This window comes from Olea europaea, chromosome 10, assembly GCF_002742605.1.
Source record: "Olea europaea var. sylvestris chromosome 10, O_europaea_v1, whole genome shotgun sequence".
In the NCBI taxonomy this organism is placed as follows: Eukaryota; Viridiplantae; Streptophyta; class Magnoliopsida; order Lamiales; family Oleaceae; genus Olea; species Olea europaea.
Genome location: NC_036246.1, coordinates 4,904,713 through 4,967,625, shown reverse-complemented (window position 1 = coordinate 4,967,625; position 62,913 = coordinate 4,904,713). Strand labels below are relative to the sequence as shown.

The 62,913-nt window shown below is 37.3% G+C and overlaps 4 protein-coding genes and 2 pseudogenes across 5 annotated transcripts; 5 read left to right on the top strand and 1 right to left on the bottom strand.

Moving 5' to 3' along the window:
• The first annotated feature begins 2,175 nt into the window (after positions 1 to 2,175).
• LOC111402604 (protein ABHD17B-like) lies at positions 2,176 to 4,158 on the top strand. 2 transcript variants are annotated; one of them, XM_023030982.1, is made up of 3 exons: positions 2,176 to 2,780; positions 3,529 to 3,567; positions 3,768 to 4,158. In XM_023030982.1, the coding sequence occupies exons 1-3, from the start codon at positions 2,479 to 2,481 to the stop codon at positions 3,817 to 3,819; spliced, it is 393 nt and encodes a 130-aa protein (XP_022886750.1). In that variant the 5' UTR covers positions 2,176 to 2,478; the 3' UTR covers positions 3,820 to 4,158. The 2 variants fall into 2 exon arrangements, with proteins under 2 accessions (XP_022886750.1, XP_022886751.1); XM_023030983.1 differs by lacking the exon at positions 3,529 to 3,567.
• An 8,572-nt stretch (positions 4,159 to 12,730) lies between these two features.
• Positions 12,731 to 14,635, bottom strand: LOC111402603 (annotated as a pseudogene).
• An 11,067-nt stretch (positions 14,636 to 25,702) lies between these two features.
• On the top strand, positions 25,703 to 26,757 carry LOC111400195. Its single transcript, XM_023027620.1, has 3 exons — positions 25,703 to 26,240; positions 26,462 to 26,547; positions 26,644 to 26,757. The coding sequence occupies exons 1-3, from the start codon at positions 25,703 to 25,705 to the stop codon at positions 26,755 to 26,757; spliced, it is 738 nt and encodes a 245-aa protein (XP_022883388.1).
• Positions 26,758 to 31,522: 4,765 nt separating this feature from the next.
• Positions 31,523 to 32,523, top strand: LOC111400194. The gene is made up of 2 exons (XM_023027619.1): positions 31,523 to 31,658; positions 31,757 to 32,523. The coding sequence occupies exons 1-2, from the start codon at positions 31,523 to 31,525 to the stop codon at positions 32,521 to 32,523; spliced, it is 903 nt and encodes a 300-aa protein (XP_022883387.1).
• An 11,651-nt stretch (positions 32,524 to 44,174) lies between these two features.
• Positions 44,175 to 47,556, top strand: LOC111400193 (annotated as a pseudogene).
• A 571-nt stretch (positions 47,557 to 48,127) lies between these two features.
• On the top strand, positions 48,128 to 48,682 carry LOC111400192. The gene is made up of 2 exons (XM_023027618.1): positions 48,128 to 48,448; positions 48,653 to 48,682. The coding sequence occupies exons 1-2, from the start codon at positions 48,128 to 48,130 to the stop codon at positions 48,680 to 48,682; spliced, it is 351 nt and encodes a 116-aa protein (XP_022883386.1).
• The last annotated feature ends 14,231 nt before the right edge of the window (positions 48,683 to 62,913 follow it).

Genomic DNA, 62,913 nt, shown 5'->3' with positions numbered 1-62,913 from the left:
CGTGAAACGGCCAATCGTAGCAAAATTTACGGAGCGTCAAAGTAGGTGATTTCAAAGTAGTATTTCGAGAATTTCAATAATATACTAATTTTAAAAATTCGTCGACGATTATATGCTAGCCGAATCCACAAATCGCCGACGTCACCCAGAAACTTGTTTCAAGAACTACATCATAATTATATCGAATGGTCCAAACAGATATCAAACATAGTTAAACGTGCATAAAACGTACTTCTCTAAAAGATATGTCTAATTCACCTTTCCTTTTAGAAAATTTTAATTATTTCATTAATGCTTTTTATTTTTGCACAACAAATTTCTGAATATAATTTACATTATTTTATTAGCAAATTTTACATAAAGTATGATGTAAAAAAAATTAGGATCGTTTTAGAGTAAGTGTAATTTGAATTACTTTCGAATTAAGTTTGAATTTCATTTATTTCCTAGATTAAATTTGAGTTTTATTTCAAAACATTTCCTTCCTACATTCAACTTGATTTAATTCTTGCCGGCTCAACAATTGTTAACGAGATGGTAAACAAAAATATACAAATAGCATAATTTATTTGACAATATTAATAATGATGTAATTATATGACGTTTTCAAAGTATCAAGATGTGTAAACTACAATTATAGTATTGTATTAACATAATTTCATTAATATTATGTTGTTTATAACTTACATTTTAATTTCTAACCCCACGATACTAATCCGAGTTTGATTGTGAATACCTCTTTTTAAAGCTCCATGTTTCATCTCTAGTTTTGTTCAAAACTTAGCTTTAGGTGGGGCACCAAATTCCAAGCAATTCTTTACACTTTATTGACCCAGTGTTCTTCCCTTTGAACTAAAGCTTTCAAAATTTGGAAAAGATTCAGGTGATTGCAGCTTGCCCCCACGTCTCTGTAATGACACAAAAAAATTTGTGAAGTACTCGGAAATATCTTCAAGAGAGAGTAAAATATTGAGAACCTTACAAACTAATCCATAACATAGACTAGTGCATGATAATATCGTAAGCTGACTTGCAGTACAAAGAAAGAATTAGCATGATGAATAGAAAAGCATAGGCAAGGAGCCCCACCTCGAAATAGAAGGCATAAGTCAGTCACTAGCATTTAGTGAGCTTTTGTTATGATGAAGACAAACAATCATCACTATCGACTTAAAACGGACTTAACAATAACATGATAAAATCGCCTTAAGTGGTATTCTTCTCGTGAGCTCAAATTCAATCATTCGTTCATGAAATTCAACAAGATTTACGAAGCTCAAATTCGCTTATTTGAGTCTACCTGACTACTAAGCATGACAATTTCAACCTAGTAACATTGACCCCAAAGTCAATAACAGGTCAAAAGCATGGTGACCAAGCGCAAGTAACTATATGTAAATAGAATTCATTTAAGTGATTGAGATTTCAACACATTTTCACCGTCAATTTGGAATTACCCTCGACTCCGACCCTACCCATCTTTTCTTTTCGAAGTAGCAACCATTTATTAAACATAACAAAAAAGTTATGAAAAAGCAGGAAGAAAAAAGGCAACACAAAATGAGTTGAGATTTGCTGTCCAAAAATGTTTATCCGACTTGCTGTTTATCAAATGATATATTGACATATCATTTTACACTTGTTTTCAAGCACAAATGACGGTGAGAGAAAAGTTGGACAGATTATGTGTCAATAAATCTTTGATTGAACAACGAATTGGGCAGTCAATTCTTGATAGCAGATTCCAACTCAAATGTATCTCTCGAAACTGGTTAAGGAAGCATCAAAACATACAACAAATATGTAATTCTCTTTCGCCCCCAGGGTACATTTCCAAGTCGTAAAAGGGGAGGGTGGAGAAATCCAGTTTTGCTTGAGGCTGCTGCGTCAAGGGTTCGAATCTTGAAATATGGATTTGGCTCTTGAGTAAGTGCAAGTGTACAAGCAACCTTCCACCCTGTATCCTTGGAGGCATATCCTGCGATTTACCTCGCTCACGATACTACAGGACAAAGGCGGTGAGGAAGGGACGCTCAAGGTTGGGGTTCAACCTTTTAGTATGTAATTCTCTTTCTGTATAGATCCACAGCAGCCTTTGACCGAATCTTAGTCATCAATCCAAGATAATGATGTGTTTGTTTTGTTCAAAGTGTTTAATTATTATAAAAAAAAAAAATACATGCAAACGGACAAATACATACACAAATTACACACTTTTCTTTTGCTTCTTTCTTAGTTAACCCGTCTGTCTCCACCCTCCTTTTAGAGCGGATCACCCGACTTCCCCATTATCAATAACTCAAAAACCAGGGAAAGAAGAACAAAAAAGAACACCAGAAAAAAAACCAGTTTTGAAATTTGATATGATATTCATTTACTGGGAACGAAATTCCGTGTCGTAGGTGGTGTGTTTATGGCTCGAAGCGTGGAATTTTTGATTGATAGCTGATTTTTTGTTGTTTGAAGGGGTTGTGATAAATGGGAAATGTGACGTCAAGTGTGGCGGCAAAATTTGCATTCTTCTCGTCGAACCCACCCACGTACGATGTCTACTGTGATGAATTGGATGGGTGGCTAGTGATGAGTGGTTTAACAGTGGATAAAAATGTGGACGTCCATTTGTTGCAAACCAAGGGCGGGAATAAGGTTGTGACTGCGTTCTGGAAGCACCCAACAGGAAGGTTCACCGTATTGTACTCCCATGGAAACGCTGCCGATTTGGGACAAATGCAGGACCTCTTTATCGAGCTCAGGGCCAACCTTCGTGTCAATATCATGAGGTTCGTATAAATTTCCATTTCTTGATTATTTGAGTTTGTATATATAGGAAATAAATTGTGTGTGTCATGTATGCATTTTTTATGAATATCTGTATTTGCTTATGCAGTGTTTGAGCGTTTTTATTATTATTTTGGAATGTAAATTCAATGGGTTTTTATTGTAATGTTGGTATTGAACATGGGTGCCTTCAAGATTGTGGTTTTCAGCAATTTCCTTACTAAGCAGGGTGTTTTTGTTTTCTTGCGCTTCTGTTGTGCAATTTTTCATTATAACGTGTTAGATATAAATACAGATTTAGATGGAAAATCAGAATTTGGCTTTGGAAATTAATTTTAGTTAATCATCATTTGAATTCAGAGAGATGTTGAAGGTTGTGATTTGTTTTGATATTGAGCTGGTGTTCTTTTGTCCTTTTTGTTGGTTTAGTTGTATATTTGGTTCTTCCTAAGGTTGTTAATTTTAGAATCGTTTAAGAAACTGTTTGGTAGTTTAAGATGAGACCTCGAAATTGGATAGAAATTCTTGTCTACAAATTTAAATTTGATTTCAAGCGGCCTATCACAATTAGAAAGTAGTTCTGATTTCAGCTTGCCAGCCAACTGCTATAATTGGTCGGATGAGTCATGAGTGTTTTCGAGTTAATAATTTTTTCTTTTTTGCAATAATTCAAGAATGGAAAATAATATGTATTTCAAAACTTCTATCTTGGATAGTTGTTGCTAACAATGTTTTTTCTTTTACCTTTAGCAGCTATGACTATTCGGGATATGGAGCATCCACCGTAAGGTGAGATTTTTGATTGGATGTTTTCTGATGCCCTTGATGTGCGTAGAATAAATGACATTTCAAATATAAAAAGTACAAAATATCCAAAGTAAATTGTCCACGAAATTCTCTTCCATAATAATATGTAAGACAATAAGAAGCCATATTATATACCATTAGCGGATATATCTTATGCTCAATGCATTCTTTTCATGTGACAGCCATCTGAGTTCAACACATACCATGACATCGAGGTTGTCTATAACTGTTTGAAGAATGAATATGGAATCAAGCAAGAGGATGTTATTTTGTATGGTCAATCTGTCGGGAATGGTCCACCCTACACTTGGCTGCTCGCTCACCGAGGTTGAGAGCTGTTGTTCTTCATAGCGCTATTCTTTTAGGAATACGAGTTCTGTACAATGTCAAATTGACATTTGGTTCGACATTTTTAAAGTAAGCTTCTCGAGAGTCTGTTGGTCTTCAATTTTATCTCCTAATCCAGTTTTTTATCTAGGTTTGTGATTGAGAAAGTTTCTGTTCATTTTTTGCAAGACATCGACAAAATATAGAATGTAACTTGCCCCATTTTAGTTATACATGTAAGAATGATCTGTCTCTCATCCTTTTTTCTCCTCTCCAAATGCATTTCCAGAACATCTATTTTTCTACGCAGCAATTACATTTCTCACTTTCACAATGAAAGTTTTTGAGTTTTCTATGTGGTGTTACCATTTCTAGTCTGTTGATCTGGTAATATGATGCCTTCTAGAGACTTTAAGGGCTAAGATTTTTTCAAACTAACATTTATCCCGAATTAAAGGAGAAATGTGGAATTGGAATAATAGTAACGTGATTAATAAAGTTTTCTTTTTATGAGCTTCTGTCTTGTGAAAGTGAACGTCAAAAAGCTTTGTCAAGTTTAGGAATAAAATCAAATTTCAAGAGTTAGCTACGTTGATCTGGTAATATGATGCCTTCTAGAGACTTTAAGGGTTAAGGTTTTTTCAAACTAACATTTATCCCGAATTAAAGGAGAAATGTGGAATTGGAATAATAGTAACGTGATTAATAAAGTTTTCTTTTATGAGCTTCTGTCTTGTGAAAGTGAACGTCAAAAAGCTTTGTCAAGTTTAGGAATAAAATCAAATTTCAAGAGTTAGCTATGCTTGCTGGTATTAGGTTTACTAGCAAGTGTAGGAGGAAATGGTCCTGAAAAAGTTATCTAGAATAGAAAAAAAATTTCAACTAGGAATAAGATTAGAAAGATTTTCTTGATTTGGTGTGCCCATATTAATGAACACCACTTGTGATCTATTACTGAATGTTTTCAGGGCATTTATATTTTCCATGGGACTATACAATAGATAAACCTCTACTATATTCTGAACCCCCCAACAGGCATGAGCTAACACAAGCTAATTTTGTTTTCATTTTTCAACAAATCTTATTTCTGTTGGTTCAATGTTTGTAGGGAACAAATGATGATATTGTCGATTGGTCCCATGGTAAGCAATTATGGGAACTTTCTGAGGAGAAATAAGATCCATTATGGGTCCAAGGTGGAGGACACTGAAATCTTGAAAATTTCCTAGAGTACATTAAGCACTTGCACGAATTTGTGAATGCAATGGAAAAACACTCCTTTTCAAAACGAAACAAAGCACAAGTTAGTGCAGCCCCAAGTACAATAGAATCCAAATACAACAAGTGTTTGAGATTTCCAAAAAGATGATTGATTCTATCTTATCAGTTAGAAAGATGCTGTAGAATGGGTGACTTCTTCTTACTTCATGTGTCAATGCAGAAAGGTATGAATTAGAAATTAGCTTGTGTGGTCCATATCTTGTTGAGTTGGCAATTTTCTTGGTCGAGAATGACAAATTTCCCTCCAGGAGGCAGCATTGTATATCTATGAAAACTCAAGTTATCATCTTACTTTCTAGAATCATGTATGCTAAGAATGTCAACATTTATTATAGGGTATGACCATTGCCTATGGAAAGCATTGTCTATGTCCATCTTCTTTAATTATTATTGATTTTTTCTTCTGTGAGAAAATGATAAAATTTTCTGCACAAATCAGTGTAAAATAAGTATAAAAACCTTATGGGCAATGTTGCCATTTGATGCTGATCATTGAATAGAAATATGTTGCATGGGCATTTTTAAAATTTAGTTAGAAACTAATGCATATGACAGACTATACAGTAGTATTTATGCATCTTATGTGAAGCACTGATCTCAAATTTAACGTGCAAAAACTTCCTGTATAACGTATATTTTACATTATTGACATGTTTGATAACATGGATTATATGGTCTAATTCTGTATAAAATGTTGCGCACAAAATATGCTCTATAGGATTGGTGTAGAGTCTTCTATTTGGCTTCAATTTTGAAATAAATCCATGCCCCAGAAACAGGCGTATTGGTAATGGGTTGCAAATTTAGCACAAAATACGATTTTTAAAGTACCAGTATTTTTGTGGAGTGCTATCAAATGTCGTTTTTACATTTTTCACAAGAATAGTACAGCTGACTGAGTTTCCAAGAAACAAGCTGGGGAGTCTTGTCAACATGTGCAATGTTATTTAGGGGCCATTCGGTTGGAATTTTATTGTTGTTTTTACGAAGAGCTTTTTGGAAAGTTATGTTAAACCATTTCCACGGATAAAATACTTTTAGGAAAGTATTCAAAAATGTTTAAATCAGCTTTTAAGTCTTGTGACTTTTCAAAATTCCTGTCAAGCTGACCCTTAGTGTTGGAGACACAAAATGAACTATTGTGGGCTTTTATATTGCTTTAATTTCTTGAGAGCACAAAGTGAAATATTGCAAAAATGACTTTTGTGAATGTCTTGTACAAGCATCGTGATGTTACACCTACATTGCTTTTAAATAAGATGAATATTTATCGAGCTATGTTATTTAACCTCATTAGGGTTGCAATCCTAGTGTCATGTAATTCTAATTATTATTAAATGCTACATTATCGTAACCTAAATTGAGATTGCAATTCAAGTGGGACTAAATAGCATTACTTATCTATCGCTGCAATTCGAAAACTATCAATTAAGAAGAGATCGATAACATCTGAACATAAATTATCAACGCATCATTAAAGAGGTTTTATTGTGATATGAATTAGGTACAAACATGTTTGAGAATTGTTTATAATCGATTTAAATTATAAATAGATAGAAATGAATGGTAATAAATGAGAAGTACTTGTGGATCACATGAAACAGTGGCGGATGTAGGAGGTGGCATGGGGTCACGTGACCCCAACTTTTGGAAAAATCCATTTTTTACCACCATTGATTATACTTTTGTCTCAATTTTTTAAGTCATTACGGGATACCAAACGACGTCGAGATATTGTATTCTTAATATCATTTCAATGTGCTCACCGCCTAATTTTCTATGCCGTCAATGCCGCGCAAAACGACCAACCATAGCTAAAATTTATGGCTTGTCAAAGTAAACTGTTTCAAATTAGTATCTCAAAAATTTCAATAACATGCTAACTTTCAAAATTCTCCAACAATCGTAAATTAGCTGAATTCACAAATTGCCTACATCATCTTGAAACTTGTTTCGAAAACATCATCATAAATATATCGAATGATCAAATAGATAGTGAAAATAGCTAAAAGTACATCAAATTTACGTCTTAAAAAAGGCGTCCAACTAGTATTTTCTTTAAAATATTTCAATTATTTCATTAACATTTATTATTTTCATGCAACAAATTTCTCAATATAATTTACGTCATTCTATTAGAAAATTTTACATGGGCATGACATCGAAATTTTTAGAAAGTTTACATCCAAAAAGTCATAGCCCATGTAAATTTAACGGCTGTGATTTTTTCTTTTTTAATGCAAATTTTCAAAAGTAAAATTAGTTAAAAATAACAAAACTGTAGAAGAGCAGTAATGTATAAGATGAATGGAATGGCCAACTTACATCTTTTGGAAATTACAATGGCTTTAAATAACAAAGTTCATTATATGAAATATGGAATGTACAATTGTCATGATTGATAGAATTGAGGAGAAATCAATGGAATGCTGAGATCACGTTGGAGGTAATTGTGGAGTCTTTACTGATATGGAAGAACCAGTATTAAATGGAGGTGTTGAATGGAGGAGATTGATGATTGTGATTTCTTGGTCTAACACCCCCCACAAAGTGATGGGGATGATCATCACCATCAGTTTGGACCGAAGTACACAAAATGGGCGACTATTTGCCCCTTTGTGAAGATATCAACAATATGATCTTGGGTGAAAATATGTTGCACTTGAATGTCTTTATTGAGGACCTTTTCTCAAGTGAAGTGGTAGTCAATTTCCACGTGTTTTGTGTGCGCATGGAAAACAGGATTAGAAGCCAAGGCGATAGCTCCAATGTTATCACACCATAGTGTAGGAGTGTATGGTATGAAGATACCAAGTTCCTTGAGGAGCATTCTTATCCAATAGAGTTTAGTTGTGGCGATGGCCATGCTTTGATATTCGGCTTTAGAGCTACTCTTGGAGACAATTGGTTGTTTCCTGGCAAACCATGATATCAAATTTTTTCCGAGAAAAACTGCATATCCAGTGGTACTGCAACGATCATTAGGGTTATCGGCCCAATCTGAGTCACAAAAAGCTTGAAGAGTAATAGATCTTGGAGTGAACAATAGACCGGTACCAATACTACCCTTTAGATACAGAAACACTCTTTTGATAGCAGCTCAATGAGATTCACATGGAGAATGCATAAATTGAAGCAATTGATTTACTGCATATGCAATATCCGGTCTAGAGAAAGTACAATATTGAAGCGCCCCAACCACTCTTCTATACTCTACTGGATCAGACAGTATGAGAACTTCTGTAGAAGATAACTTCAGACCAAATGTAGTGGGGCACCCAAGTGGCTTTGCACCAGCCATCTTGGTGCTATGTAGTAAATCTATGATGTTTTGGGTTTGACGAAAATGCAGGCCTTGAGAATCTCATAATGCTTAAACACCTAAAAAGAAACTCAGATTTCCAAGATCTTTAACTATGAAGTTAGTTGATAGAGACTGGATAAAAGAATCAATTGCCTGTGTGATTGACCCAGTAACCATAATGTCATCAACATATATCAACACAAATAATTTCACAGTCTCAGTAGTAAGACAAACAGTGAGTAGTTGGCGGTTGATTCAACAAAACCATACTCAAGTAAATGTTTGGGACAATTATCTAAACCAAGCTCTTGGAGCTGGTTTAAGACCATAAAGTGACTTATGAAGTTTGCAAATATAATTAGGACGAGTCTTATCTACAAAACCTCATGGTTGTTCCATAAATACTTCTTCATCAAGATAGCCATGTAGAAAAGCTTTTAAAATGTCTAATTGCCGAAGAGGCTAATTAAATGAAATGGTCAAGGCTAACATAATGCGAATAGAAGTAGGTGTAGTCAACACCACACTGTTAATCAAAGCCTTTTGCAACCAAACGGGCTTTAAATTGTTTAATACTTCCATCAGACAATCTCTTGATTTTATAAACCCATTTGTTGCGTACAACATGCTTACCAAGTTACTAAGTCCCATTCACCATTAGTGCATCAAATTCCCATCCCATTGCTTCATGTCACGTTGGAGAGGCAACTGCTTGTGTGTAATTAGATGGTTTAGTCTCAGTGATAACAAAGGAGAGTACCTACAAGGGATACTTGGTAGTATAAAATATTGTAAAATCAGAGAAGGCCTTAGGTTTTGAGTTACCCGTCATTGAGCGGGTTGTTGCCCTGTTAGGGTGTGGGATAGGGATGGGAGGTTCATGTAAGGTAATGAAAATTTGTTCTATGGACTGGGTTTCAAGTGGTTCAGGATGGAGAGTTTCAAGATCTTGGGTTTCGACTTGTGGTGGGAGTCAAGGAAAGAGTTTGTGACTAGGTGAGGGTCTCATGGGTAGGTGATGCTATTGGATCGGTGGCAGAGGTTGGTAGAATAGGTATGTCTGAAAGAGGAAAAGGAGAAAGTGTACTAGGCGAGCTCGAGCTCGACGACACAGGAGAAGTTTGGACTTGACCCTTTGTAGGAAAATGTTGTTCATCAAAAATTACATTTCATGACACATAGACCCGCCTTGTAGCTAGGTCAAGATAGCGATAACCCCTTTGTTGATTGGCATATCCTATGAAGACACATACTTTGCTTCTAAATAATAATTTATGAGGCTCATATGGTCTTAACAAAGGGAAGCATTTTGATCCAAATATGCGAAGGTGAGAGTAACAAGGTATGGTTTTATGGAGCATGTAAAAATGTGTTAATTATTTAAAACTTTTGTTGGAAGCCTATTTATTAAATATACTGATGTTAGGAATGCATCTGGCCAATATATGTTGGGAAAGTGGGATCGAGCTAATAGGGTGAGACCTGTTTCAACAATGTGGCGATGTTTTCTTTCAACTATATTATTTTGTTAAGATGTGCGAGGACACGTTAAGTGATGAAAAATATAATTTTATTGTAAAAAACTTTTAAATTAGGTAGACAGAAATTAACCCCCATTATCTGTTTGGAATTGTTAGATTTTACAAGAAAAGATATTTTCGACCAGCGCTTTAAATTGTTTGAGAATTTCATAAACTTCATTTTTATAAATTAATGGCTAGAGCCAAGTGTAGCAAGAATAATCATTAACAAAAATAATATAACATTTGGAACCACCAACAGAATACATAGGAGATGTCCATACATCAGAATGAATAAGAGATAAAGGACGTGAAGCCTGACGAGTAGACTCACTAAAGGATAATTGTTTGGCTTTCCCTAGGGGACATGCCAAACAAGACCCTAATTTATTGGATGAAATAAACAAATACTTAGATCGAGATAATTGATTTAAACTAACTTGGGAAGGGTGACCTAAATGATCATGCTAGACATCTAGAGTGGTAGAGACAACCGACTTTGGTAGTAAAGCATGAAATCTTTGATGAACAAGATTTAGCACCTGCAATTGGGTAGAGTCCATTCTTAACTTGCCCATGAAGTAGTAGCCACTCCGTCTTGTTCTCCTTTACACAAAAATGAGATCGAGTGAATACAAAATAACAATTATTATCAAGGCAAAAGCAATTAATGGAAATTAAATTGGAAAAGGCATTAGGACAATGAAGGACTTGGTTAAGCGAAAAATTTGAAGTATTTGTTTTAAGGGACGTGGTACCCGTATTTGTAATCACTAAACCTGATCCATTGCCAGCAGTAATGGTGTCCTCTCCAACGTAGGGTTGCGAAGAAGTGAGATTTGCTGTAGTATTAGTAATATAGGCATTAGCTCCACTGCGTGCGTACCACACCTGTTGGGCATATGTAGAATTTCCCTCAACAGCCATGGCAACTAGTTTAGAAGTTGGGTATCGACCTTGATAAGAAAAATCGAACCGGTGATAGCAATCTAGGGCCGTATGGCCCCTTTTCCCACAAATCTGGTATGTGGGCATATTTTCAAGTAAAGTGGGTTGATTAGGCCCAGTATTTAGTGAGCCCACAGGAGTTGGGTGAGTGGCATGAGAAGGAAAATGCGCCTGAATGGAGAAACCTGGGGGCTTAGTTGGTTTCTTAATAAAAGCAAAAGCCTTGCTTCGGTTAGCAACAAAAGAAAAGGCGTCTGTTGAAGCAGTGGGTTGATGTGCCTCCATGAGTGTTTCAAAGCTGAAAAGCTCTGCTTGAAAATCCTCTAGGGTGAAATCCTTTTCACAAGTTGCAAAATTGAAGGCGGTGATAAATCGAGCAAAGAGGGGTTTAAGGCAACCCAAGATGTATGTGATGAGATCCTGCTCATCGACGGGTTTACCGACAGCTGATAGTTGATCTGATAACAGCCTTGCTTCTTCAATGTAGACCAGATAGGTAAGGTTGCCTTGGGAAATTATGGCGCTTGAGGTGGGTAATTCAGGAGCGGGAGGTGGAAGAGAAACGGGTTTGGAAAGAGTCCCAAACTTGCTTTGAGGTCTCAAGATCGAGAACGGTGGATACTAATTTTTCAGAAAGTGAGGCATAGAGCCAACAGAGGACGACAGTGTTCGTTTTGGACCAGCTGTCATAAGTCGGGTTAGCGACATTGTTAGGGAGGATCTTGGGAGAAGCAAGGGTGGAGCCGTCCACCATGCCAAGCTTATTGTGGCTTTTTAAGAAGGCTAGAAACTAAATTCTCCAAGTGAGGTAGTTGGGTCCTTTAAGTTTGGGAAATTGTGGTATATTAGTGTTTGAAATGGCCATTGAGTATTAGGAATTATGGTGCGGAAGCTGTTTTGGTAGGATTGAAATAGGCGTGAGCCTTTTAGCTCTGATACCAAGTTAAAAATAACAAATCCATAGAAGAGCATTAATGTATAAGATGAATGGAAGAGCTAACTTACATCTTCTGTGTATTACAATGGCTTTAAATAACAAAGTATATTATACGAAATATGGAATGCACTAAAGTTCTGAAATGTACAATTGTCATGATTGATAGAATTGAGGGAAAATCAATGGAATGCTAAGATCACGTTGGAGGTAATTGTGGAGTCATTACTGATATGGAAGAAGCAGTATTACGTGGAGGTGTTGAATGGAGGAGATTGAGGATTGTGATTGCTTGGTCTAACAAAATTCTGCATAACCTTTTTGCAAAATTGATTGTACACTCTAAATCAAAGTGTCTACGTCCTCTACTGACTCAAAATATGTGAATAAAGAATGACTGAATATTTATAAATAATTTATAAACACAAGCCGTAAAACAGTAAGACAATATAGCTTATGACACGATACAGTTGTACAAGAACAAGAAATCTGTGCATTTTGCATCAATAAAACGCCTTGAAGAAAACAATAGTAGTAGAGATTTGCAATTCGGAATACTTGATGTATTCAATTAACATATTATTAACCTAATTGTGTGCCATTATTAGAGGATATCAGGCAAACTTGACATGAGGAATAATAAACACAAAATTGCAATATCAAACCATATCTATTGTCAGATCACAGAGATTTCAGATTTTTCCCTCTTCTGAGAGAGAGAGAGAGAGGCACTTATAAATTGGCAAAAATATACGTACTCTATACGTTATGAGCATACATTGATTCACATAAATATAGAGCATCGATCCAAAATATGTTGCGAGTAGTAATTTATTCTCCCTCCCAACCAAGCTGCCGCACTCTTTTTTTCCCACAATAAAGTTATCTTCTTAGTGAGCAAAGCCTGTGCTCTTTCTCTGGCCAACTCACAAGTTTCTATGGCAGCATTGCATTTTTCGGCTTTCCTCTGGTACTGGGGAGCCAATCTTCGTGCCTCCCCGAATATGATGTTCATATGTTGAGAATGCTCTTCACCCACAGTTTCTTGAAGTTTTAGCTCTTCCGACAATAAGTCCACATACTGCTTTTCCATTTCCTCGAGATCAAGGTCATCTTTTCCACAATCTATTGCAATAGGGTAATTTCAAATGAAATGTAAAATCAGTTGTCACAATGCACAAACCTTGAGGCTTTTAAAAATCATGAACTTGAATTGAGATGTACAAATACTCAAATTATTGCTCCAACCCTTCAAGAGAATCATGGAGAATCAAAACATTCGGATACAAAACGAACATTGCTTTGTATAAGTGTGTTTTGATCCTCCTAACTATGGATTCAACTTGCACTTTCGTACCATCAAAAATACAACAATTCCTAGCCAACCAAATGTAGTAGACAGTGGTAGCAAAAGCAATCCGTTTAACACAGCTTGGCCAACTCTTCCCCCGCGCTTCTTTTTTCAACCATTTAAAAGTGCTCGGTAAACTGTCTCTCCCTTGTTTATCTCTACGCATTGCAGGTCCCTTGAAAACTCAAATCTGTAACGAATTTGCTAAGAGATAAAGTAAGCAAAGTCTCTTTTTCTCTATTGGCTGTTGCTGAAATAACTAAGCAACGGGTCCCCTTTTTCTTTCATTAATGCCTTGTTAACATTATTAAAATACTTTCATTCTTCTACCAACACATTCTGAAGTGCTATTCAGTTCATCCTATAAAACTTACAAATTGTCACAATAAATTGTTTCCACTAGAGCCTACCGCTATAATTTGGTAAAACAATTTTTCTATTTTTGTTTCACAAAAATAATGAAAAGTGGAAATAACAGACCTGACACTTCTATATGACATCCAAATAAAGAAAGGCTATCTAGATCTCACACCAAAAGTAGTCATTAGAGGTCTGATTCATGACACATAAAATTCAAAGGCTTATCTACACGCATGAGAAACTTGTAAACACAAACAGTAAAGCTTTCCCCTTCAAGAAATTACAACATTCAAAATTATTCACGTTACACATTAAAACGTGTCACAAGAAAATTTTACAAGAGCCATACAAATAGACCTTAATAATAGTTGCCGCAATCACATCACACAGACAAGAAAATAATTCTATCAGATTACAATGGCTAAGCTTTGGTGCCAAAAACCAATTTGGTAGAGTGACCAACTATTTAGAGATCCAACTTTTTTCTCTGCTCATCAAGTAAATGAAAGAGGAAAGTTCAATTTTATTTATTTATTTATTTATTTTTGGGCTAATTCAGCTTAACAGCCAATTAAAAAAAAGGCTGAACTTTCTTGGCTTGGATATTAGCCAATTGTTATGAAAGAAAGCATGAGATGGGCTAAGAGAGAGAGAGAGAGAGAGAGTGATAACATAAACAAGGCAGACCTTATTCTTAGAAACATCTACCATTCTTTCGCCCCTCATGATTGATCAATGTTAAAGTCTTTAATTTTCATCACCACAGAAACTATAAAATCAAATTGAAAAATAGATCAGAAAGGAGCACGGGGGCACATACCAGGGGCAATCTGAAAAAGGGTTTGTGGTGAAGGGCAATCACATAAACAGGAAGGGCAAGAGGATGAAATTCCTTTCAATTTGAGGTCCCCCTTGAATTTCCAATACAAAGCCAGCCCAGATACACAGCGTGCCGGTACTACCACGAATATCACCAAACAACACCTCAAGCAAGTTGCAGATCTCCTACTCATCTCTCTCTCTAAAGAAAGTGTCACGCTTTGACACACTTGGCCAACCCACTAGGGCCTATGGCCCACTCACACCGAACCACATGGCACTCCAGCCGAGATGGTGTGCATGGACGAGGCCTTATGAAAATACCTGAGGCCCACATGCCGAGGCCTCTTGTTAAGCATCCGAGGCCTATATGATGCAGGATGAGGGATGATTCCTGCAGAATAATTAGAAATAGAAAAATAGCACAACTAGCAAGTAGAATTCCAGTGAGAAAAAGAAGAAGGCAGCAAGAAGGGGGGAAAGGGCCAGAGAGAAAGGGGGGGACAAAACCAGAGAAGAAGTAGAAATCAGGGGAAAGGGAAGAAGGAGGAAGCCATAGGCAACAACCCAAGCATTCTATTCTTTAATTCATCAATTCATCAACTGTCTCAAATACGCAACAAAACATAAATAAATAACAAAACAAAAACCTAAAGAGAAGGGCTTGGGCCAAACTCGCTAAACAAGCCCAATAACAGAAATATAAATAATAATCCAAATAGAATATAACTAATAGTTCAATAGAAAATAAATAGTAAAAGAAAGAAAATAAATAGTAAATAGATGTCCGCATCAACTCTCCCGGGGTGGGAGAAAAACTCAACCCCGTCGAGTGGATAAATCAAAATGTTGCAATGAATCTGATGCTAAAGGCTCCAAGTCATGCCATGGGGGACGATCTTTCTGACGAACCAAATATCGAAATTCCACAAATGATGACGACGCCAATTGCAAATTACCCGCAAAAACATGAGCTGACCAAGATAACTTAGGCGAATGAGAATTTTGCTGACTCTTATACAGCTCCAATGAATTTGGCTCACGCCGCTGAAGTCTCTCTTTGGGAATCCATGTACCGTCAGAATCAAGTCGATCCATCCAACAAACAAGAAAGCACTGAATCTCTCCATCATTGGTTAACACAAACTGTTCATCCAAAATAACATCAATTTTATTTTTGTGTGCTGTGATAGGTGGGATTGAAGCAGACATGGCAAAAGATTCAGTGTGAGAATTCTCATGTGGGAGTAGAAACGGGTCATCAGAGGGGCGAAAATAGCCGTTGTAAGCATCGAAGTCAGTAACAAATAAAATAGGGTGGTGGTCATAATGTGATAAAAGGTCATTGACATAGGCATTTTGACCAACATGCTTTGAAATTTTAAAAAGACTAGCATTACATGCTTGCAATATAACATAATCCCCGATATTAAATTCAAAGTATTGTTTATGCCAATCAACTTGAGGTTTATATAATGCTTTACTTGCTTCAAATTGTTTATTGATCTCAATATGCAAGCTATGAAAATGTGATACAACTACCTCAACTGACATAGACACACAAGCATGTGGGTGCATAGGAATAAGGTTTAGAGGTTTCAAAGGTTCACATCCAAGAATAACTTCAAAGGGTTTTAGACCTAAAGACCAGTTCACAGGATCGTTATATGCAATTTGAACAATTGGAGGGATCAAGTCCCAATTTTCAAGATTTTTTTGGACTAAAAACTGTAATAAATTGTCAGGATTTTGGTTAGCACTTTTGTTTTGACCATCAATTTGAGGTTGGTCAGTGGTGGATAATTTTGCCTTAGTATTAACCACAAGTGACCGGATTTTCCAAGGGTGACTGGTGACATCGTCAAGCTCTTTAACTTGGGTAAGGGTATGACATATACCATGTGATCGAGAATTGTCAGAGATAAGGGGTATAGTATCCAAAGTCTTGGGAAGAGTCTGGATTCCACCTAAGGAATTGTCCTCACTATCATCCAAGTCATCAAAATCTTCAAGTTTAGGTTCATAGACTAGATCTTCCAACGGTTCCTCTATTACATTCTTTCGTTCTTCCATGACTAAGGTTCGATTAGGACATTTAGAAGAAATGTGACCAAAGTCTTTACAGTTGACGCACAACCAGTGAGAAGAAGACCATGGAGTTTCAGAAATTCTAGCCTGATTTTCCAATATTGGAGAACCATTAGAAGGGGGAGGTCCTAGAAGGGACTTAACGGAAGGAGGTGGAGCCAATGAAGCCAAATGATGATTATAAAAAATTTTACCCTTATTTTTCAAAATTGGAGGAACATCAGACGGGGGAGGTCCTAAAAGGGACTTAATGGGAGGAAGTGGAGCCAGTGATACCGAAGGATGATTGTCAATATGCTTTCTACCTGGAGAAGAAGATCTTGGACTATCACGACCTTTATAATTATTTTTCCAAATAGGAGGAACATTACGAAGAAGGTTTTATGATAGACTTATGATGAGGCGACGCTAATGAGATGGGTGAACGACGATGACCACGCTTTTCATATGGAGTACTAATAATCAACTCATAATCTCGAGCTAAAGAGTAAGCGTGATTAAGAGTAGTGACGCCTCGAAAGAAAAGCTCGCGCTTAAGATCATCTCTCAGACCTTGGCTAAACCTACTCAAAGTCGTGCTCTCATTCTCAATTAAATGACATTTGGTTCGAAATTGTTCAAATTGCGCGATATACTCAGTCACTAATTGATTTCCTTGTTTAAGGGCATTCCATTGAGTAAGAATTTCAAAATTATCTCGTTCTCGCTCACGAATTTGATCCCTATTCCTATCCCTATCCTTACGATCGGGTCGAAAGTATTTTTGATTACCTTGTCGACGATGTTGTCTATTATGGGACACCTTAGAATTATCAACATCAATCGAATGAGGGATGTGTTTAAAATTTTTCAAACTAGCAGATAGGGTCTTACTCTCTTCAAGAGTAGTGGTCATTTGAGTTTGAATAGCCGCTATTTGTCGGATGAGTGTATCGAATTGTGAGGGGTTCATGTTTAAGGTACTAGAGCTAGAAGTGACAAGATGACCAATATATAACTGCATGCACTGTAATAGCAACTTAATGACATGCAATAGAGAGATCAATGAACAAAAAGTGCAAGTAATGGAAAATGAAAATTTGAGATTTTTTTTTAAATTTAAATTTTGGGACTAAAATTATATACAATAAGCTAGTATTGCTGGTATATGTAAAATAATAAAGCAATGGTCAAATACTAGTCAAAACCTAATCACGTAAAATAAGCAGGTTAAAGTGAGATTTAACGAGGTCAATGGATCCAATTACGTGAGTTTAGGCAAAAATTTAATTGATGCAATTTCAAAATGAAACAGTAATATAAACCAACAATAAATAAAAGCAAGAACTTCCCTTTCGTTCGTCGAAGTAGTCAAGCCAGATCAACCAGAATAAAAGATGTACCTGTAAATAATAGAAAAGACGTTTCTTCTCTCTTTTTTTTTTCCTATTTTTTTTCTTTTTTTTTTTCACTTTTTTTTTGGAACTGCAGAAAACGATAAATAAATAAATTAAAAAAAAAAAAGAAATTTCGAGTGTGAAATAAATTTCGGGTGTGAACAGTACCCGTGAACAAAAACGATTTTTTTTTTTGTGAAACTGCTGAAAAATCTATAAAAAAAACTGAAATTCCGGGTGTGAACAGTGACTTTTTTTTCCTTTTTTTTTTTTTTCACCTAAGACTGAAAATTGAAGAAGAAGAAAAAAGCTGCTGCCTGTACCAAATATTCTTTTAGTTCGTGCTGTTCCAACAGATTTTGGGAAAGAAATATGAATAAATTTTGGATTAAAGAAAAGAAATTACCCATGGTTCGGCTCTGATACCAAATTTGATGTAGGATGAATAAGAAAGAAAGAAGAAGGAACGGGGAGGAGAAACAGAGAGAAGGGAAGAAGGTTTTATGATAGACTTATGATGAGGCGACGCTAATGAGATGGGTGAACGACGATGACCACGCTTTTCATATGGAGTACTAATAATCAACTCATAATCTCGAGCTAAAGAGTAAGCGTGATTAAGAGTAGTGACGCCTCGAAAGAAAAGCTCGCGCTTAAGATCATCTCTCAGACCTTGGCTAAACCTACTCAAAGTCGTGCTCTCATTCTCAATTAAATGACATTTGGTTCGAAATTCCTCAAATTGCGCGATATACTCAGTCACTAATTGATTTCCTTGTTTAAGGGCATTCCATTGAGTAAGAATTTCAAAATTATCTCGTTCTCGCTCACGAATTTGATCCCTATTCCTATCCCTATCCTTACGATCGGGTCGAAAGTATTTTTGATTACCTTGTCGACGATGTTGTCTATTATGGGACACCTTAGAATTATCAACATCAATCGAATGAGGGATGTGTTTAAAATTTTTCAAACTAGCAGATAGGGTCTTACTCTCTTCAAGAGTAGTGGTCATTTGAGTTTGAATAGCCGCTATTTGTCGGATGAGTGTATCGAATTGTGAGGGGTTCATGTTTAAGGTACTAGAGCTAGAAGTGACAAGATGACCAATATATAACTGCATGCACTGTAATAGCAACTTAATGACATGCAATAGAGAGATCAATGAACAAAAAGTGCAAGTAATGGAAAATGAAAATTTGAGATTTTTTTTTAAATTTAAATTTTGGGACTAAAATTATATACAATAAGCTAGTATTGCTGGTATATGTAAAATAATAAAGCAATGGTCAAATACTAGTCAAAACCTAATCACGTAAAATAAGCAGGTTAAAGTGAGATTTAACGAGGTCAATGGATCCAATTACGTGAGTTTAGGCAAAAATTTAATTGATGCAATTTCAAAATGAAACAGTAATATAAACCAACAATAAATAAAAGCAAGAACTTCCCTTTCGTTCGTCGAAGTAGTCAAGCCAGATCAACCAGAATAAAAGATGTACCTGTAAATAATAGAAAAGACGTTTCTTCTCTTTTTTTTCTTTTTTTTTTCACTTTTTTTTGGGAACTGCAGAAAATGATAAATAAATAAATAAATAAATTTCGGGTGTGAACAGTACCCGTGAACAAAAACGATTTTTTTTTTTGTGAAACTGCTGAAAAATCTATAAAAAAAACTGAAATTCCGGGTGTGAACAGTGACTTTTTTTTCCTTTTTTTTTTTTTTTTTTGCCTAATCAACTAGAAAGAAAATTGAACAAAAAAACAGCTGCCTCATAACAATTTTTTTTGTTTGCGTTGTTCCACAAGTTTTTGAGAAGAGGATAGGAAGAAAGTTTTGGATTGTGGATGAAAAATTATTAGCTCTGATACCACTTTGATTCAGCATGAGGGACGATTCCTGCAAAATAATTAGAAATAGCAAAATAGCACAACTAGCAAGTAGAATTCCAATGAGAAGAAGAAGAAGGCAGCAAGAAGGGGGGAAAGGGCCAGAGAGAAGAAGTAGAAATCAGGGGAAATGGGAGAAAGAGGAAGCCATAGGCAATAACCCAAGCATTCTATTCTTTAATTCATCAATTCATCAACTGTCTCAAATACGCAACAAAACAGAAATAAATAACAAAACAAAAACCCTAAAGAGAATGACTTGGGCCAAACCCGCTAAACAAGCCCAATAATAGAAATATAAATAATAATACAAATAGAATATAACTAATAGTCCAAATAGAAAATAAATAGTAAATGGATGTTCACATCACTATATGCCGAGGCCCTTTTAAAGTAGCCGTGGCCATATTGGCCGAAGCCCCAAAGCATATGTATTATGTGTGGCCGAAGCTCTGAAGCCGAGGTAGGAGCTCCGAATCACAAAGCAGCATCTTCCATGATCACTCCTCCCAAGAGAGATCCTTCTATATAAAGATCTTGTTTGAATGATTGATGGGACGTTTGTCATAAGTGTAAATGTTAAGTCTTGTCACTAGTAGAAGCAGCTTTGCCAATCAATAAATATATAGTAGGCTAGGTGCGGCTGATACCTACAATTTGACATGTAAACTAACTGGATGAGACCACATTTACCCCAAACCAAAGGTCACGATCTAACTTGTGACACTATAAATACTCTCCCATGTACCCCTTAGCAGAAATCTGGAGATCAAACATAATGAAAATGAGTTCAAATGAAGACACACCCCAGAAGGGTAAGAGAAAACGTAAGTGTGCCCCCACCGGCAGTTGCCCCAGTGGCTTGGCATCGACTTCAACACCACCATAGAAGATGAGGTATGCGAATGATCGCCCGGCTATCAAGAGAGATGGTCACCATGGAAGCAAACATGAGGGGCATTGTTAGCCAAAACATGGCTATCAGGGAACTCATGGCCCAAATGCAAGGCCAGGGAGGCTTCCCTATTCCTCCCTATGTCCCCAAGGGTACTACCAGCAAGAAAATGAGGTTCAAAGTCAAAGGAGTGCCTCGCTAGACTATAGCTGAGGTAGAAGCCCCATTGAAAGGAAAGTGGAAGTTGATGTTTCTTCCAACTACGCTTTTGGCTGACCCAACGAGACCCCTTTGAACCAGGACAACTTTCTACCTCCGTATGAGCAAGAACGAAGACCTATGAGGTCAGACAGTGTATTTGACAGAAGCGGCTTGTGGAACCAAGGCATATGCAACAGTCTCGCGAGCTTTGGACAAGACCACAGCCCCCACTTCCAATAACCCAACAGCCAGAGGAAAGGCATGAAAATGTCCCTCGTGCTACTCCCCCTAGAAATAGGCGTCAAAAGAGGGAAGAGGAGGCTAGGAACCTTCCCGTCACCTCTCACCAACCGCCAAGATATGAGGCCGATGAAAACAATGATTCGGATGAACAGCAGAGGTCCTGTGACTTGGACGATAACGTTGAAAATCTACCGTTCTCAAAGGAACTAAGGAGTGCTCAGGTTTCGAGCCACTGTATTCTGCCCAAGATACTAAAGTATGACGGGAGAGACGACCTAGAGAAGCATCTGAATGCTTACAAAACTCACGTGAGCCTAAGGGGCGCCACCCCAGCAATGAAATGCAGAGCTTTCCACTTAACACTTAGTAGAGCGGCTAAAATTTGGTATAGTAGGCTACCACCTGGGAGCATAAGGAGTTGGCATGAATTCAAGACTACCTTCTTGAAGAGGTTTGCTATGAGCAAAGAGGGATCCCATCCAACGTTTCCAAGACATGAGACAGGTACATGGAGAGTCCCTAAAAAGCTTTTTATCACGCTTCACTGACGAGATAACATACTGTGTGCAAGTCACCAACCGTGAGGCATTATCCGTACTGAAAGGAGGTCTGAATATGAACACTGTTTTGGAAGGACGTACAAAACCAAGACCCTGTTACCTATGACGCCCTACTTGAGATGATGAGACAGGAGATTATCAATGAATAATTGATTGAGCATAGGAATAGGGCAAGCACAGGCCTCCCCCCTCCACAAAGACAGCTTGCCAGAGGGTCGACCTCCCACTTGATGGACTACCAGATGAACCAGGCTGGTAATGAGAGTTCTGGGCAAGCACTTGCCACCACCACAGTTAATGCAGTTCCAACCTTGGCATATGAAGATGTCAACCCATTGACAGACACTCAACAAATCGGGATTCCACAAGGTTCTCGCAGGGGAAGAGGTCGAGGCAGAGGTTCAGGGCCTAGGAATAGGTCAAATCTAAACCCCTTGGATACTGCACGTACCATGGATCCTATGGCCATGACACAACAGATTGTCGGGACTATGCTCACCATACCCCACAAGAAAACCCCAGGGATAGGAGAAATAAATCACCCCAGGCGAACAGGCCCCCACCTAGGTATGACCAATGACCTAGGCATGAAGAGGCCGCTCTCCATGAGAGGGATGTTTTCGTGCGACGAAAGGAGCACGATGTAGAGAGACCTAGGAAAGGGTGCAGACACCGAAGAAATCGGTAAGCTCAGGATGAGGCCACTATCCACGAGGTGGATACCATATTTGGAGGCCCATACGTAGGCGATGAAATGTGAAATGCTAAGAGAAATTGCACCCGGGAGGCTAAGAACCCTCCGCTGACCAGTTATGTTGTGGATCACAGCTCCCGGGGGAATCAAATTCCACCCATTGTCTTCACTCAGGAGGACACTGAAAGAATTCACTACCCCCACTGTGATGCACTTGTGATGAGAGTTGTCATAGCCCGGAATGGGCTCAAACGAATGTTAGTTAACAATGGTAGCTCTTCAACATTCTATTTGGGTCCACCTTCGACAAGATAATACTGGACCATGAATTGACGCCCACCTCTACTCCCTTGTATGGATTTACCAGAGACAGCACCACTCCAAGAGAAAACATCAAACTTACGATGGAGATTGGAGAGTCATCCCAAACAACGATGAACTTTATGGAGTTCCTCATTGTTGATAGTCGATCGACTTACCACGGAGTATTGGGCAAGCTAGCTCTAAAGAAATTTGGATTCATCACCTCCATCCACCACCTATGCATGGAATTTTTGATAGAAATAGGGTGGCAACGATGAGAGGCAACCAAAGAGGCTCGAAGGAGTGCTACCTAAGCTCCATCAGAAAGGTTGAGCTCCGGGACATCCATGTGATTATCCCTGACATAGTCATGGCTGATGTCCCAAGTGATGCTCCCTTCGAACGAGAGGATGTGGAGATGATCGACGCACCGCCCAATCCGAAAATATTGGTAATCAATGAGATTGACCCCCGCGTAATTAAACCCGAACCTCAAGCGACCCCAGTCGAGGAACTTGAGAGCTTCTCGATGAACCTTCAAGACCCCACTAAAATCTTGAAAGTGAGCAAAGATTTGTCCAACAGTTTGAAAGAAAAGATCAAGGATTTCCTAAGTAGGAACCTCGATGTCATTGCTCGGAGGCATGAGGACATGGTAGGCATAGACGTCAAAGTCAGTTGCCATCACTTGAAAATTGATCTTAAAGTTGCCCTGCATAGACAAAAGAAAAGAGCTCCCAACCCTAAGAGATATGAGGCCCTGAAGGAAGAAGCTCATTCAAAATGGCTTCGTTAGAGAGGCCACCTATCCGAGGTGGGTCTCCAACCCAGTACTAGTGAAGAAGCACAACAACAAATGGAGGGTATGCATTGATTTCACTAACTTCAACAAAGCATGCCCTAAGGACAACTTTCTACTCCCAAGGATTGACCAACTGGTACTCCACGGTCGGGCACGAGTTGTTGAGCTTCACGGACGCATACTCCGGCTACAACCAAATTCTCGTGCACCAGGCCAATGAGGATAACACCTCTTTTATCACAGACAGAGGCCTTTATTGCTATAAGATGATGCTCTTCGGGTTAAAAAATGCCAGGGTCACATATCAACGGCTCGTCAACAAAATATTTGTGGACCTGGTAAGACGATGGAGGTCTATGTAGACGACATACTTGTAAAGAGTTTGGAATTTGGGGACCACGTAGCGCACTTGAACAACACCTTTCGAATATTGAGAAGGTGCATGATGAGGCTCAACCCCTTCAAGTGTGCTTTCGAAGTTACCTCCAGCAAATTCTTGGGATACATGGTCAACCAATAAGGAATTGAGGCCAACCCGGAGAAAATTGAGGCTCTATGCAAGATGAGGTCCTCCCAAAAGCCAAAGGAAGTCTAAAGCCTGACTGGGTGAGTGGCAGCACTTAGTCGCTTCGTCTCCAAAGCTACCGACAAATACCTTCCATTTTCCAAAGTATTGAAAGCTGGGAAGAAGTTCCAATGGACTGAGAAATGTGAAGAGGCCTTCCAGGGCCTGAAAAGGCACCTAGGCAGGCCTCCCTCCTCTTCAAACCAAAGCCCAGCGAGATTCTTCTGCTGTATTTGGCCGTCTCCAATGAGGCTATTAGTGTGGTTCTAATTCGAGAGGAAGGAACCACACAACTCCCCACGTACTATACGAGTAAGGCACTCCTATCGCCAGAAACTTGCTACCCGATATGGAGAAACTAGCTTTGGCCTTGATCACAGCTTCCAGGAAATTGAGGCCCTACTTCCAAGTTTACACCATCCACGTGCAAACAAATTTTTCCCTGAGGCGCGTACTTCAAAAGCCCGATGCCTCAGAAGGGTTACTGAAATGGGCAGTGGAGCTAAGTCAATTTGACATTGTGTTCAAAGCTAGGGCAGCTATCAAGGGTCAAGCCATAGCTGATTTTGTGGCAGAGTTTGCCAATTTAACCGAGGTGGAAGAAGTTATGGAACCTACCGAGCCTTCCACGTGGAACCTATTCGTGAATGGATCGGTTGGAGATATCGGTCCAGGAGTCGGGGTAGTCCTCATCAGCCCAGAAGGTTACAAGCTAAACTCAACTGTGAGGTTTGGATTCAAGGCCACCAACAATGTAGTGGAATATGAGGCGCTTCTTATGGGCCCTAGAATAGCTTAAGAAATGCAAGTAAGGAGGCTACTTATCAACAGTGACTCCCAGCTAACCAGGTAAATGGAAACTTCTCAGCCACGGACAAAACCATGACCTCCTACTTGAAGATGGTAATGAACCTCATCCCATCTTTTGAGAAATTTAGGTTGACCCAGATCTCTCGCATTGAAAATGCACATGCAGATACACTCTCCAAACTCGCAAGTAGCAAAGACTCTGAACTGTTTACAGTAGTCCTAATCGAACACCTCCTCATACCATCTACCAAGGCCCCCAACGAGATGTCGTTGGTCGAGGCTCCTACCTGGATACAGCCCATCATAGCCTACTTAAAAAATCAGGTACTTCTCACTAATAAGCATGAAGCCTACAAACTAAGGAAGAGGTCAGCTCATTTCTTCTTCATTGATGATGTACTTTACAAGAGGAGCTTCTCCTCCCCACTTCTCCGATGCGTGGGAGGAGAAGAGGCTACCTACATCCTAAGAAAAGTCCACAAGGGTGTTTGCAAAAACCACTCTGGAGGTCTATCTATGGCACAAAAAATATTGAGACAGGGGTATTATTGGCCCACCTTGAAAAAGGATGTCCTCCAATTTGTGTGAAGATGTGACAAATGCCAATGATTCTCTCCTATCCAAAGGTAACTATCACAAGATTTGACCACGGTCTCCAATCCCTAGCCTTTTTCAAAGTGGGGTATGGACCTCATAGGTCCTCTACCAAAAGGCAGAAGAGGCGTAAGCTTTGCAATTGTGGCTATTGATTACTTCACGAAGTGGATTGAGGCTGAACCACTGGCAAAAATCACAGAAGCAAACACGTCCAAGTTCTTGTGGAAGAATATTATATGTCAGTTCGGGATGCCTCACTCAATCATCTCAGACAATGGTAAACAGTTCGATAAAAAGAAGGTCAGAAGTTTGTGTGAAGAACTCGACATTAAGAAGCATTTATCCACACCTCACCACCGGCAAGCAAATAACCAGGTTGAGGCTGTGAAAAAAACCATCAAACATGTCTTGAAAAGGAAATTTGATGTGTCAAAAGGAGCCTGGGTAGATGAGCTGCCACAAGTGCTTTGGGTAGTCCGAACTACTATAAGGACCCCCATAAGGGAAACCACTTTCCTCATGGCATATGGAACCGAGACGAAGAGTTCCGTTGAAGTCGGACTTCCATCACCACGTCATCTGCACTTTAGTGAAATAACAAACGATGAGCATCAGAGGTGCGACCTTGACTTCATTAAGGAAAGAAGAGATGACTCCCAAAAGAAGCTCGCCACCTATCAAAGAAAGATGACAAAGTACTACAACTCGAAGGTGAAGAAGATGTCATTTCAAATCAACGACCAGGTCCTTAGGAGAGTCTTCCTCTCCTCCAAGGAACCAGGCACCGGTACTTTGGTTCGAACTAAGAAGGCCCATACAAAATCAAGGAAAAGATTCGAACTGGGACATATTGGATTGAAGACATGGCCGGCAAGGCACAACCTCATCCATGGAACATTGAGCACCTCCGAATCTATTATCAATAAGTGTACTACCTTGCTAGATGTTCTTTCCTAGCTCATGTAACATTTTTATGATTCAATAAAACTATCCATGATCGAATTCAAGTTTGTTCCACACCACCTCGCACCTCGGAGGAGAGGTCAGGATTGACAGAAGTGAGAGAGCACGCAAAAAAGAGATGGATCCATTGGGTGAGCTGGATAAAGAAAAAGAATTGAGACATTCACTTGCTTTAGATCGAAATTGAGTTGATGTTCAGTGATTTCGTAAACTATTGCCTTGCGAAGAGAAAGAGACTTCAATACCATCCCTTGGCCACCTCGCTTGAACTTCGAAGAGCATGCCACTTGCCTCCCTTTGGCAAGGCTGAACGCAAAGGGGAGAAGCCTCAACATGGATGAACCATCCACAATGTTGGGAAGCATTGTCACCTCGAATGAGAGGTCAAGATCCCATCTCTGGGCCACCTCCCTTGAACTCAGAAGCGCACACCACTTGCCTCCCTTTGGCGAGGCTGAACGCCAAGAGGATCTTCAACATGGATAAACCATGCACCATGTTGGGAAGTGTCCTCACCTCGGAGGAGAGATCAGGATCCCATCTCTGGGCCAACTCACTTGAACTCCGGGGCGCACGCCACTTACCTCCCTTTGGCGAGGCTGAACGCCAAGGAGAGAATCCTCAACATGAATCGAACTCCTTTACCCATTGATTCATGAGGCTCAATCGCTACGAGCTTTACGTAACTACTTCAATTTATTTGGATGTCATAACTTGCTTAAGTACTTCAATTTGTGGAGTCATGGTTCATATGACTTGAGTTATAATTGCAAGTGATTGGAGTTAGGATGTCAAGTTCAAGTTACTACCTGAGTTAGTTATTAGGTCATTCTTAAGTTCAACTACTTAATGAGGCCAATGCATTTGGAAGGAAAACAACATAGAATAAAGATAGATTACATTGATCTTCAATCAACATTACAAAAGGAGGGTCTGAGGCCAGTACATCGAAGTTAACTGAAAAGTAAACTATCCTAAGCCTCGGATGACGGTGGAGGTGCCTCGAGAGCTGGAGCCTCCGCAGCCTAAGCATCAGAACTCCCTTATTCTGCCTCTGCTGCTTTATCACCAACCACTTCATCAGCTGGGCTCTGAGGCACTTCATCCACAAACTTCGACCTCAGTTTTGACAGGTCCTAGTTTGGGTAGAGTTCCTCAGCCTTCTCCATCATTTCGGCATAGGCATAATTTCTCCAGTAGATACTGAAGCGTGTGTACTCCGCGGTGTTATAGAAGTTGGCAATATAGTCCTTCACCTCCTCCTCCTTCACCACCTTGGCCTCCTCCTTTGCTTTTGCCAGCTCATCCATATACCATTTTATTTGGCCCTCCAAGAACTTGTAAGCGTCCTGGGCTCTGGTAAGCTCTAGATTAGCCTTCTCCAAGGCCTCAGCAGTCATCTGTTGGTGGTCATTAGAGACCTCGACTTTCTTAGTAAGGGAAACCACCTCGCACTGGGACTCATACACTTTTTTCTTCAAGGCCTTGATCTGAGTCAAGGCAGACTCCAACTTAGTAGCATCTTCAATCTTCTGAGCCCTTGCTTCCTCTGCCTTTGCCTCTGCCTCTGCCTCAGCCTTAGCCTTCTTCAGCTCCTCTGCAAGGGAGGTCATCTTCTTCTCCGAAGACTGGGTCCTCGTTTGAAAATCAGTAAGGGTTTACTAAGGCCCTGTTAAGTCCATTGCATCGCAGGAAGAGGCATGTAGCTGCCACCAGTCCATCCAGAACTTGTAAAAGCTCTCAGTAGCACTTTGAATCTTGGCTGGCAGTGCCTCCACCAATGACGGGGCCAGGACCTCCTCCCTCCCGGCCAGAAAGCTCGAAGACTTCTCCTACACTCATGCAGGCCTCTGCTTGTCAGCTTCCTCCTCTACCTTTTCAGCTGCCCTCCTTGCATCCTCTTCTCTCGCCTCCTCAGCCTCGGCCTGTCGCACCATTCCAACCTTTATTGCCTTGGAGGCGAACTCTAGAAGCTTTGGCTGAGGGCCATCTCTAGTTTCATGGGACACAGAGGCCCCGAACTTCTCAGATGAGCTGGTGACGTGCACCAGCTTCCTCTTTTTTTGGTCCTCGGGGGACCTTCTCCTTCCCTCGAGGCTCCTTTGCATTCTACGGCATCTAGGAGGTCATCTCTTCGGCACCTCCTGGAACTGCTATCTTTGGATAGCCGCTCCACCTTCCCCTGAACCTCCTTGGCACCACTGGAGCCCGGCTTGAGGGCCCTTACCGTCACAGTTGAGGTGTCCCTAAGGATCGAGGCCATGTCCGAGGCAGGGTACTTGATAAGACATAAAATGTCATGTTTTACATCCATTAATACATTCATTTTTGGTGATAAATGTATGCCTAAATGTACTGAGTACCCTTATATTTTGATTGAGGTCGCAATAGGATGATTATAGCATAAATTAGAGGAAATGAGTGAAGAAGGACCAAAGTGAAAGAAATCAAAAGTTCAAGGATTGAATTGCAATTATCCAAAAGTTGAACCGAGAGACGAACGATGGAATGAAGATTCAAGAGTTCTAGAGGTCAAGTGGATGAAGAAAGAAGTCAAAGAGGTGAAATATAATCAAAATACAATCACACATCAATTTTCGATCGAAAAGGTTATGCATCAATTTTTAGCATCATATTGTGACCTGTTTTCGACATGGTAGACGATCGAATTGGAAGATGACCTCTGAAGCAAAGTTGCATATCTTTGAGTTAGCTTTCCAACGCAACTTGAATCACCTCAATCACACATCAGGAGAGATAGTTATAACTAAAATACTGAAAATTGTCCGACGAAGAAAACTGTATAACCACACAGTCGCATGAACTGGTTCAGAGCATTCTGGAGCCTTTTTTATTGTTCCATGTAGTAGCACGGAAATATACCATGCGGCCACATGGAAGGAATTTGAGGCGCAATTTTTAATTTACTTTTTCCGTCCAACCATGTATGGAAACAAATCTTTTCACCACATAAATACCCTAATTCACCCTAGAACGTAGGAGAACGCCTCCAACACTTCTTTTCTCTCTTTGTGCTCAAGATCTATGATGTGCAACTAATTTCTTTTGCCTGATCGAAGAAGACGGAAGTCTTGGAACAATTATAACTGTGAGATTCACCTGATTTTTATTGATTAATTTATATGCTTAGTATTAAATCTTCTTTTGCAATTATTTTTATGATTGTTGTGTTTAATTTCTAGAGTGCACGCTAGTTTATTAATCTCTACAATCTATAGCTAAGTTGAATTTCAAACTGTAATTGTTGATTGGTTTAACTTATGAAGCAACTAAGATTGATAATTTGCTGAATGGAAATTATTAAATCTTAGGGAGAAGATTTATCCAGATGCAAACGCTTGACTTGTGTTATCTAGTTCATTGATTTCTCTAATTTGCAAAGCCATTATTAAATTAAATTCTCGCGCTTGTCTATGATTGTTTGATAAAGAGGATTAATTCGATCGCTTGTTTCTAATTAATTAAAACTAAGAAGAAATAAGAAAATTGTTTCGAATGAGAAATTTATTTTTCACAATGAATGCTAAAATTATGAATTGATGATTATTTGTGAATCAATGACCGATTTTTAATTTCCAATGGTGGATGTTGAATTAGATCAAGGTTTGTTTTACTGTTTATATTTATTTCGATGATTTATATTATTTCAAGAAAACCAAAACCCCCCATTTTAGTTAATTTAGCATAAAAGATAGACTAAACACTCTTCGTGGGATCGATTCTTTCTTTCACTGCTACATTAATTTTAAAAGGTATAGGTTTTAATTTGGAGTGACCACAGCACGCACCAAATTTTGTCGCTGCTGTCGGGGAGTGATTTAGTTTATTTTTGTGCTTTTTATATGTTTCATTAGTTTTTATTTCCAAAAAAATAAAATCTTTGCTTTGTTCATTTGGTTATTTTATTTTATTTAGTTTAGTTTAGTGTTTTTTTTTTTTATAGCTTCTTTAACTGTTTATGCCCTTAACCCAATCTTCTAACCAAGGTGATTTGCAGTACGATCCAAAAATAGAAAGGACTTTGCGCAGGTTAAGGATTAACATGGCTAGGAATCAAACTTTGAAAGAGCTTGCAGCTCCAGATTTGCATCAACAACCCCTCTACATAACTTTTCCTACATTAGATGCTACCACCACTTTTTAATTAAAATTTGGACTAATATATCTTTTGCCTACTTTTCATGGTCTTGCAGGTGAAGATCCTCACAAGCATTTAAAAGAATCTCATGTAGTATGCACAAGTATGAAACCCACAGGGTTAACTGAAGAGCAAATCAAATTGGGAGATTTTCCATTTTCCCTGAAGGACTCAGCTAAGGACTAGCTCTACTATCTGCCATTTGGAAGTGTCACAATATGGGAGGAAATGAAGAGGTTGTTTTTGGAGAAATATTTCCCAGCTTCAAGGGCAGCAAACATCTGAAAGGCTATTGTGGTGTAATGTAAGACAATAGAGAATCCTTACATGAATATTGGGAGCGTTTCAAGCGACTGTGTGCAAGCTGTCCCCATCATCAAATCAGTGAACAACTTCTCATCCAGTATTTCTAGAAAGGTCTTTTACCCACTGATAGGAGCATGATTGCCGCTGCAAATGGAGGAGCTTTGGTGGATAAAACTCCTGAGGGCGGGAGGAACTTGATTGCAAACATGGCAGCCAATTCTCAACAATTCAGCACTAAACTCGACACCCCTTCTAAACATGTTAATAAGGTAAATGTTTCATCTCTTGAACAACAACTTGCAAGTCTAACTTCCCTTGTTCGTCAAATTGCTGCAGGTAATATGCAAAAGACGAAGGCGTGCGAAATTTGTTCGGTGATGTGGCATCCAACTGACATGTGCCCAACTCTTCAGGAAGGCCCCATTGAACAAGTTAATGCAATGGGCGGCTTTCTTGGACTACCACAAAGGAATTATGATCCTTACTAAAACACTTATAATCCAGGATGGAAGGATCATCCTAATCTTAGCTATGTAAATCAACAAGTGAATCAACCAATGCCTACAAATCGCCCAAACTTCCAGTAATACAGGCAACCATACCCTCCTAGACAACAACAGGACCAAACTTCAAGTTCAGGTATGCCTTTAGACGATTTTGTTAAATCTCTTGCCACTAACACTTTGCAATTTCAACAAGAGACAAGGGCAAGTATTAAAAGTTTGGAGAACCAAATAGGTCAAATGGCAACCTCAATCAATAGGCTGGAAGCACAAGGTTCCGGAAAATTACCTCTCAAACAATGGTTAATCCAAAGGAAAATATAAATGCAATATTGTTGAGGAGTGATAAGAATATTGAAATTCCATAGGCAGCCCCTACATTATTGGAGCAGGAAAAGAAGAAAGATGCCACTGAAGAAAAGATTGTTCCCAATGACGATGGCGCACTTAAACGTAAGTTTTCACCCCTTTCTGAGTTTAAATCGGTATCCCCTTTCCCTCAGGCTTTAGCAGAATCTAGGAAAGATGAACTAAATGATGAACTTTATGAAACCCATAAATGTGAGATAAACATTCCATTGTTAGATGCTATTAAACAACTACCTCGTTATGCTAAGTTGTTGAAGGAATTGTGTACCATTAAAAGAAAACAGAAAATTAAAAGGTGTGAAAATATAAACGTAGGTGAAAATGTCTCTGCAATCATTCAACAAACACTCCCTACAAAGTACAAAGATCCAGGCATGTTTACCAACCCTTACATGATAGGTAACACTAGGTTTGAAAAGACCATGTTAGACTCAGGAGTTTCTATTAATGTCATGCCATACTCTATATACGCTTCTTTAAAACTTGGACCTTTGAATGAAACTGGCGTCAGTGGCATGGTAATTCAATTAGCTGATAAATCTAATGTCTATCCTAAGGGTGTAGTTGAGGATATTCTCGTGAAAATTAATGATTTGGTTTTTCCCGCTGACTTCTATATGCTTGATATGGGATATAGTGATCAAACTACCCCTATTGTGCTAGAAAGACCATTCTTAAAGACATACAAAGCTAAAATAAATTTTTATAGTGGCATGCTTACTATGGAATTTGACGATAAACTCAATGAATTTAATATTTATATGCCATAAAATATCCTGACGAAACTAACCCTATTTATTCTATTAAAGTGGTTGATAATTTAGAACAGGAAGTTTTAGAACCTGATGGAAAAAAATGCAGTGAAAGTTGCAATTGATAAGCATATGAGGAGGTGGATCAGGAGTTACCCCAAAATACTCTCTTGCAAGAAACCATTGCAGCATTGAATACGTCTCCAAAGTCACCAAAGTTAGATAAAAGTTCGCATATTATTTTACCAGTTTCTAACAAGTGACCTTTCTACGCAGGTTTCCAAATGAAGGAGGTGAGAACATGGGGCCTTGGAAACCCAATTGATGCCGATTGAGGAAGCAAACAAAAAGTCTAGCCAAAGATAATAAATAAAGGCGCTGCTTGGGAGGCAACACAAGGGTAGTTTGTTCATTTACCTTTTCATTTTATTTCGTTTTTACATTAATATTTTATGCTAAATTTGTTCTCTTCTTTGCATTTCACTTTACATTGGGTACAATGTAAATTTTAAGGGTGGGGGAGGGAATTTAGGTTAGGTTGTTTTTAAAATTTTGATTTGGGTCATGCTTCCGTTACTTTTGACAAGACAAGAAAAAAATTCGAAAAATTGAGAGAAAATTTGTGATTTTAAATTATTTTTGTTTGTGTGTACCATTTGCAAGATTCAATTAAGTCTCTGAAGAGCTCATAACATGATTGAATAAATGATCTTTTCAACTTAAAGTTAATTGGTTGAGTTATTTTCTTTAAGGATGGTAGTAACTAAATTTTGTAGACAAAAACAGTGAGATTTTGGGCCACTAAGACTGACACATCCATATCAATCTCACTACTTTCTTTCATGAGTTATTTTCTTCCTTGGGTTTTTTTGCCAGAACTTGCCAGAACTTTCGAGATCATATTGATACATGCATGCATGAACATGATTAAGGCCATCTTTGCTGCATAATTTGGCCACCTGGACCAAATAGCCTACCCTGTAATTAGTTGTCCCTTTGTTAAACCCCTTTGAGCCTTATAGCATTTTCTTCTTGAACCCATGTTACAAGCTTTAAATCTGAAAAAAAAAATTAGTGAGCAAGTAACTAAAATATCATTAAACTTCTAACATTCTTTCAAATCCAATTACATGTTTAATGTCAAAATTCAGAATTTAACATCAAAACTCCAAAATACAGGTTTGAATTTATACTTACATCTATACAACTATCCAAGTGTCATATGATTAATAAAACACAATTGAATTGGTGCAGTGTACAGGCAGCTCTTGTTCCCTGGCCTGTTGGGGCACATCCCGCGATTTACCTCCCTCACAAAGCTCTAGGGACGGGGCGGTGGGGGCCTTCAAGGTTGGGATTCAACCTTTTTTTTTTTTTTAATAAAATGCAATTGAATTGAGACAATATCACGCGCAAATAAAGTTTGAAGAAAGATAGAAAGAAGTCTTGAATTTCTTAAATTGGTCATTGATTAACTTCTTTGATTCTTCTTCAATTCAATCAATTATTGCATGGAATTTACATGGATGTGTTTTATATTAAAACTAACATGATAGATGATTATTAAACAATATCTCAATTCCCATCTTCCACCCATCCTTTTTTTTTTTTGAGGAAACGCCTCGAAAATCTATTGTACTGTCCAATCCATAATGTTGTTTGGATTTGGGCTAAAGTGATAAACAAAATAAGGGTAGCACGCATGCGTATGCATCATTGATTCCTTTTGTGGTCATCCTTTGGAAATTATTAATAAAATGACTCAGGAAAAAAAATATTTTATTAATTAAATCGTAAGACGCCATAAGCGTCTTCCTTTGAACCATCTTCTCGATGACATACTTGATTTGACTACTTAAAACGAACAGACATTCCCTAACTGGAATTGAAGGATTCCAAGGAAGTTCTTGAAGATAAAGGAGGACAAGAAAACCCACTTGAACTTTCAAAGCAAGGACATCCCTCCTAATTCACATACCTGGGAAGAATTGGGGCCCTTATGATGGAAAGCACGTTTCCAGATGGAGTAGCGCATCTCTCTCTTGAAAGCCCGCTCTAACGATAGGATCGTAGTAAATTGAGTTCTTTAGAAAGGTACGAGTGGAAGACTTTCCACATAAGAGCTACATAAAATGAGCAAGAAAGAGATAGTATGATACTTGTCTTACAAGTTTGTAAGCAATATGGAATTTTTGATCAAAAGCTTCCTCTAGAGCTCTATCCCTTGCAATATACATGTAATTTCTGCATTAAGCTTCCTCCGTAATTGTAGATGATGATGTGTATTTATAGACACCAATATTAGGTAAAAAGTTGTGTCCTAATTAATTTCTAAGTAGAAGTTGAGTCGAATAAGGAAATAATCAGAGTGGCTCATATTACTTTGCAATTGCACAGCATTATGGCTGTTGATTATTTATTTTTATTTTTTATTTTTTATTTTTTCTGAGAACCCGCAATCATAACTACAAACTTTTACCTTCCATTCAAGTTTATCCTTGACTTTCTTCTCCTGTTTAGCTCGAGCCTTCCTATATGCACTTTGGTCCTTCATCTTCGAATCTTCACAATAGAATCCTCCAAATTCCATGATTGTCCAACAACGATATAATTTAGTCCTCAACTTTTCAAATGATTGTCCAACAACGATCGGATGCAAGTATCGAAAGTTTATAATTTAGTCCTCAACTTTTCAAATGAATTTAACTCTCAAAACTTATGAATTTCTTCTTATTACTCTATTAATTCTACTTATGGGTGGCAATTTGAACCGTTAAAATCGAAAATCGCGGTTAACCGAATCGAATGGGGCAAAAAAATCGAACCTATAGTGCAATGGAACAGATATGATATTTGATTTTAATGAACCGGTTCGTGGCTGTGCGGGTATGGTATTTATGCCATCGAACCGATTACCCGCTTTAAAAAAAAACCATCATTTTATTAGGAATGACAAGGTTTAGTGAAGAGGAAGTTGACAAAGAGGTACATTTTTTATTTAAATCTTAGGTAAAACCATTTTGGATTAGGTAGTATCATTGTATTCTCTACTTACATTTCTTATTTACTATATAGAAATCAATTTTGAATTCTGACCTATGTTAATAAGAGTTGTGGGGGAGAATGAAGATTGAATATGAGTTAATGTTGAAGCTTTTGAATTATTGAGCATAAATCAAGTTACTACAATGCACAAGAATCAAGAATGAAGGATAAATTTAGTATTGTTATATTCATAATATTGTTTGTTAAATTTGTACTTTGCAATTGAAATTTGGGATAATGTTCACATTTTTGTTTGGAATATTGTGTTTTTATTTTCATTGACTCTCTTTTCATAAATTGTTTTAATAAATTTGACCGATGGACCTATAAAAAATAATTTATTTTCATGATTATTAATCGAACCGAACCGACATACGAACCGAACTGATTTACGTGGTTATGGTGCGGTTATAGTATGACACAAAATTTGACGGTTCGGTGACAGTTTTAGTCGAACCAAAATTGAACCTAAACAGAACTGTTGCCATCCCTAATTCTACTAATAGATCAAGTACAGTTCGATTAATTTTTAATTTGATTTGTATCCACCCCAATTAAGCTTTAAAATGCATTTTTTTACGCCAATTACTTTCAAGTTTTGATGGGCAGGAGAGCTACAACAATGGGCTTCCCTGTACTCCATTCCTTAGGAAGGAATGAATTCCTTCGCGCACTGCTCTCATTCGCGTCTAGCCTTGCGTACGTTGCCTTCCCTTAGCGAAGCGAATGGGCGTTATGCCGTGGGTCAGCTTCGGGGCGGAGAGGAACAAGGCGACCGATCGAGACTCTTTCAAGCTAACCTTGGTCTGCTTCTTCATTGAACAAAAGTGAGGTATGGGGATTTTCCTAAATTCATATATTTTACAATAAATAAAGTAGTTATCCGCTTAATTAATTATGTCAGTAATTTTATCCAACAACCTGCTAGTTCTTTTATGAGGCGTAAAGCGAATCTTTTCCTGAAAGCATAAGAACTGGTTTGATATTGCACGAAATCTCGGCCACTGATTTTCCATTTCCTCTTCCCTTCATTTTTTGTTTGCTACTTGTGAAGGAATCGATTAACTCTCCTAATAGAAAAAAGTTCACTCGTTGGACCTCTCACCAATAGTTCACTTGTAAGGTCTCCATAAAAGTCATACAATAGGGCACTAAACAACTAGAGATTGATTAAAAGCCAACCTGGATAAATCATTTGGATCGCACAAGAAATGGAGAGCAATAACACCGCTAATGGGGCTTTTTAAAAGAATAGTTTCGCTACCTTTATATTTTGGTTGACAGTTTTGTTAATATTCCATGATGCGCAAGCAATCTGGTCACCTATTTGAATAACACATATTCAAATCAATGACCAGATTTTATGTTTTTACACATCATTGAATGTCAAATACGATGTATAAGGAGCTTAATTCTTGAAAAAAATCATTATAAAAGATGTTTTAAATTAAAATACTTTTTTTTTTTTTTAGAATCAAACAGGAGCTTAATATGGTGAGTACCCACAATCATAAACAACCGATCCCCAAGAGCTTAATTAGCAAAAATCACACGTCACTATTTCTTCGATTCCTTGAGAATACAAATTCGAGAATCGAAACTGACTTCTATTGAAATATTACAATGAAATTTCTTTTAGTTTCTCCTACAATTTTGATAAAACTTGGAAACTCTGCAGCTCTATTTTTTGTAAATAATTCATAATCAATTCAAATCACCACAAATTTCGTGAGAAAATAGAACTGTACTGTAATCCACACATTTCATATTAACCAAGGCAAGTGTTGCATGAGACACAAGCTTATGAATCACTGAATTTCCCTAACGAGGATTTTTGTTTTTCAGATTCTTACTTTTCAAAGTGTAAATGTTCAAATTTTGGTGTTAGTTTCATCTCTAATTTTCTATTTTAAACTCTTTTTGTTCCCCATGCCTTCTATTTCCATAGAATCTACTTAGGAATTTGTTACACGTACATCAAAATTTATACAATGAATTACATATAAATAATACTTATTTGTCTTAATTTCTAGTGTTTTAGTTTATGATTGTAAATATTTCAACAAATAGTGCCGAAATTGGTGGTGCATTTGGGATGGGTATCCTTGGCGTCTGCGTTTGCTTTTGCTTTTCGGTGGCGGCTTGAGTTTTTTTGACATTTTGCATGGTTTAACTACTTTTTATTATTATGTTATGATATTTGATAAAATGAAAAATTGTGTCACAAGATCACACACTGTATAATTTGAACTTTTCAATCAAACATATCTATTAACCTTACAACGTTCCTATAATATATACTAGTATTCCTTACATGATACTTGAGCTCTTGTTGTCTTCTTTTGCACAACTGGAAAAAGTATAGAACAGGAAAATGTCTTACAATATGAGATTTTAAACATTTTAAAAATAAATGTACTAAGCATAAATAAATTATTCACCTGTATTTTCCACCGCAAAAATTTCTGCAGCAGAATTTAATTGATGAATGTCAAATAAATTTTCATTTACACATGTTTGTTGTCTTCTACGTTTGTCAATTCTAACAAAACCTTGGTGCCAACCAATTTCACTAAAAGGATATAATAAAAGGTATTGAAGAGGATCATAACAACCAGAATAATAATGTACTTGATGTTTTTCTCCCGAATTGCAAGAAACAGTTATATCACACACTCGTTTATTAGTAGTAGAATCATCATCAACCCAAATAGCAGCAACTTGAAATGCACATGGTGTATTATATACTTTTTGCTCTAATCCACAATCAGATCTAATTTTAAGACTATGAGAGTTCAAATTTGGAATATTTGTTAAAGTCCAAAAAAAAAAAAAAAATTGCATATGGATTCAGTTCAATCACTTTGACAAGCTTTGAAAATATACACTTCGTTAACTTTTCAGAAAGTTGTAGTCGATGCTCTATTTCATTTTGTGTCAAAAAAATTGAGTGGCATATAAGAAGGGCGACCGTTTTGTACAAGAATGTCATTTATAAAATGATATATTTGAACTTGAATTCTGAAGGTATAGATCCCTTTGTTTCTTTTGCACAAATCTTTATCATAATGCACACCAAATGAAGTGAATGAGAAATTGCTATTATAAGTTCATACGTAAGTTTTAAATTCAATGGATTCAGCAAAATTTGATGTAAATAAATGAGGTAATTCATATGACGTATCATTCACTTGCAATCTAATAGCTTCATCACAACAACAAAAACCTTTCGGCTCATCTTAAAATTTTAGAGCCCCACAATATTCACATGACATGGGACAAGGTAATACATGTGATTTGTTTGGTATCTAAAACAAACCTTCATTTGCTGTAAATATTGATGGCATTAGCTCTAAATGAACACCAAGCTGATGGGTATAAGTCGCGGAACGGCTACCTATCATGAAAAACCACATTAGAATCTACAAAAGACACATCCCCTTAAAAAAATGTAAAACGTGATTATAAATTCAATTTTTGACAAAAGAAATATATCAAATAAACTTATTTGGTCCAACATCAATGTTACAAACTTCATTACAACGAAGACTACTGAATACGAAAACATTCCTTGTATAATTATACATAATACAAATCAAACATGACAAAATAATCATATTCATCTATCTAAGGAATACATGATCTTTTTTTCACTTCAAAAAACAATATGTTATTAATACAAATAAGTTAAATATTTATTACCTACTTAATTGTCTTCAATTTCACAATTATGAAAGACAGAAATTGAATCTGAATTGGTGACTCCAGCAGCTGCAAAATTTTTATTTTTCAAAACCAATTCAAATGTTAAAGCCACACGAAATAGAAAAAATAATACATTAATATCGTATGAAGCTTGCGTAGATAAAAAGAGTAAAATCTCTGACAAAAATCTACAATTTTGTATGTTAAACGTAATATAGTACATTTTTTGGCAAAGAAGTTCAGCATAAAAATAAATAAAGAAAAGAGAAAAAAATTCATTCAAAATATCATTTTTTTGGTCAGAATAAAGTATACAGAACAAATATTGTAAACGGTTTTGATAGTGATATATCAGGGTGTACCTAATAGTGTACACCCTCACTCACATGAGCGAGGGACCCACTCGAATAAAATAACATTTCTTTCACATGGGCCCTACACCCATGTGAGTGGGGTGTATACCATTCGGTACACTCCATTATGTACCACTAGACAAATTCTATTATAAATGTAGTATTAAAATATAATAGTTTATATGCTTAGTTATCCAAAAACAAAAAAAAACAAATAAAAAGTCCACATGAATGGAAAAACTAACACAAAGGTGGAAACAACATCATTAAGAATATGTTACGAATATGTTTCCTCTTGTAGTTACATGTATCACCTTCCAACTGGACAAAACGTAGAGATTTTCTCTTTGGCGTCTGTACGTCAATATCCAATTTTGCACTATCATTGCACACTTCTCTTCGTCTTTTATTTTTCTTAGACACTGAAGCCATTTTTCTAACTACACTCAAAATACAATTCCTTCTGTATATTTGATATAAATAAACACGAATCAATATCATAGAAAAAGTTCAAAGAAATTTTGACATATATAGAAACGAATAAACAAACACGCTAAATAATTTAATTGGTACATTAAATTATTTTTCATCATTGTGGCTATATAGCATGATTGGAAAGAAAAATATGGTCAATCCAATAAAATTTTCCATCAAAAACAAATCCCATAAAATAAGATTAAACAAATTGATGAATTCATTTACTAGTGGTATCATGGGGGCAAAAAACTTGCAATTATTAGAAAAAGAAAAAAAAGGTTTATATTTGTGATGAAAGAATAATTTATTTTATTAAAATGTATATTAAAATCCTAATGATATAATTTTACTTAAAACTATTTAAGTAAATAAGAAAAACACGTGCACTTAATGCCTCAAATAACAAATCATCGGGATTTTAATATAAATTTTAATAAAGTATAAATATCGGCTCGAATAACAAATCATCACGTAAGATAATTATTGCATTCACTCACTATAAATAACAAATCATCATAAGATAACTACTGGCTCGAATAACAAATTATCACATAATATAAATATTGCTTCCCTCACCATAAATAACAACATTTTCCCTTAAAACTATTCTTTTTTCAAATTCTCTTTATAACGCAAGACAAATACAAAATGAAAAATGAAAGTATTCTAGCAAACACACCCTAGAGTTGTGTGTGATATCACGTGAATAAGAAAGTGCATGAAGATTATATTGGATTATATAAATTGTGTTCACACGTATTTTCATTGCTAATGGTAATCCTAAGCAAAAATTAGAGTTGTTTCATATCGTACTTGAATACATATGTTTAACATGCTTAGAAGTACAATAAACAAAAGCCAGTACAACAAATGGAGTTGTAGGAAGTTAGATATGGCGGACTGTGGACATAAGCATGCAAAAAGGAACCACAATGCATATTTGAAATTCTCAAGTCACTACTCCTGCTCTTGCTTTTTGTTTGCTGGCAATCAAATAAACATTCTTCCAAGCGATGGGCTATTTGTTGATGTTTTATGTTTGCATTGTGGGTTGAAGAGATATTTAGTCTTTAGTAGTATTCAAATAAACTTCAAATTCACATATATATAATCATCGAAAAATATCTTAGATGCTCAATTTAGTTGCTCAAAATCAACATACATCAAGAAAAAAAGAAATAAATCTCAAAGGAAGACAAAGTTTCACCTCAAAATTCATAAATAAGAGCAATAGCATCCAAAAGATTTCTTTAGAATTAATAGCTTTTACACACGCCTTCATTTATTGGAAAAACATGTTTGTGCATAAATATTTTGGTCAAATAAAATAGATAATGAGATCCACCATTCATAATTACACAGTCACACATACTTGAAGTTGATTAATTTCTATACACAAAATTTATCTGACGTGTATAAAGAAAATTCCCAATTTCTTCATCTGATAAGAACACTTTCTAAGTAAACATGCTCCTCAAAGATTAATTTAAGAGAGAGAGAGAGAGAGAGAGAAATGAAAATGCAAACTCTCCAAAATTTGTGGTTGATAGGTGTGTTTTTGCACACTTATTTACATTACAAACATGACTTAAATACAAGTAAAATGATTGAATTGTTACTTAACTTTGTCAAATTCATGCAATGTAGGTAATTCTATGAAAATGGTGAAATTCAGGAGAAAAGAGCCGAAAAAGGACCAAATTGGAGCAAAATGAAAATTCAGGGACCAAATTGCAATTATCTGAAAGTTGACCCGAGGAACGCATCAAGCAATTGATCAAGCCAAGCACCAATTGGAAGTTATAATGGAATATTGGAGCAACTAGGAACAAGAGAGGAGGTCAAGGAGTGAAAAAATGAAACTTGAGGATCAAAATGACTCAAATTAGAAGTTAGCTCTACTATGCGGTCGCATAGTATAAAACCTATGCGGTCGCGAGTGACCCTCCAGGGATCAAAAACGTCATTTTTCTTATGCCTATGCGGTCGCATAGGTATAATTTTTCTCCGATTTTTGCAGTTTCCTTATATGATTGCAACTCCTTTGGTAACCTAATTTGAACGGGTTTAAATAGCAAATAAACATCCAAAAGCCGCACGACCGAATTGGGAGGCAAAAACATTCATCTTGGAGAGGATTTGAAGGCAAGAACAAGGATTGATGCGAAGATTTACAAGATTTCTTCAAGTTTTGACAACCCGGTGATGTATTTTATTCACAACTTATTAGATTTCGTTATTTTTATCATGATAGGCTAGATTTCTACAACTAGGTGATCGATGAACCATGTAATTATTATTAAACTTGTTATTTCATGATTTTGAATTATTAGTTCAATGGGATATTTAAATGGATTATATTGCTTTATTTATTTCCACAATTAATGTGCACTTAATTTGTGTGAACTTGGTGGTTTAATTCTGAATTTGAGAAAATTAGATTAAACTCGACATATATAATTCATCATAGGGTTCGATAGGGGATAGAAATATACCCCTATACCCTATATAAATCTTTAATTGCTCACAAAAAGATTACATGCGTTCTTGTATAATTGCATCCGTCATAGAGATATAGGCTGATGATTTATGAGAATAGGTTCAATACATCTCGAGAGAGAGCATTGAATAGATTTAGGAGCATTGATTTGTCAAATTCTTATTGAATTATCAAAATTGTGAAATTAGGGTTTAATTAGTAATTATGTGGGGATTCGTGATCCTAGTGCATTTGTTTTACATAGATTTTCATAAATTGACAATACATTTCATTTATTTTTATAACATTTCGTAATTGAGTCATTCGTTAAGTGAATTTAAGTAATTAGGTTTGATTTGAAATTAGGGTTTTTCAATTTGGGGATTTCCCCCAAATTAGGGTTTGATTTGAAATTAGGATTTTTCAATTTAGGGATTTCTCCCAAAATTAGGGCTTAAATTCTAAAATTCATCTGGAGTCAATTAGTTTTGGTTAAGGCTAAAATAAATAAAATTGAACTACTCTTTCTCTGTGGGACGATATTCGGACTTCTAAAGTCCACTTTATTACTTGTCACGACCCGTACACTTACGGTAATTTAAATCGAAAAAAATATTTCGCGAACAAGTTTTTGGCGTCGTTGCCGGGGATTGAGTTTAGTTTAATTTTATTTCTTGAGGCACTAATTCGAACTTAATTTTTTATTTATTTTACTAGCATACTTTTGTTCTTATTTTTATTTTAGTTTATTATCCTCTATTTGTGTTTTAGTTAATTAAATTGTTTGAATCTCAACGCTCGTACTGGTTTTAATTCTCAGATTTGCATGTCATGATTGCCTGGAGGAAAATTGATTCCAGATGATCTTGAAATTGAGAGCACCTTTCACCGATGACAAAGAAATCACTGCGAAGCACAAGTACAAATCACCAACGAATTAAACAATCCCATGATTCATGCTAACGAAGGAGAGGCAATGGACGAAGGGAATGAGATTCTGGGGGATTTCTTGACTCCTCAAGTGATTCAAAGCCAGACCAGCATAGTGTATCCACCGTTTGGGCAACCTAATTTTCAGTTGAAGACTAATGTGATACAGCTGTTTCAAAATGGACACCAATTTTATGGCAAGGCTGAGGAGAACCCACACACACGTCTCTCGATTTCTGAATATGTGTCAACATTTCAGATACCAAGGGATTTCGGATAACGCCATTAGGTTGAGGCTTTTTCCACATACGCTACGAGACAGAGCACTTGAATGGTTGGATTCACTCCCGGTTGCAAGTATCACTACATGGAATGAGCTGGCACACAAGTTCTGCACAAAGTTCTTCTCCCCAGCCAAGATAGCAAAGCTGAAACATGATATATCAGTATGCAATTAAGGAGAGACTGAATCATTTGATGAAGCCTGGAACAGATTTAAAAACATGCTCCGGAAGTGCCCTCAGCATGGGTTCGATAAAAAGACTCAGATTCGATTCTTCTACACAGGATTACTTCCATACCATAAGAGCATGGTAGATCCAGCATCAGATGGCTCAATATCCACAAGAACAGTTGACGGGGCATTGGAATTATTTGAGCGAATGGCTACCACATCAGCCATGTGGTCTTCTGAGAGAGCGACTCCAAAGAAAACTCTAGGTGTCTATGAGGTGAACGCTTATTCAACAATTTCTGCAAAAATTGATTCTCTGTATCACAAGGTGGAAAGCATATCACAAGCTAAGAAGAGCAATTGTGAGGAATGTGGAGCCGAGCACAAAACATCAGATTGTCCTATACTCATGCAAGGAATTGAGCAAGCAGATTACGCACAATGGGGACAACGCCAGCAGCATAATCAATATGGTGAGACTTTCAATCCCAGCTGAAAGAAACATCCCAACTTCTCGTGGAGCAACCAGAATCAGAATAAGCCGCATGGGCAATTTCAACAACAGGAGAAGAGGCCTCAATTGGAAGATATGATAGGAAAGTTCATGGAGAAGGCTGAAACTACATTTCAAAATCAAAATGCAGCCATCAAAAATTTGGAAACTCGGATGGGGCAGCTAGCCATCGCATTGACTGGCAGAACACCAGGTAACTTACCAAGTAATACAGAAATCAATCCTAAAGAGCAAGCCAAGGCCATTACAACTCGAAGTGGAGTTCAATTACCTGAAATCCATGTCAAGAGACCAGGAGTGATTGGAGAAACATCTTCCTCCGTTGAAGAAGAGACTGTTGTAAAGGAATCAAGTTCAAAGAAAAATTTAGAAGAATCACAAGATAAGGCCAAAGTCACAGTCAACCCCTACGAACCTCCGATTCCCTTTCCACAGTGCTTGAAGAAGCAAAAAGTGGAGCAACAATACAAAAAATTTCTAGAAATCTTCAAAAAGCTCCATATCAACATCCCACTAGCTGATGCACTGTTCTAGATGCCTAGCTACGCGAAATTTCTAAAGGATATCATATCAAATAAACGCAAGCTGGAAGATCATGAGACAGTCATGCTTACTGAGGAATGTAGTGCCAGAATTCAGAATAAACTTCCACCAAAACTAAAAGATCCAGGGAGTTTTACTGTTCCTTGCACAATCGGTGAAGTATATTTTGATAAAGCGTTATGTGATCTCGGTGCAAGTATTAATTTAATGCCTTTGTCTGTTTTCAGGAAACTAGGATTGGAAGAAGCAAAAGCAACCACTGTGACACTTCAGCTGGCTGACAGGTCATTGAGACATCCCGGAGGAATAATTGAAGATGTGCTTATCAAGGTTGAGAAGTTCATATTCCCAGCGGACTTTCTTATCCTGGACAAGGAAGAGGACAAGGACGTTCCATTGATACTTGGCAGACCATTTCTGGCAACAGGGAGAGCATTAATTGATGTTCAAAGAGGTAAGTTGATTTTAAGGTTGGGAGAGGAGTAGATATCATTCAATGTATTCAAGGCAATGAAATTACCAGCAGAATCTGACAGCTGTTATCAAGTCAACATTATTGACAAGGCAGCACAAGAAACATTCTTACTACACAGTCCATCTGATGCCTATGAGGCATGTATTGCACAATCCCAATCAATCCAGTCAGAGTCGTTTGAAGTTGAAACATGTGCAAGATTTTTGGAGACCAACCCACCATACACACGAAAGAGGCACTTTAAGGAACTGGGGATGGGAAACACAAAGCCACTACATTCAGTTCAGCAGCCGCCAGTTTTAGAACTCAAACAACTACCACCACATCTCAGATACGCTTATTTAGGAGAATCAAATACACTTCCAGTAATCATTTCGAACATAGTCAGTGAGATGGAGGAGGAAAAACTGCTCAGGGTACTTAGAGAGAACAAGACGGCGATTGGTTGGACAATAGCTGACATTAAAGGAATCAGTCCTTCCATGTGTATGCATAAAATTTTAATGAAGGAAAATTGCAAGCCTAGCATAGAAAGTCAGAGAAGATTGAACCCAAACATGAAGGAAGTAGTCAGGACAAAGATACTGAAGTTATTGGATGCAGGAATTATCTACCCAATTTCAGATAGTGCATGGATCAGCCCTGTTCAAGTGGTACCGAAAAAAGGGGAATCACAGTGGTGAAAAATGAGAAGAATGAACTAATTCCCACCAGAACAGTTACGGGTTGGAGAGTTTGCATTGAATATCGCAAACTCAATGCAGCTACACGAAAAGATCACTTCCCACTCCCATTTATTGATCAGATATTGGAGAGGTTGGCTAGACATTCACACTGCTGCTTTCTTGATGGATACTCGGGCTATAATCAGATATCTGTCGCACCAGAGGATCAGGAGAAGACCACTTTCACTTGCCCCTACGGTACTTTTGCTTATCGTAGGATGCCTTTTGGTCTTTGCAATGCTTCAGCCACATTTTAGAGGTGCATGATGGAATATTCTCTGATATGATTGAAAGGTTTATTGAGGTTTTCATGGACGACTTCTCAGTATTTGGATCTTCATTTGATGAATGTCTAAACCACTTGAATTTGGTCTTACAGAGATGCAAGGAGACTAACCTGATTTTAAATTGGGAAAAATGTCACTTTATGGTGCAGGAAGGCATTGTACTTGGGCATAGGATATCGGCAAAAGAAATTGAGGTAGACAAGGCAAAAATTCAAGTGATTGAAAAATTACCACCGCCTACATCAGTTAAAGGAGTTAGCAGTTTTTTGGGGCACGCTGGGTTTTATCGGAGGTTTATAAAAGATTTCTCGAAGATCACTAAACCTTTGTGCAATTTGCTAATGAAAGATGCAACCTTTGAGTTCAATGAGGATTGTCTCACAGCCTTCAACACTTTAAAGGAAAAGCTTACGACAGCACCAGTGATTGTAGCACCAGACTGGGAATCACCTTTTGAATTGATGTGTGATGCAAGTGATCACGCTATAGGTGCAGTATTGGGATAGCGGAGGAACAAGATTTTTCATGTGATCTACTATGCAATCAGAACTCTAAATGATGCACAAATAAATTATGCAACCACTGAAAAGGAGCTACTGGCTGTGGTATTTGCATTTGACAAATTCAGGTCATACCTCGTCGGGTCTAAAATCATCGTCTATACTGATCATGCGGCATTGAAATATCTGCTCACAAAGAAGGATGCAAAGCCAAGATTAATTCGTTGGGTGCTGTTGTTGCAAGAATTTGACATTGAGATACGCGACAAAAAGGGCACCGAGAATGTAGTAGCAGATCACCTATCCAGACTAGAATCTGGGAAGACGGAACATTTAGTGAATATAAATGAGATCTTCCCGGATGAACAGATGTTGAGAGTGGATGAAGCACATTGGTACGCAGATATTGTCAATTACTTGGCCAATTCCATTCCACCGCCTGACTGCTCCAGTCACCAAAGAAAAAAATTCTTCGCCGAGTTAAAATACTATTTCTGGGAGGATCCAATTCTCTATAGACGAGGAGCTGATCAGATAGTGAGGAGGTGCGAAGGACACATTTGAGTTTGTTAAGAGGTGTGACAGATGTCAACGCACTGGGAATATCTCGAGGAGAAATGAAATGCCACTGAACAATATTTTGGAAGTGGAGATATTTGATATTTGAGGAATTGATTTCATGGGACATTTCCCCCCTTCGTTCTCAAACCAGTATATCTTGGTGGCAGTGGATTACGTCTCAAAATATGTGGAAGCAGTTGCATTGCCAACAAATGACTCAAAGACAGTAATTGGATTCTTGAAGAAATATATTTTCACCCGATATGGTACACCGCGGGTTATAATCAGCGATGGGGGCAAGCATTTCTGTAATCGCCAGTTTGAGCAGCTGTTGAACAAATATGGCGTTAAACACCGCGTTGCTACTCCATATCATCCACAAACCAGCGGGCAAGTTGAAGTATCTAATCGGCAACTGAAGAGAATACTAGAAGTCACTGTGAATTCATCTAGAAAGGATTGGTCTAAAAAGCTGGACGATGCATTATGGGCTTACAGAACAGCATTCAAGACCCCGATCGGCATGTCTCCATACCGCCTAGTCTTTGGGAAAGCATGTCATCTGCCATTAGAAATGGAGCACCGGGCATATTGGGCTATGAAACAGTTAAATATGGACTTGAATGCCACCGGTGAAAAGCGTCTACTGCAACTGAATGAATTGCTTGAATTTAGAATGGAAGCTTATGAAAATGCAAAACTATACAAGGAGCGAACCAAGAAGTGGCACGATATGCACATTCAGAGGCGAGTATTCGAAGTGGGGCAGCAAGTACTACTGTATAACTCGAGACTCAAGCTATTCCCAGGAAAACTACGATCATGGTGGTCGAGTCCCTACACAGTTACAAAAGTTCTACCATATGAGGCTATACAAGTGAGCAATGAGAATAAGGTACCTTCACTGTTAATGAGCAAAGGTTGAAACACTACTGGGGCGGTGACTTCTCTAACCAAAAGCCAACCGTTCAACTCGAGATGCCAGAATGAAGCAGCCGCAGAAAAGTCGAGCTATCGACTATAACTTAGCGCTGGGTGGGAGGCAACCCACTGTATCCTTTTTATCTGTTTATTTACTTTATTATGTTTTCTGCATTAGATTAGGAAGTTTATTTTCAAATTCATTTAGTATTCTGTTATGTGGTCATCGATCATCTAGACATGTTAAAAGAGTCCAAGCACTGTTCACACGAGTCCTTAAGTATCACACACGAGTTCGGGTTGATTTGAGTTTTTTGGGTAGTTCAATGTGAAATTCACGCATTTCGAGGCAAATTGTGTTTTCAAAATTTCACATGTCAATGTTTTAAAAGTATGTCTTTGAAAAATTGAGGACGTTAAAAGCTGGGTCCTTTAAAAAAAAATTTAGACAAAAATGGCATTTTTTTATTATTTATTTTATTGTATTTCTTTAAAAAAAATGTCTATACGACCGCATAAACACCTACCGAAACCAAAAATCAAAAAAACATTACACCTATGCGACCGCATAGATTTTAACTATGCGGCCGCATAGCGCCCGAATCACTTCTTTTATTTTCAAATCAATTTCTTCCCAAATCCTCTCTCGCCCAAATTCTTCTTAGATCCGATTTCTACACTTGATTACATTTCATTCACCTACACTACACAAGGATCTCGAGGTTAGAGTTGCACATCATCTTGAAGGTATTACTTTTGACTATCTCCTCCATTGTGCTCGTTTGTTTAAGTCATTTTCGAATTGATTTTCTGCATTTTGGGGTGTTGATGGTGGATGGAGTGAATTATTTGCACTTCAATTGTGTTACGGGGTAATTCGAATTTTGAGTTATTGGGTTTTATATGGATTTCTAAAGAATGCATGCTAGGTGTTTGATAAATTGCCACATTGATAATTTTTGGGTAATTTGGTACATGTTGCATTAAATTCATTTGATTGATGAATGTGAATGAGATTGGTGATTGATTTTTGAATGGGGAACCATGTGACATAGTAAAGTTTTGGCAAACATATGAAGGTTTTATAATACCCACAACATGTCCGATAAAATGCTCATTTTAGTAATCTAATACAATTATGAACATCTAGCATGGCATATGACTATTAGATGAATAGAATAACTCGTTGTGACGTATTACCAACCAATTTGACTTAGACAACATCAACACACACAATATAGCTAAGTCATTGCATGCCCACAGCACCCTCCGTCCCTTATTTTACACTACTATTTGACACACCAAACGAACTCCGATTGAGCTGAAATTTGGGTATGTGCTAGACCTCATTGCATATTTCCATATGCCCGGAGGTTGCCTGGAACAATCTTGATAATTCTCAATGGTGCCCGAGGCCGAAGGTGTACACTCAATCATGACTCCAACCCTTTCACTATGAGCATATTCACCCAAATTTTCTTATGTTTTCATATGGACTATACATTTATACTACTCTAATCATCATACATTGTCCATTACACACCGTGGTAGTATACATGCTTGTTGAAACAAGTTTGGGGGATTTGTGATTTACGTGCTTTTCATTTCATGCGATTTCTCGCTGTACAACAAGATGTCTAATGCTAGTTATTTTCCAACTTTGCAGGATGCCACCAAAATGAACTTCAAAAGGAAAGGAGAAGGTTGGCTCGTCATCCGGCACAGCACGCACTCGAGTGCCTGAAGGAGGGATACAATGATTCTTGACTTCCGAGGCAGCAGCCAGATATGAAAACATAGTGAGTCGATGGACAATGACACCAGAGCGGGCTGTTAAATTGGAAGACTTTCATGATTTCGAGCTGACCACTTTGGTGCATAACTGTGAATGGGATAAAATAGTGGAGCAGCCACATCGGAGTTATGAATTGTTGGTAGGGGAATTTTACGCCAACTTCAATACAGAAATTGACACACCAGGGTCCGACCACCTGCATCAGACTTGGGTCAAGGGAAAATGGATCACATTCTCACCCGAGGTTATTCAAGACTACTACCAGCTCACGTGGAAAAACATAACCCCTATACCAAGTGACTTCAATTGGCATGAAGTGGCGGAGATCTTATTGGGGCGACAAAATGCATGGCCATTCCCCACCACCGAGTGGCACCAGATTGAGCTGACACCATCTATAGCCATCCTGTAGCTGTTTATGTGCAACAACATTGAGCTGACCTCTCACAAGACCACATTCACAGATCCCACAGTTAGATTCCTTTATCACTTGGTGCGAGGTAATAAGGTTGATCTTGCCGCTCGTTGCTATAATTAGATACATCATGTGGGTACCTTGGGAGATAGGCACAGCTCAATGATCTTTCCAAGCCTCATCTCCGGAATTTGCATAGCTACTGGTATAAACATTGTATCCAGGGAAGTGGTTGCCAAACCCAGCCCCACCATAAAGCGCAGTACATTGAAGGCTCAAGACAGAGCCAGGATAAATGACTGTGAAAAGCAAGAAATTGAAAGACGCAGACAGCAGGAAGAGCAAGGTCACGTGCAAGCAGAGCAAGAGATGCCTCAAGCTCCTCCACCACAGGCTGAGTTAAATACACAGCTGTGGCGCCAGATTTTCACCACCACCACGGGGACCAGCCGAGACGTACAGAGTCTCCAGCAGGCTATGGGGACTTTGACGACTGAGATGTATACAGCCCACCATGACATCCGCATTTCCACTGATATGTCACGTGCTGCTCGCCAGGATGCCCAGGCAGCTAGGAGGGAGATGGACACTATGAACAATCGACTCAGTGTGTATGTGGGCAGGGTGGATGGTATCCAGATGAGGGTAAATGAAACTTGGGAGCGTCTGGGCCGTTTGGAGACACGTGTTGAGGGAATCCATGATGAAATGACACAGCAGTCAGCACTGATGAGAGAGATCTTGGCGCGCCTACCTCCACCTCCAGCTGATGATACTGCAGGATCTAGCTTCCCATCGCAGCCCCCGTATTGATCAGGGGAGTATCGTTTGCCTCAGTTGTATTCATTTTCCTTAAATTCTACCATCTAAACTTAATTTTCGCATTGAGGACAATGTCTTTTATAAGTTTGAGGGATGGTGGCATAATTTGAAAAAGACATTCGGCATGTAATTAATTGCATTTCCACAATCCAGATTTAATTTGACTAATTGTTGCATAAGGCATGCTTGTGAGTGAATATTGATTATGCTTATGTATGCTTGTGTGAGCCTAATCGCCTTGCCGGCTATGATGTTACTATTGGATTGGTATATTTCAAAACTTTGGAGTCGGTGTTAATTAGGCCAACTAATACTTGTTGATATAATACTTGACATTCTATATGCACGTACGTCATTCATGTTTTACATGTTAGGTAAGTGATTGGAGTTTTGAGCATAAAGTAGAAAATAATTATAATCCTCTATTGAATTAACCCGTAAACTAGCTTAAGACAGTTTGGTGATAGTTGAGCTATTATAGGAGAACATTGAGCTAAGTGAGGCTCCATGCATGAATTATTGTGTAGATTGCCTAGACCAGTGGGATGAAGAGTACGTGAAAATCTTAAATTGAGGGTTGGTTTTGGATATCAGATGTCTAGAAAAATAAGGGCATAAACTTAATTTGTGAGAATAAGACACTTCTTTTTCAACCTTTATGACTCGAGCAAATAAGCCTGTAAAGATATTTCAAAATCTGGTGCCCTAAGGTCAACTGATCTGGGAGTCACCGGCCTAAAGCTCGATGCATGGGTCATATAGAAAGCAAGAGGTAAAGAGGTTAATAAAAGTGTCATCTGATCGAGCCTTTATAATTCAGGTGAATAAGCCTGCAAGAGTTTAAAAACCTGGTGCCCTAAAATCAACTGGTTTGGGAGTCACCGGCCTAAAACTCGTCATATGGGTTTATAGAAAGCAAATGAGAAGATGATAAAAAAAAATCAGAAAACCAGAGAAAAGTGAGAAAAACAAAAAGAGACAATAACAAGAAGAAAAGCCCTTGGACAATTGGTGGAAGAAACTATACCTTTGAGGCGAGGCAAGTAACCGAGTTTAATCTAGAGTGTCGAAGCAATCAAAACTAGGAGAGCCTCCATTTGTTGACATGTGAACTTGTGATAGTGAAATTAATCCAAACTACAAGAGGGTGAGAACTATAGCTAGGTAAACTCATAATTTTTAAACACAACTCCGAGATAATTGAGTAAAAAGAATAAGTTTGGGGGGTTGTGTATTTCTCGAGCAAGTAAGGAGATATTTGACCACTTAGATGTCGGGACTCAAACTCATCATGAACTTGATATGTTAGCATGAATCCACACACACACGTCAAGTATGCACTTAACAGGTAAAGGTTGATGTCATTTTGCACTGATAAATTTCATAAAATCAATTACTTAGTCCAATCCTGAGCCAAGACAAGGTATTAAGCCATGTTTGTTCAGAATTATATCACTATCTTGTTTGAGGACAAACAATAGTTCAAATTTGGGGGGTTTGATAAGTGTGTTTTTGCACACTTATTTACATCACAAACATGACTTAAATACAATTAAAATGATTGAATTATTACTTAACTTTGTCAAATTCATGCAATGTAGGTAATTCTATGAAAATAGTGGAATTCAGGAGAAAAGAGCCAAAAAAAGGACCAAATTGAAGCAAAATGAAAATTCAGGGACCAAATTGCAATTATCTGAAAGTTGACCCGATGAACGCATCAAGCAATTGATCAAGCCAAGCACCAATTGGAAGTTATAATGGAATATTGGAGCAACTAGGAACAAGAGAGGAGGTCAAGGAGTGAAGAAATGAAGCTTGAGAATCAAAATGACTCAAATTAGAAGTTAGCTCTACTATGCGGTCGCATAGTATAAAACCTATGCGGTCGCGAGTGACCCTCCAGGGATCAAAAACGTCATTTTTCTTATGCCTATGCGGTCGCATAGGTATAATTTTTCCCCGATTTTTGCAGTTTCCTTATATGATTGCAACTCCTTCGGTAACCTAATTTGAACGGGTTTAAATAGCAAATAAACATCCAAAAGCCGCACGACCGAATTGGGAGGCAAAAACATTCATCTTGGAGAGGATTTGAAGGCAAGAACAAGAATTGATGTGAAGATTTACAAGATTTCTTCAAGTTTTGATAACCCGATGATGTATTTTATTTACAACTTATTAGATTTCGTTATTTTTATCATGATAGGCTAGATTTCTACAACTAGGTGATCGATGAACCATGTAATTATTATTAAACTTGTTATTTCATGATTTTGAATTATTAGTTCAATGGGATATTTAAATGGATTATATTGCTTTATTTATTTCCACAATTAATGTGCACTTAATTTGTGTGAATTTTGGTGGTTTAATTCTGAATTTGAGAAAATTAGATTAAACTCGACATATATAATTCATCATAGGGTTCGATAGGGGATAGAAATATACCCCTATGCCCTATGTAAATCTTTAATTGCTCACAAAAAGATTACATGCGTTCTTGTATAATTGCATCCGTCATAGAGATATAGGCTGATGATTTATGAGAATAGGTTCAATACATCTCGAGAGAGAGTATTGAATAGATTTAGGAGCATTGATTTATCAAATTCTTATTGAATTATCAAAATTGTGAAATTAGGGTTTAATTAGTAATTATGTGGGGATTCGTGATCCTAGTGCATTTGTTTTACATAGATTTTCATAAATTGACAATACATTTCATTTATTTTTATAACATTTCGTAATTGAGTCATTCGTTAAGTGAATTTAAGTAATTAGGGTTTGATTTGAAATTAGGGTTTTTCAATTTGGGGATTTCCCTCAAATTAGGGTTTGATTTGAAATTAGGATTTTCCAATTTAGGGATTTCTCCCAAAATTAGGGCTTAAATTCTAAAATTCATCTGGAATCAATTAGTTTTGGTTAAGGCTAAAATAAATAAAATTGAACTACTCTTTCTCTGTGGGACGATATTCGGACTTCTAAAGTCCACTTTATTACTTGTCACGACCCGTACACTTGCGGTAATTTAAATCGAAAGAAATATTTCGCGAACAGTGGTCTAAGGCACTTTGAATTGAGCCAGATTAATTGAGCTGCCAGGGAGTATGTTGTGGTCGGCCAAGCCACTTTGTATTGAGCTTAAATAAGAGAGCTGCTTGGAAGTCGGTGGGTTTTCATATGGGAACTTTTAATCTTCTAAAAAAGATAAGCATCCTTTTTCATTTCTCTTTCTAATACTCACCTAAGGCTTCGCTTTTTCCTCTTTCTTTCCAAATTTGAAAGTTTTAAAAATCTATGAAGAATTGAGTACAAATTTTGGGAATACGTTTTCTTTTCTGGCTAAGCTTCAAATTCAGTACAATTTGTGGGAAAAAACATTGCCATTAACAACAATTTATAAAAAGAGCACTTATGACACATAATCAAGACAGAAAAATATGAAGGACATCATATTCCTATAAGCATCATCTGTGCTAAGTATATTTTCAGGTTCTCCCAAACATTATATTGTCTTTTGCATATCAATCGACACTCCCAAGAACAAATTTTGCACTAACTACAATGAAATCATACTTTCACTAAATCTTTTAGTGAAGCCATTCAAAAGCCCAAAGAAATTGGTCCCAAAGGCTTCGCTTTTCCCTCTTTCTTTCCAGATTTGAAAGTAGTTCTAAAAATCTATGAAGAATTGAGTACAAATTTTGGGAAGCTGTTTTCTTTTCTGGTAAGCCTCAAATTCAGTACAATTTGTGTGAAAAATCATTGCCATTAACAACAATATATATGATATGATTAGGGACGGAGTCCAAGACAATTTGGAGCTGCTTGTTGGAAGAAGCCGAGTTTGGCCAGAATCTAGAGTCCCAATTTGCTTATAATCCTTCATTTTTGGTAGTTTTTATATTATTAGGACTTTAAAATTCCGTTTTATCATTATTTCCTAGATTTAGTATAAATAGTAATTTTCATTCCATTTTAACATGAGAACTTTGACATTATGAAATATTGAATGGAGAATTTTCTCTCTCGAGGCGTGATGCTTCAAAATACCGAACTTATCAAGATCTAGCATCTTGTGGCGTTCAAACATATCTGGGTGTGAACTCAAATAATTGTTGTAATCAAAAAGTCAGCATATCTAAGTGATTGTGGCAGTTGTTTTGTTCATGATTATTGAGTCAAATCCACAAATTCCAAGTGAGATTCGTAAGCCATGTGATTAGGAAGTCGTAGATTTAAGATATCTAAGATTGCCTAGTTCATTATTTGGGGATTAAATCCAAAACCAGCTATTATTGGCGTTTTTGGGAACTGTGGCAATCTAGTTGTGGATTCGTGAGTGTGTGTTGCTCACGGGTTCGCATCAGTTGGTATCAAAACTTAGGCTCCAAAATCGAAGGTTATATCTTTTCCTTTTTTTGTTGAGTCAGTTTTCTTTTTTTTTTTTTTTTTTTTTTTTTTTTTTTTTCTTGAATTCATAATTTTTTTATTTTTTAAAAAAAAATATGTTGTTCATGCAATCAGTAATTTTATAGTCTTTGATCCATAAAAATTCCAAAAAAATTTCAAAAGTTGTTCTTGGATTCAATTTGCGTCCAAATCCACTTTCGCTTGTTTCATCAGAGTCGTAGTTAAATTTTCTATTGAAAGAGTCCAAAAAAAAAATTTTTACTATTCACAATCACTATTCATCAGAACAATGTCAAACAAATAAATTCAAGTTCTTATTATTTTCGTCAAAAAAAGATTGTTATTGTGTCAAATTCCAATTCAATAACCACTTTCTTGAATTCATATTAACATCCCAAGTTGTTCACTCCAGTCAGTCAAAAATTCAAGACCACTTCTTGAATTTTTATAATTCGTTCCAAAGTTTCTATCCAATTCTTTGAGTCTTAAAAAAAATTCCTGAGTCTCACCCACAACCCAATTGAAAATCAATCAATATGTTTGAAAAGATGATGCTGCGACTTGAGAAAATGTTGGTGGATATGGAAAATAGATTGAGAACTAAGTTAGACAGACTGGATGTGAAATTGAAAAAAATTTGTAGGGATGAATGTGATGCTGTGTTCGATGTGAGGAGACGGGAGCCTAGTACAAAAATTTGTGATGCATATGACAAATGTAGTAGAGGGGATGCACTGGTTGATGTTGATTTGCGGGGAATGAAAAATAGAGGCAATAGGCATGGAGAACATGATATAAATTGTGTTGGATACGGTGTTGGTAGGAATATGGTAAATAACAAAATTTCAATCCCGCAATTTAAGGGTAGGAAGGATCCCGAAGCGTACTTTGCATAGGAAGAAAAAGTTAAATTAGTGTTTGGATGTCATGATTATTCCGGAGAGAGAATTGAGGTTAGTTGTGAGACAATTTGTGGATTATGCTGTAATTTGGTGGGATGAGTTGATGACATCTAGGCGAAGGAATGGTGAGAAGCCGATTGAAACTTGGGATGAGTTGAGGGCGATCATGAGGAAGCAATGCGCGCCAAATTATCATTATGGAAGAGATCGGCGTGAACGGGAGTATAGAGGGGGACCTAGATCATCTTATGGGGTTGAGTATCCGAAGGGTGGTAAAACACGTATGACGAAGCATGTGGATAGCACATCAAGTGGGTAAGCTGTCTGGATTTCAAGCTAGAATTATCCAAGCTTCATGACGAGAAGAAAGGAGAAGGGCCATGGAAAAGTGTAAGGGAAGTCGAGATTAAAAATAAAAATGGAAAAGTGACCAAAATGGAAGTGGAGCTACAAGTGGAAAATGGAATAGAGTCTTCGGAAGGGAAAGAAGTGATGGAAGTGAGCTTGAATGAAAATGAGAGTGGAGTTGAGGCCTTATCAAAAACTAACATTTCCCTCCCTACTTTTAATAATTCTATTTTGCAGGTTACCGGAGATTCGATTCCAGAAATCAAATCCATTGGAATACCACCCGACCCGAGAATTGAACATCAACTTGTGGAAAAAGTTAACCAACAACACCATCACTTTAAAATCTCTGTAATACCGAAGGTTGAATTTGTTATACCTATAGAGGTAAAGGAGTTGCCCTGGAATGGATTTATATGCATTAGATTGAAGGGCATGGGTGATATACCAAGAAACTTGCTTCCATTTAACATGAAATCACCTCTTGTGATTGGGCCAAGTCAAGCAAGTGGAACACACGAGTACTCATCAAATGGAATTGCTATTGAAGCAATTCAAACTTGCAAGATCAAGCAGTCAAGGCGAGCACACTTTGATCCTTATGAGGGTGATTGGGTTTATACATGCAAGAGGAGGATTCGGTTACAAAAGAGGTCCAAATTACATCCGAGAGGTGACGGGCCATTTCATGTTCTTACCATGATCGGAAATAAGGGCTATAATCTGAGCGATCAAGTTACGGATTTGAGAGCAAATCCTTTCGAAGAGAGAGGGTCTGATATGATTCGAGATGGAGACCAAGACAATTTGGAGTTGCTTGTTGAAAGGAGCCGAGTTTGGCCAGAATCTAGAGTCCCAATTTGCTCATAATACTTTATTTTTGGTAGTTTTTATATTATTAGGACTTTAAAATTCCGTTTTATCATTATTTCCTAGATTTAGTATAAATAGTAATTTTCATTTCATTATAACACAAGAACTTTGAAATTATGAAATATTGAATGGAGAATTTTCTCTCTCGAGGCATGATGCTTCAAAATACCGAACTTATCAAGATCTAGCATCTTGTGGCATTCAAACATATCTAGTTGTGAATTCAAATAATTGTTTGTAATCAAAAGGTCGGCATATCCAAGTGATTGTGGCAGTTGTTTGGTTCGTGATTATTGAGTCAGATCCACAAATTCCGGGTGAGATTCGCAAGCCTTGTGATTAGGAGGTCGTAGATTTAATATATCTACGGTTGCCTAGTTCATTGTTTGAGGATTAAATCCAAAACCGGTGATTATTGACGTTCTTGGGGATCTGTGGCTATCTAGTTGTGGGTTCGTGAGTGTGATGCTCATGGGTTCGCATCAATATAAAAGGAGCACTTTTGGCACATAATCAAGATAGAAAAATTTGAAGGACATCATAATCCTATAAGCATCATATGTGCTAAGTATATTTTCAGGTTCTCCTAAACATTATATTGTCATTTGCATATCAATCGACACTCCCAAGAACAAATTTTGCACTAAATACAATGAAATCATACTTTCACTAAATCTTTTCAGAAGCCATTCAAAAGCCCAAAGAAAATGGTCCCGGCAATTGAATGCAAAATTCTTTTTGGAAACACCCTATTATATGTGCAAAGTAGATTCTTATTTGACTGTGTTTCAAAATCAGAAGGAAGAATTATTGGTAGTAATAATTTACGAAGCAAAGAAATGTTGCGGCTACTTGGGCCGTGAATAAGGCAGTGGAGGTGGGGAACGAGAACAACCTCACACATACCATCAAGAACTATGCTAACTCAATCATCCATCAAGACGTCGCTAGGGGCGCTAAGATCTTCCTAGATTGCATTGTAAGTTCTTTGTTATATATTTACAGTGAAAAAACATGCATCTGAAGAATATATTTATGAATAGCCAGTAGAGAATGGAGAAAAAAGTTATTACGGGCCCATGTAGGTGTGTCGATGATGCGCTGGAAGGTGGAGAAATCGAATTCTACGAGTGGGGAAGAGAGACACTAGCGGCTGGGAAAGGAAACCTTCGATTTTCTTTCTCCCTACTCTAGTCTAGAAACCAAAAGAAAGGATATCGTGGTAGTACTGAGCTGCTCAATAATTCCCTTCGTGCTTTAGGCTAAAATCTGGCTTATCATCCAGCCAACGGCTTCTGGCTTGTGAACAATGCCATTCTATTCCCTCTTCTTAGTGTAGTTATACTAGTGGGGATCGTGCGTTGCACGATTATTGCTATAATTTTAGAATGAATTTTGTTGAGTAGACATTATTTTACAATATTTAGATATTTCATTATGTTGACTGATTAAAGCATTTTCATATTATGTTACAAACTCTGAACATTGGGGTTCCATGGTTTATATTTTTTGAACATTGAATTATGTTTTGAGTTAGTAATTATGTCACAAACGAAGTTAATCAGATATCAAAGATAGATGCATCAAATGCTTCAAGACACTTTCCTTCTCAAAAAGAGTCTCCCTCTAGGCTGATCGTGGCACATCAGCCTTGATTAAAGGCAGAGTAGGTCCTCCCTATTTCATAGATGATGAAGTTGCTCACCATTAGATGATAGATGGCATAATAACATTCAACTTAACGAAGTGGCAAATCAATGTCATAAAGCACGTATTTTTTCATTTTACATTAGATTGCATATTAGCCCACTTCTCAAGACTTGAGCAACTTCACTGCGAACACAATTAAATTAAACACGAGCCCAATAATTTTAAGAACAATGATTCTTATCATCCATACGAATCTCCATTAGAGAAATCATGCATAAATTTTAAATATATTATTGAGAAAAATTCATCATATAAAAGTGTTTGGCACACAGAAGTTTCAAACCTAGATATAGTTGTCATGCTGTCTATACATTTATTCAAGGGTGATGCAACAATTTGGGGGTTTAGCCAACGAAAAGAAGAGGGATAAATATAATGACTGTTTTTTGATATTATAAAGGGTTTGTCACTCCACGGGCATTTGTAGGGGTAGGCACAAAGCCAATAGAGGGACGCATGTTCGGCTAGGGCCCATGTCACCTTGGATGAATAGCAAAATCCTATTATAAATGCATATTACAGTATGCTAGAAATCACAAAATAATATCTAAATTTGGGAAATGAATTTGACATATAGTAGATGGTTGGGCCATGACTACTCTGAGAGGCGCTTAATGGCAACAAGCTGGTTATTTCGAAGCATTTTGTGGAGTCTCTTAGTAAGTTTTATAATGTAATTATACATCTATGGCTATACCTAATCTTATTTCAACTCTCTTATGATCTTGTAAGACTATTTCTCCTATAGAGTGAAAATAAGCTTAAATGCAACACAAATGATCTACTCCTGTATGGTAAATTACTTTTAGTTTTACGAACTCTACAATTAGAAACCACACTGGAGTGGATAGCATATCATGCAAACTTGATACTTTTTCCCAAAGATAGTCTTGGATCATTGTGTTCCAATTTTTCTCTTCATCTAAATTCCAACGAACATTTATAAGTAATTGAATATTTCTCAAAGCCAACTAATGAATACTGCAATATCCCATGGACGAAATTGGCTCTCTCCATTTTCCAAATTATTGTGTAACCTATGCTCCCAAGAATGGCAGCTCACTTTTGAATGTACCAGCTGAGAAACTTGAGCATTGTACAAGGGCATGCCCATTACCTTTGGTTGGATTTGCCACAACAATAGGTCAGTCTTGTAGATTAAGCAAGAATCATAAGGTGATGACTTATAACACAGAATCTAAATGCTTATAACCAAATGCAAAAGATATTAAATAATAAGTGCACTGCAAACATTTCAATCGGAACATTATATTCGAAATAGAATTATTAAACTTATTGTAAACAGAATGATCAAATGCTTCAAATTAATCAAAAGATAAAAGCACCATCAAACAATTCTATGTTGGACTAAGAGGATGAAATAGAACCTGGACAAATGAAGCTGAAAAGTTGAATGACAAAATATATAGATGCATAAGGAGGATGAAATAGAACCTGGACAAATGAAGCTGAAAAGTTGAATGACAAAATATATAGATGCATAAGGAGGATGAAATAGAACCTGGACAAATGAAGCTGAAAAGTTGAATGACAAAATATATAGATGCATAAGGAGGATGAAATAGAACCTGGACAAATGAAGCTGAAAAGTTGAATGACAAAATATATAGATGCATAAGATACTAAGAAGCTTAGCTTTTTAAACCTCTCAAAATAATCATCTAGGATTTCAAGATTCGATCCCCATTTTCAACTAATATATCATATTCAACACCAGTTCCGCAATCATCGACTTTCAGAATAGGCACCTTGGCAGTTGTGATTGGAAGAACACCAGAAAAATGCCCTCTACCTAAAGCATATGAATCTATAAATGAGATGAATCAAAGTGCCAATTTTTACATTTTTCATAAAGAGTAAAAGGATACGGAAGCAGGTGGAAACAAGAAGTCCTTATTAATAATTGCAACTACCATTGTAATTCTAGGGAATGCCAGGCATCTACTAATCTGTGAAACTTTTCCGAAGGAGGTGCTTCTCAACATTACTCTGCTTCCATCATATCTCTTGACAGGCGGTAGCCTCTGCAAATCAAACTCCTACACATTTCAATTAATTCCACCACTTCTTATCTCAAATGGCATATCATTTCAGAAACTCAGCCCATATTTTACATAAATCGTCCCAGAACAACGTTAAGGATACAGGAAGAGAGTCGCAATAGATTAACTCTCAAACAAAAATAAATCCTAATACACATTTAAATGTTTGTCGTTGTAGCTAGATCATTTGTGAAACAAGAATTTCAATATTAATGGTCAGTAATGACAAGAAATTACCTCAAGTATTAATTTTATTCCCAAGCATTTTTCTATCAATGGTAAATCACAATAAAAATGCAAAACTTAATTGCAAAACTTAACTAAGAAAAGGCTCTTAAATTTTGATTTGATCAGCTGCATTTATAGGCGAGGCAGCAGTCAAAACCCAAACAGCAAGAACGCCACAAGCCACACTCCTGAACTCCTTAAATTGAGTAAAACTTTCAACAGATTTGAAAACATCCTCTATCGTTGAACCCACCACAAACACACATCAAATTTGTAATCGAAACAAAATCGGTTACTGCAAAATTATCTTCAAATTGTTTAAGAAAATCATCGAATTAACGGAATTCCAAAGAAGCACCTGATTTTGAAGGGAGAGTGTAGTTTTCGAGGAATAGGACAGCCACATTTGGCTGAAAGTCGTCGACCGGAGAACACCTTTGGCGAAAATTGGTGCTTTTCTTCCGAGATCTCAACTAAGAAAGCCATGATACCAGAGCAAACTATCTAGCTCCACAATAAATCAAGTGAGAAGAAGGTAAGGTTTTGCCCTCTTCTGCGAGCTTAAACTCAGGTCAAGAAGATGCAAGAAAGATAAGATTTTTTTAAATTTAAAGTTAGAGCTTTGCCCTACAAAACGATGATTATGGTAACGAGTGGCGGATTCTGGGTATGGTGGTGCAGTAGTGGAAAATGGAGCCAGACGGAATGGAAGGGGGAATGGTGATTGCGTGTAAAAATGGGGAAAGAATCCGACTGTAAAACAATCCATTGTATAAAAGATAAATAAACAAATAAAATCGGCAAGATGAAAAAGTGACGCCTAATGAACAATGGCAACCAAGTATTCTCTTTTAAGACTGCAGG

What these genes read in the sequence shown, in the direction of transcription:
- LOC111400195 (XM_023027620.1), top strand. Translation starts at nt 25,703, where the DNA reads ATGCCTCACTCAATCATCTCAGACAATGGTAAACAGTTCGATAAAAAG. An exon ending in CTCCAAGGAACCAGGCACCG is followed by an intron (nt 26,241 to 26,461) that starts GTACTTTGGTTC and finishes ATCGAATTCAAG; the next exon opens with TTTGTTCCACACCACCTCGC. An exon ending in AAAAGAGATGGATCCATTGG is followed by an intron (nt 26,548 to 26,643) that starts GTGAGCTGGATA and finishes TGCCTTGCGAAG; the next exon opens with AGAAAGAGACTTCAATACCA.
- LOC111400192 (XM_023027618.1), top strand. Translation starts at nt 48,128, where the DNA reads ATGGAGCACCGGGCATATTGGGCTATGAAACAGTTAAATATGGACTTG. An exon ending in AAGTGAGCAATGAGAATAAG is followed by an intron (nt 48,449 to 48,652) that starts GTACCTTCACTG and finishes TTTCTGCATTAG; the next exon opens with ATTAGGAAGTTTATTTTCAA.
- LOC111400194 (XM_023027619.1), top strand. Translation starts at nt 31,523, where the DNA reads ATGCCTTTAGACGATTTTGTTAAATCTCTTGCCACTAACACTTTGCAA. An exon ending in CAATAGGCTGGAAGCACAAG is followed by an intron (nt 31,659 to 31,756) that starts GTTCCGGAAAAT and finishes TTCCATAGGCAG; the next exon opens with CCCCTACATTATTGGAGCAG.
- LOC111402604 (XM_023030982.1), top strand. Translation starts at nt 2,479, where the DNA reads ATGGGAAATGTGACGTCAAGTGTGGCGGCAAAATTTGCATTCTTCTCG. An exon ending in CTTCGTGTCAATATCATGAG is followed by an intron (nt 2,781 to 3,528) that starts GTTCGTATAAAT and finishes TTTTACCTTTAG; the next exon opens with CAGCTATGACTATTCGGGAT. An exon ending in TATGGAGCATCCACCGTAAG is followed by an intron (nt 3,568 to 3,767) that starts GTGAGATTTTTG and finishes TTCATGTGACAG; the next exon opens with CCATCTGAGTTCAACACATA.